The sequence below is a fragment of the Aquarana catesbeiana genome, linkage group LG02, assembly GCF_042186555.1.
Source record: "Aquarana catesbeiana isolate 2022-GZ linkage group LG02, ASM4218655v1, whole genome shotgun sequence".
NCBI classification, from domain to species: Eukaryota; Metazoa; Chordata; class Amphibia; order Anura; family Ranidae; genus Aquarana; species Aquarana catesbeiana.
In genome coordinates this window covers 788,210,842-788,282,930 of record NC_133325.1, presented here as the reverse complement: position 1 = coordinate 788,282,930, position 72,089 = coordinate 788,210,842, and the positions used below count along the sequence as shown (strand labels likewise).

Here is a 72,089-nt window from a genome sequence, read left to right as displayed (position 1 = left end):
GTTTGCAACTAGGGTTACACCGATACTAGCATCGGTATTAGTGCCGATACCGAGTATTTGCACAATTATCGGTACTCGTGCAAATGCACCAATACCTGAATACTTTCAGGCCGGTAATTGGAGCTGTCAAAAAAAAAAAAAAAAAAGCAGCCGGCAATGTTAATTAACAACATTGCTCAGCTGCTGAAACACTAAAATAAAAAGAAACATTGTTTCTTTTTGTATCTTTCTGTTTCTTCATCTGCAGATCAAAGGGATGAATAAATGTTCCTCTGTTTAACCCTTAATTTACTCTAATCAGCCTTAATTAACTCCCTGTTCTCCTCCATTTAATTATTATTTTTCTGCTTTTTTTTTTGTTCACTTCTATTTTAAAAACGATAAACAATTAAAACTTTTTTTTTAGTTTGCTTTGTTAGTGAATATTTTTACACATATATATTAACATATATTTACACATTTCACATTGAAAAAGCGCAAAATTAAAAAAAAAAAAATTTTATTTAATTTTAATAACTTTCAATGCTTTGTACCATTGCTGACAGCTGAGGTGAAAACAAAACAGTTGCAGTAAGTATCGGTAATCGAGTACTAAAAAAAAAGTATCGGTACTCATAAAAAAAAAAATGATATTGTGCATCCCTATTTGCAACACTACAGTCCCCCACACCATTTAGGAATCAAAATAGTATTGATTTGACCTTGAAAGGAAATTACAACAAAGCTTTCTTAAATTGTGTACAAACGATAGAAAAAAAAAAAAAAAGAATCGACCCAAAGGAGCGAAAAGTTGCCATTAAAGAGAAGTATGGGAAAACATTTTTTCCCCCCATATTCATACTTACCTAGGTGGATGCACCATAGGTCCGATGCTGAATCTGTCCCCTGGCATCTCTGCACTGAAAACCGAGCCACTGAACACCAATGATGGTTCGGTTCTCACTCCTCCCCGACAGGAGAGCTGCTGCCTGTCAGTCAGCAGCTCTCCTGCTCTGCTCCTCCACGCTCATTGGAGCGATGAGCTGTGGAGGAGCGGGGAGCAGCCGTCTCAGCCTCTCAGCGGCTTGCTAAGGGGCTGAGACAGCCATCAGTCCAGGCACCTGGTGGATCCAGACTCCAAGAGTTGGGATGACGTAGTGCCTGGACTGATCTTTGTGACGTCAGTGGACTTCAACCGCTCTCTGCTGAAAACGGGTCACAGGAGTGCAAAACGAACTGCACTCCTGTGACCCGTAGGAGAAGCCCAGCCAAACGAGCTCAGGCTGGACTTCTCCTTTAACCAAGATACACTATATTGCCAAAAGTATTGGGACAGCTGCCTTTACACACACATGAACTCTAATGGCATCCCAGTCTTAGTCCGTAGGGTTCAATATTGAGTTGGCCCACCCTTTGCAGCTACAACAGCTTCAACTCTTCTGGGAAGACTGTCCACAAGGTTTAGGAGTGTGTCTATGGGAATGTTTGACCATTCTTCCAGAAGTGCATTTGTAAGGTCAGGCACTGATGTTGGACAAGAAGGCCTGGCTCGCATTCTCCGCTCTAATTCATCCCAACTGTGTTCTATCAGTTTGAGGTCAGGACTCTGTGCAGGCCAGTCAAGTTCCTCCACCCCAAACTCGCTCATCCATGTCTTTATGGACCCTTCTTTGTACACTGGTGCGCAGTCATGTTGGAACAGGAAGGGGCCATCCCCAAACTGTTCCCACAAAGTTGGGGGCATGAAATTGTCCAAAATGTCTTGGTATGCTGACGCCTTAAGCATTCCCTTCACTGGAACTAAGAGGCCAAGCCCAACCCCTGAAAAACAACCCCACACCATAATCTCCCCTCAACCAGTGGCGGTGCATCCATTAAGGGAGCACGGGCACCGCTCCCTCTCCCAAGCCACCCCCTCTATTTGTAATTAATAGATTCATGCATTGCATGAATCTATCCATGGCCGCTGCCACCCCCTATTCAGGCACCTGGACCCTTTTCGGACGCCTGAATTCCAGCAGCGGGGGTGTATTTTTGAAGCACTTGATTAGGGCCATAGGCTCTAATAGGCTTCAAAAAAGGTGAACTGCGAGTGCAGAGCATTGCTCTTGCAGTTCACCCAGGTGTGTTAGAACAGCAAATGAATATTCGCTGTTCTAACACTGAACTGCCTCCCTGGAATCAGAAAGCGCGGGTGTGTTACCCATCACCTGATTGGCTGAAACGACAGGCACTGTGATTGGACACCTATCAGGAGGAGGGGAGGAGAACCATGGAGGACACAGCTCGCTGCCGGCACACGCTGCCCCACTGAGATAGGGTAAGTGCAGACAGTGAGCAGGTGGGGGGGTCACAGTGTTAACTGTCAAATGGGCACAGTGGCAGCATTTGATGGGCACAGTTGCTGCAATTGATGGGCACAGTGGCTGTATTTGATGGGCACAGTGGCAGCGTTTGATGGGCACAGTGGCAGCGTTTGATGGCACAGTGGCAGCATTTGATGGGCACAGTGGCTGCATTTGATGGCACAGTGGCTGCATTTGATGGCACAGTGGCAGCATTTGATGGGCACAGTGGCTGCATTTGATGGACACAGTGGCTGCATTTGATGGGCACAATGGCTGCATTTGATGGGCACAGTGGCTGCATTTGATGGGCACAGTGGCTGCATTTGATGGGCACAATGGCTGCATTTGATGGGCACAGTGGCTGCATTTGATGGGCACAGTGGCTGCGTTTGATGGCCCAGTGGCTGCAATTGATGTTTTTTTTCCTAAATGTTTCTGTTTGTTTGCATCCCCCTCAAAAAATTTAGAGCACCAGCCGCCACTGCCCTCCACCAAATGATTTGGAGCAATGCACAAAGCAAGGTCCATAAAGACATAGATGAGCGAGTTTAGACTAAATAGCTAAAAGGTATATTCTCAATACATTTTTTCTGATTGCATATATATAAATGGTTCTCGACATATGTTTTATCGAGTAATTATGCATCGCGATATAGCCACAGTAAATTACTTATGTAAACTATTGTTATTGCAATAAATTAGATGTTTGCCTACTTCCAGGAAGTGGAAAAAAAAGGAGAGAGAAAAGGAAAAGTTTTGGTAAATCAATTACTGTGTCATAAATCATTTACGCATTTTTAAAAAGTAATTTTTTACTGTAATGCCGCGTACACACAAGCGGATTTTCCGTCAGAAAAAACTTGGATGGTTTTTCCTACGGAATTCCGCTCAAGCTTGCCTTGCATACACACGATCACACAAAAGAACGCGGTGACGTACAACACTATGACGAGCCGAGAAAATGAAGTTCAATGCTTCCGAGCATGCGTCGAATTGTTTCCGAGCATGTGTGGAATTTTGCGAGTCGGAATTTGTACAGACGATCGCATTTTCGGATAGGAACTTTTCCCGACTGAAAAATAGAGAACCTGCTCTCAATCTTTTGCTGGCTGGAATTCCACCAGCAAAAGACTGATAGAGCATACACACGGTCGCATTTTCCGACAAAAAACTCTCATCTGAGTTTTGCTGGTGGAATTTCCAATCGTGTGTACGCGGCATTAGGCTGTTTGGCTTCTCTCTCTTTTTCTAATATATATATCAATACGTCAAACTATAGACTATTACCTCCACTCTTCAAGATTTAAACGTCTTGGATTCATACCTCAAACCTGCAACTAGACTTGCTCTCCAGAATTCGTTATCTCAACCCTACCTAAATCTGCTATAACTGCTGCCATTAAGAGAGAAGTGCCACATATCAAGATACTGCTGGGTGGTAAATTTTTTTTCGAGAGAGGGATGTCACCAGAAACTGTTAAAGAATGAGCCATATGAGGCCATTTACAAGGGAGTGTTAAAGCAGACCTACGCTATATTACCAATAGTATTAGGACAGCTGCCTTTACATGCACATGAACTTTAATGGCATCCCAGTCTTATGCCTTGTACACACGATAGGAATTTCCGATGGAAAATGTGTGGAAATTCCGACCATGTGGAGGCTCCATCACACATTTTCTATAGGAATTTCCGACACACAAAGTTTGAGAGCAGGCTATAAAATTTTCCAACAACAAAATCCGTTGTCGGAAATTCCGATCGTGTGTACACAAATCCGACGCACAAACTGCCACGCATGCTCAGAATAAATTAAGAGACGAAAGCTATTGGCTACTGCCCCATTTATAGTCCCGACGTACGTGTTTTACGTCACCGCGTTTAGAACGATCGGATTTTCCGACAACTTTGTGTGACCGTGTGTATGCAAGACAAGTTTGAGCCAACATCCGTCGGAAAAAATCCATGGATTTTGTTGTCAGAATGTCCGATCGTGTGTACAGGGCATAAGTCCGTAGGGTTCAATATTGAGTTGGCCCACCCTTTGCAGCTATAACAGCTTCAACTCTTCTGGGAAGGCCGTCCACAAGGTTTAGGAGTGTGTCAATGGGAATGTTTGATCATTCTTCCAGAAGTGCATTTGTGAGGTCAGACACTGATGTTAGTTGAGAAGACCTCATTGCTGGGGGAGCACATTGCAGGAGCTTCTATCCTTAAGGCTTCTATCTCTAAGTGATTCTTTCTACAAGTGATATGCACTTCAATCTCTGCTTCAAGTTCTGCCTCACCTGATCATTCCTTCTCTGTCTCTTTACAGGTATGTGTCAGCTCAACCACATCTTCCACCGTTTAATGAAATTGGGATCTGCTTGCTGTCTTTGTGTGTGTGTCTTGGTATGTGTCAGCTCAACCACATCTTCCACCGTTTAATGAAATTGGGATCTGCTTGCTGTCTTTGTGTGTGTGTCTTTGGTATGTGGCCTTCTCTATCTGTTGCCCTGTGTGCATAACCATGACGTTGTTTTTTGTTGCTGTGGACTAGGGATGAACTTTGAGTTCGAGTCAAACTCATGTTCGACTCGAACATTGGCTGTTCGCAAGTTCGCCGAACAGCGAACAATTTGGGGTGTTTGCGGCAAATTCGAATGCTGCGGAACAACCTTTAAAAATCTATGGGAGAAATCAAAAGTGCTAATTTTAAAGGCTAATATGCAAGTTATTGTCATAAAAAGTGTTTGGGGACCCGGGTCCTGCCCCAGGGGACATGGATCAATGCAAAAAAAGTTTTAAAAATGGCCGTTTTTTTCAGGAGCAGTGATTTTAATAATGCTTAAAGTCAAACAATAAAAGTGTAATATCCTTTTAAATTTCGTACCTGGGGGGTGTCTATAGTATGCCTGTAAAGGGGCACATGTTTCCCGTGTTTAGAACAGTCTGACAGCAAAATGACATTTTGAAGGAAAAAACTCATTTAAAACTACCCGCGGCTATTGCATTGCCGACAATACACATAGAAGTTCATTGATAAAAACGGCATGGGTATTCCCCAAAGGGGAACCCCGAACCAAAATTTAAAAAAAAAATGACGTAGGAGTCCCCCTAAATTCCATACCAGGCCCTTCAGGTCTGATATGGATATTAAGGGGAACCCCGGCCAAAATTAAAAAAAAAAAATGACGTGGGGTTCCCCCTAAATTCCATACCAGACCCTTCAGGTCTGGTATGGATTTTAAGGGGAACCCCGTGCCAAAAAAACCCCAAAAAAACGGTGTGGGGTCCCCCCAAGAATCCATACCAGACCCTTATCTGAGCACGCAACCTGGCAGGCCGCAGGAAAAGAGGGGGGGACGAGAGTGCGCCCCCCCTCCTGAACCGTACCAGGCCACATGCCCTCAACATTGGGAGGGTGCTTTGGGGTAGCCCCCCAAAACACCTTGTCCCCATGTTGATGAGGACAAGGGCCTCATCCCCACAACCCTGGCCGGTGGTTGTGGGGGTCTGCGGGCTTTAACAAGGGGACCCCCAGATCCCGCCCCCCCCCTGTGTGAAATGGTAAGGGGGTACTTACCCCTACCATTTCACTAAAAAACTGTCAAAAATGTTAAAAATGACAAGAGACAGTTTTTGACAATTCCTTTATTTAAATGCTTCTTCTTTCTTCTATCTTCTTTCATCTTCTGGTTCTTCTGGTTCTTCTGGCTCTTCTGGTTCTTCCTCCGGCGTTCTCGTCCAGCATCTCCTCCGCGGCGTCTTCTATCTTCTTCTCCTCGGGCCACTCCGCACCCATGGCATGGGGGGAGGCTCCCGCTCTTCTCTTCTTCTTTTCTTCTCTTCTTCTCTTCTTCTCTTCTTCATTTTCTTCTCCGGGCCGCTTCTCCGCTGAGGAAGTCCTTCGGACGATACGCGTGCGGGTGTTCCCCTGGATGTCACTGCAGCCACCTTACCTGCTTTGCTGTTACCAGTCACCATATGTCTATTTATCTTAGCACTTGGAGTAAGTGCTATTGCTGTGAGTACCTGTCTTTTTAATAAATGATACCTGTTTTAAGCTATACAGAGAGCACTAGATTTTTTTCTTTACATTTTATGTTGATACGGGAGAGAGACAAGTTTATCTGCGGAGTCTAAAGGGTGCCCGGCTTCCATCTACAAGTTTACCATAACCACCGAAGGTGGTGAATGCCCTTATGACCTTCCTGTTAGCTCAGGGGTCTATGATGCCAGGTGAGCAGTTTGGCTAACAAATGGTTTAAGCACGGACTAAGGAGCACGTCTGACTGTTGCATGAAGCACCCTTTATCACCGCTGACATCTTTGGTTTTCCATCTACATGTGTGTTCTTACATATGAAGCTTGTGGACTTTTCGTTTATTGATTACTTTAGTTGTTTATTATTTTAGCGCTGCACTACTTAGATTATTTAGTTCAAAAGGGTTTATATATTTGCCTTTAGTGTTCAGCTGCTGTCAGTAGGTATTGGGTTTTGCGCTGACTGTCTGTTTCTGATTGAGGACATATCCCCAAACCCTAGGCCACCATCATCTGTCTTTGCCCAACGCTCCCATCCCCCTACACCCTCTGGCAGGAGCCGCAACCCACAGAACTTGGTCTCTACTCCTCTTTCCAAAACCAGCCCCCCTTTTCCTGTGCCCTTTGGAACGCACTCTCTGTCTGTAACAAACTCACCGCCCTTCACGTCCTCTTTATCACAAATTCCTTTAACCTACTTGCCATTACTGAAACCTGGCTTCATGAATCAGATACTACTTCTCTGGCTTCCCTCTCCCATGGGGGCCTTCTCTGGACTCACTCCCCCAGACCAAGTGGATGGAAGGGAGGTGGAGTGGGAATCCTTCTAGCCCCATGCAGCACCTATCAGGTACTTCACCCACCTCCCTCTCTTACACTCTCCTCTTTTGAGGCACATTGCATTCATCTATTCTCTCATTTCTCTACGAATTGCTGTCATTTACCGGCCTCCTGGACCAGTATCAGCCTTCCTTGATGACTTCTCTGCCTGGCTACCCTACTTTCTCTCTTCTGAAATCCCCACAATTATTCTCGGTGACTTCAACATCCCTGTTAACACTAACGCTACTATTACTTCTAAACTTCTCAGTCTAACCTCATCGATTGACCTGAAGCAATGGATACAGGCTCCTATTCACTCCAACGGCAACACCCTTCTCTTATCTGTGCACTCTGTGCAACCTTTCCAACAATCCTCTCCCACTCTGATCACCACCTTATTAGTTTTGCTCTCTCCCTGTCTTCCACCTCCTCTCCCTCCAACCGCCTAACATTTACACGTAGAAACCTTCGCCACCTCAACCCTTCTCTTCTCTACTCTGCTACTGATCACCTCTATGACAATCTCACCTCTGTCCTGCCCCAACCTAGCCACTTTCATCTACAACAGCTCACTGTCTTCCTCCCTAGACAAGCTTACCCCCCTCACTACACTCAGAATTAGGCCCCAACTGCTACAACCCTGGCAAACAGATGTCCACAGATACAATAATTACTTCCCTCATTCAACCCTGCTACTATTACTGAGGTTGCTAAACTTTTATCTAACGCTCATCTAACCACCTGCCCCCTGGATCCTGCTCCCTCACAAATGGCATCTTCCCAAACTCTCTAAAACATGCGCTAGTCACCCCCATACTTAAAAAGCCCTCAGTGGATCCCACCAATCTCAACAACCTACGTCCCATCTCCTTACTCGCCTTCTCCTCCAAACTTCTTGAAAGACTGGTCTACAACCGACTAAGCGACCAACCGACCATGGATAAACTTCTTGATCCCCTTCAGTCCGGATTTCGCCCTCAACACTCCACGGAAACTGCTCTCCTTAAACTCTCAAATGACCTACTAACGGCTAAAACCAGTGGACACTATTCTGTACTACTTCTCCTGGATCTCTCTGCTGCCTTTGACACAGTGGACCACCCCCTCCTCCTCAATAAACTCCACTCCTTTGGTCTCCGTGACTGTACTCTTCGCTGGTTCTCATCCTACCTATCCCACCGCTCCTTCAGTGTCACTTACAACTCTACTTTCTCCTCTCCTCTTCCTTTCTCCATTGGGGTCCCCCAAGGTTCTGTTCTTGGACCTCTCCTTTTCTCAATCTACACCACCTCCCTGGGTCAGTTGATTGCCTCCCACGGCTTTAAATATCATCTCTACGCTGATGACACCCAAATCTATCTCTCCACCCCACAGCTCTCTCCATCTGTCTCCTCACGCATTACCAACTTACTAGCAGACATATCAGCCTGGATGTCACATCACTTCCTCAAACTCAACTTATCCAAAACTGAGCTCATGATATTTCCTCCCTCAGGTGCCAATTCCCCTAATTGCTCTGTCAATATCAACGGCTCAACTATCAACCCATCTCCCCACGCCAAGGTCCTAGGTGTAATCCTGGACTCTGAACTAACCTTTCGACCCCACATTCTATAACTATCCAAAATTTGCCGCCTCAATCTCCGCAACATCTCCAAGATACGCCCCTTCCTAACCAATGTCACCACAAAGCTTCTAATCCACTCCCTGGTCATCTCCCACCTCGACTACTGCAACTTCCTCCTCATTGGCTTATCTCTAAATAGGCTATCTCCACTTCAGTCCATCATGAACGTTGCTGCCAGGCTCATCCACCTCACAAACCGCTCAGCGTCTGCTATACCCCTCTGCCAATCCCTCCATTGGCTGCCACTCAGTCACCAAATTAAATTCAAGATACTAACTATAACTTACAAAGCCATCCACAACCTGACCCCAGCTACATCTCTAACCTAGTCTCAAAATACCAACCTAATCGTTCTCTTCGCTCCTCCCAAGACCTCCTGCTCTCAAACTCCCTTGTCACCTCATCCCATGCTCGCCTTCAGGACTTCTCCAGAGCCTCTCCCATCCTCTGGAATGCTCTACCCCAATCTGTCCGATTTTCCCCTACTTTATCCACTTTCAGACGATCCCTGAAAACTCATCTCTTCAGAGAAGCCTATTTGGCCCCCACCTAACAACTGTACATTTATCTTCTCAATCAGCACATCACCCACAGTTATTACTTCTTGTATCTCTTGATCTTCCCTCTTAGATTGTAAGCTCTAAGGAGCAGGGCCCTCTGATTCCTACTGTATTAAAGTGTATTGTATTTGTACTGTCTACCCTCAAGTTGTAAAGTGCTACGTAAACTGTTGGCGCTATATAAATCCTGTATAATAATAATAAGACCTGGCTCGCAGTCTACACTCTAATTCATCCCAAAGGTGTTCTGGAAGAATGGTCAAACATTCCCATAGACACACTCCTAAACCTTGTGGACAGCCCTCTCAGAAGAGTTGAAGCTGTTATAGCTGCAAAGGGTTGGCCAACTCAATTCTGAACCTAAGACTGGGATGCCATTAAAGTTCATGTGCGTGTAAAGGCAGGTGTCCCAATACTTTTGGTAATATAGTATATTTGAAATGATCAAACATTACACATTTTGTTAGGCAGAAGCCCTGGAGCACACGTGTCAAACACAAGGCCCAGAGGGCCGAATCTGACCCGCCAGGCCTTTTCATGTTGCCCTCGCAGGAGATGCAGGATGGAGATAGGTGAACCCTCCCTGTAAGATTGGGCGTTATGGATTAGGCCGCGCTGATAGTCAAGTACTCAGAGGGTTCAGCACTCTACCATAGACATCTGGCTCTTCCTCTAGTTTGATGCCCAGACTCCCTCTTCTCCTCCCAGGCCGCATAGACACCTGGGATCTGTAGTTTCCTCCCAGCAGTGGAGTGGTTCCACCTATACATAATGAAACTACACCTCTTATAATCCTTTTCTCAGCAGCACCTCCTCCTCTGTGTCTAATGTCGACCAATCAGGGAAGAACATAGAAAGTCAATAGGGATATAGCAAGCAGACATGCCTAGACTTGATGTCCCACTGTAACAGTGTTGTGAAGTTCATCTTGTCTTTCTCTTTCTGAAAAGGGCCTGTATGCCAGGATCAGGCTATAATTTCTATACAGAAGAGCTCCCACTACCCAGGACAGCGAGAAGGGGCAAATACTGCTTCCCTAAAAGCATGGTGATGTAGTACTGCAGTCACTACAAGAATGGCCATCTGGGCTATGACAGAACTGTCTGTTGGTCTTATTTGAGGCATAATATATTGGCCCTGAACATGTCTTCACGACCCCAATGTGAAAACTTTGAATACTAGAGTTGCACCTCTAGGGAAACTGAGGATTGCTGGACCCATGAAACTTGCCTGTAATGACTTCCCATGCATTGATCCAGATGAAGGAGGAAACAGTAATGTGTTGGTGGACACACTTGTACACTAGAGATGTACAAGCCTTTCCTACTTGTGATCACTAGGCCGACATACTCAAAAAGGTACCTGTTGTGAAATTCTTTATTTACTATGGCCTACCAGAAAGAATTCATTCAGATCAAGGATGTGACTTCTATAGCAAGCTTGTCCATGAACTTTCAAACTCTACTGGGAGTTCAAAAGATGCATGCTACTTGGTATCACCTTCAAGAGATCCTCAGCCTGAATGTTTAAACCAGACTTTGCTGGATATGCTAGGTACACTGTCAAGGGAGAAGAAGACCCACTGGAGTAGACATGTGGCTACTGTTGTACATGCTTACAACAGCATCAGAATCTATGCAAAAAATTGTCTTCCAGTTGATATGGCTTTTGGAGCTAATGCTGATATAATGATCATACCCCTGTCCAGTCTCATGCGAGGTATGTGGACACATTAAAGAGAATTCTCTAACAGGCTTATGAGATGGCTGAAGCCACTACTGGACAAAGACATTGACAGAATTAGAAATTGCTATGACCAGGTGAAGACACATGACTTACCACCTGGGTGTAACAGGTGCCTACCACATGGGAGCCGGAGGGTCCATGGCACCTGGAAGGATGTAACCTTCAACTGCAACCCTAAGGAATCACCAGTTATGGACATTACCAGTTTTAGAGACCGAACCCGCGGTATGTAGACCCCCATATACCCCATATACCTAGCCACATGGTACGGAAAAGAGAAGGAGTTAAAGGGGTAGTAAACCCTCATGTTTTTTCACCTTAATGCATCCTATGCAATAAGCTGAAAAAACACCTGGCAGTGACCGGCCCCCCAGCCCCCCGTTTTACTTACCTGAGCCCTGGAATTACACCCTGTGGAGACGCTCTCTTCCTCTGCCCGGGGTTCTCGGCTCTTGATTGGATAGATTGATAGCAGCGCATTGGCTCCCGCTGCTGTCAATCAAATCCAATGATGTGGGCGCCCGGGGGGGCAGGGCCAATTCCGGCATTCGTGTCTATGGACGCAAATGCTGGACTCAGGAGCACGCCTGCAAGGTAACCCCCCCGGGAGAGCTCCTCTCCTAGGGGGTTATCTGATGTGGGGAGGAGCCACGAGAACTGCTAAGGGACCCCAGAAGAGGATGTTCGGGGCCACTCTGTGCAAAACGAGCTGCACAATGAAGATAATAAAAAAAAAAACGAGCCTTTACAATCACTGTAATTTTGCACACGCATGAAATCTGTGCTAGTGCTTGGCGGGACCCCATTCAGTCACTGGAAGTGAGGTGACAGACATATGCTGGTCTGGAGGAGAGGGCATGGGAGGAGAGGGTTCATGTCCCTCCTAAATGCAAGGAAGGTGTGTAGTGACACGGGACGGAATGCTTCAAAGAGAAACTCTGTGCATTTAACTACTACACACAGTGTACGGCTCATCTCTAAGCCGGGATCCTGCCATAATGTTGACTTTCACATGAATGCAGCTCCACCTGGTCCCAGGCATTGAAGAGCGTGCACACACAACAAAGGTACCCCCATGTGCAGGGTGAATAGCCCTTGCGTACATGGGTACAAAGTCCTTCTCAGGAACCTAGGCTGCATGGAAAGAAGAAACAAACTGATCATTGGGGTTTTCAAACTTACATAATTTATTTACAGTTCCACAAAATTCCGGGTAACCAAGACCATCCTAAAGGGAAAGATGGACTCATTAAAACTTTAATCATATGATACCATTGACAGAGCCATGAAGAAATTAATAATCTGAAGGCAAAATGGTTCAGAGTAAGCCCAACTCTGGATGATCCAGAAGATTAAGCACAGACAAAATTTCCCATGAACCACCCAATCACCCCCAACATTCTTGGAAGATGAGGATGAAGATGGAGTTTTGGTGGAGTTTTATTTCCTTGGAATTATGGAGACCGAAGAGAATATAACCTCAATGGCAACCCACCGCTTCAAGATGCAACAATCTCCCTTCAATGTGAATGGACCTGAGTTGGCTCCCTGTCAAGTTGTACAGTCAACTCAGTCATGGAAAGACTTCCCTATTCCAGAAGTAGATCCTGCTATCCCTGGAGCGGTGTTTAGAATGGGAGAAGAGACTGTGCATCTGACATTTCAAATGCTGAATCTATAAGGCTCAAGAGACAGGGCAGTGTTGCTTCTAAGCAGATATTAGAAGAAAATTCCTTGCTTGTTCAAGAACCTGAAAGGGAGTGTTCAGAGACTGTAAATCTTCCGACTCAAGAAATTCAGTTGCTAACTTTAGGCCAAGGCCTCCCAAAACCATGAGGTCTCCACTAAATTATGATGCTCCAAGGCATAGCACTTAAGAAGCTATGACGACTGCATATAGACCAGTCTACACCCATCTTCCCTTAGCCATATGTTAAAAATGTGACACCCTGCTTAGTCATTTGTTTAATCGGTGACACCCAATTCAAGACTCAGTTGAATGTCAGTAGAAATTGGTGGAAAACACCCCTTCAGTACATAAAGGCTTTGGAATGTAATTATAATTGTCCTGTTGGCATTCTATACAGTGCCTTGACAAAGTATTCATACTCCTTGAAATTTTCCATATTGTGTCATGTTACAACCAAAAACGTAAATGTATTTTATTGGGATTTTATGTGATAGACCAACACAAAGTGGCACATAATTGTGAAGTGGAAGGAAAATGATAAATTTCATTTTTTACAAATAAATATGTGAAAAGCGTGGGGGGTACATTTGTATGGCCCCCCCCCCGGAGTCAATACTTTGTAGAACCCCCTTTCTCTGCAATTACAGCTGCAAGTCTTTTTGGGGATGTCTCTACCAGTTTTGCACATCTAGAGAGTGAAATTTTTGCCTATTCTTCTTTGCAAAACAGCTCAAGCTCTGTCAGATTGGATGGAGAGCGTCTGTGAACAGCAATCCCAATAAAATATATTTACGTTTTTGGTTGTAACATGACAAAATGTGGAAAATTTCAAGGGGTATGAATACTTTTTCAAGGCACTGTATGCTTCTTCTTGGGAGGATCCAAGAATTACAGATAAAACTGTTTATGTAAAATCTGTTTGGTAACAAATAGCTTAGGGTAATGATGTCTATGCCACCTCCTGGACTGATGGCCGTTCCATACAATTTACACATTTATTCATGCCAGGAAGTATAACAGAAGTCCAGCAAAAACATGGGCCCGGCGGGAAGGCAACGCGACCAGAAGCACTCCCAAGCAGTAACAGCAAAATGGTAATAGAGTGGTGGACCAAAGGTTCTGACAGTATTTGTCTTGACCTGGCCGGTCTGCACCCAAACAGGAATGCTTCCAGGAAGGATGGTGTGTCTCTGGACTTTCCCTACTTCTCCAGAACCTTTCCCTGCCGCTAACCAATTTCCTGGCAGACGATTGACCTGTCCCTATTCTAGCCAGTTGCAAAATGCATGCCAAACTGGGATCCAGGGTCTTAAATAGGCTCTGATTGAGCCAAGATGGCAGCTAGATTTACAAGGGATGCCATTATAGCTGATAGCTGACTAAGGAATCCATAGATGAACTAGGTTCCTTTTCACTTCCTCCTTCACCTGCATTTCCGTTGCAGAAGAGCGGAAAAAGTCAACTGCACCTGCCTACATGGCTATCTTCCATTCATAGCAAGCTATGGTACAGATTCAATGAATGAAGGAGGTAGGCAGAAAGGGTGGGCATAGTTGGCGCTTTTGATGAGTGCCTATCACAGGTCCTGCCAATCGTACTATGTCTGCGGGGTATGGGAGGGGGACAGAGGACTTTGGATTGCAACTATTACAGCCGTCATTGGGCGCAAGAAACCCTATGAATTAAATGTAAGTATTGTCACTTTTGCTGATTTGGATTTAGGTTGTTCTTTGGTGGTAGGTTATGGTAGTAACAAGAAATAGACAACTACATTTTCTTTACTATTTTGGGCCAGTTTGGGCCATTTAACACCAAGTGAAAGCCCAATTTGTCCTGAAAAAAACACGGTATAATCCACCTGGATGCACAAAGTACTTGTGATGATATGTAAGGTTTTACTAACACATGTCAAAGTTGCAAAATTGTGTTTAGGCATTTAGATTTGTTTTACCCTAAGGGCCCTTTCACACTGGGGCGGGGGCAGCGTTGGCGGTAAAGCGCCGCTATTGTAAGCGGTGCTTTACCGTCGGTATTTGCCCGCTAGCGGGGGCGGTTTTACCCCCCCGCTAGCAGCCAAGAAAGGGTTAAAAACCACCGCAAAGCTCCTCTGCAGAGGCGATTTGCCAGCGGTATAGCCGCGCTGTCCCATTGATCTCAATGGGCAGGAGCGGTGAAGGAGCGGTATACACTCCGCTCCTTCACCGCTCCGAAGATGCTGCTAGCAGGACTTTTTTTCCCGTCCTGCTAGCGCACCGCTCCAGTGTGAAAGCCCTTGGGGCTTTCACACTGGAATCAAAGCAGTGGCACTTTCGGGTCGGTTTGCAGGCACTATTATTAGCGCAATAGCACCTGCAAACCGCCCCAGTGTGAAAGGGGCCTTAGGTGTGAAGGGGTTGACTCACATTAAGGATATATCTGGTAAGGGCCGTCTTTACTATTGACTGGAGCCTGGGCAGGCACTTTCTTGGGCCCCCTCTTTCATGCAATTTCACTCTCCACATGCTCTGAGACATACAATAAATAGCAGCTAGACTCAAAATCAGTTACTGAATAAGATCAGGCAGTGATTGCGACTGGTTTCCAGAGGTTACAGAGTATGATTACTGCTCACTGACTGCTAGAGGTTACAGCACACATTATGGCTCACTGTTTATTTTCTAGAGGTTACAGCACATGACTTCTGCTCGTTGATTGGTTGCTTGAGATTACTGTACATCAATACTGCTCACTGATTGGTTGCTAGAGTTTACTGGACATCCTTACCACTCACTAATTGGTTGTTAGAGGTTACTGCACATTATTACTACTCACTGATTGGTTCCTAGAGGTTACTGCATATCCTTACCGTTCAATGATTGGTTGCAAGAGGTTAATGCACAGCATTACTGCTCACTGATTGGTTGCTAAAGGCTACAGCACATCATCTCCTCACTGCCTGCACACCATGGACTGGGGAGGTGAAGGGACCCATCAATACACAGAAAACTCCTAGGTATCATAGGATTCCTGGGATCAGTGGCAATGCTAGGGGGGTGGTTCTGATCAGTGGCAATGCAATGCTGGGGGATTGATTGGATCAGTGGCAGTGGTGGGGGGATGGGATTAGTTAGGAGACAGTACACTGTGGCAAATTCTGAATCATGTAGAGCAAAGCTTGAAATCTTTGGCAAGTATATAGTGGGGGATTTTACCAATGTAATGGGGAATTTACAATGACCACCAATGTGAGGGCGAATTTACACTGACCATCACTGTGAGGGGGAATATGCACTGACCACCATGTAATGAGGGATTTTACGCCACCTACCAATAGAAAAGAGGGATTTCTACACTGACACCAATGTAATAAGAGAATTTACACCAACCACCAGTGTAAGGGGGAATATGCAATGACCTCCATGTAAGGGGGAATTTACACTGACAACCATTGTCGAGGAGATTTGTACTGACCCCCAATGTAAGATGACACTTCTACACTGACCACCAATGTTAAGGGGGATTTACACTGACCACCAGTGTAAGGGCAGGTCTGCATATACCACCAATGTAAACGGAAATGTACACTGATCAGCAATGTTATGAAGATTTACACCGACAACCAATGTAATGGGAGATTTTACATCAACAACCAATAAAGGGGGATTTCTACACTGGCCACCAATGTAAGAGGGATTTACACTAACACCCAATTTAAAGGGGGCTTCTACATGGACCACCAATGTAAGGGAGGATTCGAAACTGAACACAAATGGATTTTTTTAAGGATTACCAATATAAAGAGAAGTTTCTACACTGGCCACCAATGTAATAGGGATTTACACTGACCACTAATGTAATAGGAGCATTCACGGTAACCACCAATGTAAAGAGGGATTTACACTGACCACCAATGTAAGGGGGACCTTCACACTGGCCACTAGTGTGAATGAAAGGATTGTAAACCAAGCCCCAATGTACTGAGAAGATTTACACTGACCACCAATGTAACTGAGACATTTAGCCTTTGTTCACATTTGTGTGTGTCAGGAATACATATCATTTCAGGTTATTCTCATGTAGACACAGGATCTTTATGTGAGTCATCTGTACACAACAATAGGGCAGAGCTGGGCAGCAGCAGCAGAACTTTACACTGAGATATCGGGACACAGCATGGGACTAAAACTTCAAGGGATAAGGGAATTTAGACTGGGATAGTTGGCAAGTATGAGGCAGCTGCTTTGGGCCCCACAACAATGATGGAAAAAAAATAATAAAGTAATAGTGTAAAAAAAAAATTAAATAATGAAAGTAAAAAACTACTGACACCTTCCACTGCCCTACTGACACATTCTTTGCACTACTGACACTGTCCATTGCTCTGCTGATCTATATGCATGTGTGTTTGTGCTCTGGGGTGCACGCCCTAATGCAAAAGGCTGTGCACATCAGCGCTCTTGACAATACCCCACAGATTCTCTATGGGGTTTAGGTCAGGCGAGTTTGCTGGTTTGCTGGTCAATCAAACACAGTGATACCATGATCAGAGGGTTGTGCTGACTTTGGACTTGATAAAACACAGTGGACCAACCCCAGCAGATGACATGGCTCCCCAAATCATCACGGACTGGAGAGGCACAGAATCCAAGTTGCATGAGGTCCAATGTGAAGTCTCTACAGTCAGTGATGATTTGGGGGGCCATGGCATCTGCTGGTGTTGGTCTACTGTGTTTTATACAGTCCAAAGTCAGCGCAGTCCTCTACCAGGAAATTCTAGAACACTTAATGCTTCCCTCTGCTGACCAGCTTCATGGAGATGCTGATTTCATTTTCCAGCAGGACTCGGCACCTGTCCACACTGCCAAAAGTACCAATAACTGGTTTAATGATCATGGTATCACTGTGCTTGATTGGCCAGCAGACTCTCCTGACCAACCCCATAGAGAATCTGTGGGGTATTGTCAAGAGGAAGATGAGAGACACCAGACCCAACAATGCAGATGATCTGAAGGCCACTATCAAAGCAACCTGGGCTTCCATAACACCTCAGCAGTGCCACAGGCTGATCACCTCCATGCCACGCCGCATTGATGCAGTAATTCACGCAAAAGGAGCCCCGACCAAGTATTGAGTGCATACTATACTGTACATGGACGTACTTTTCATTAAGCCAACATTTCTGTATTAAAAATCTTTTTTTTATTGGTCTTATGTAATATTCTAATTTTCTGAGATGCTAAATTTTGGGTTTTCACTCGCTGTAAGACATAATCATCAACATTAAAAGAAAGAAATTCTTTAAATATATCACTCTTTGTGTAACACATCTATATAAAGTATATGCGTTTCACTTTTTGAATTGAATTACTGAAATAAATTAACTTTTTTGACGATATTCTAATTTTTTGAGCTGCACCTGTATATTTCAAGATGGAAAGAGCGATGCACTAGTTTTTTTTTTTTTTTTTTCATGTACAGCGTATTGTTAGGCTATGCTCAGGTTGTGTGCAGATATGTCAATATATACAGACACGCCTATAGACGTGGAATGTCGGCCCTCGGCTACATAACATATACATCATACTAAAGATTTAAGAACTATTCCTGTATCTTGTCAGACCGTATGCAGCCTTTCAAGTGCCAAGACCTGCGTGCCACTCTCAAATGTTCTTCTAGAGACCTGCAGGCTGCTCATAGCATTCCCCTGATTGGGGGGGGTTACTAAATAAAAAAAACTCTTTTCAACAGCAAAGATTTTGTTACAATAGTCACAGGATTTGCACTGTGTCCTTTTCTGTCTAGTAACAGTTGGCTTGTTGCCCACAGGGTGTAGTCTTTATTAGACACCACCGCTGTGGAATGGTACAGCCTTCAGATATATAAGCCCAGGTACTCTATGATTGTACTCAGCCTGTCAATTGCTGTGCAAAAATGAGTCAGTTATTTGTGGGTGATCAATATTCAGTACCTGGGGGAGTGGGCCGACCCAGGTTAGCTACTAGGGAAGATCAAAGTGTCCTTGACAAGGTAAGCAATTGGGGAACCAATCCCTAAAGGGAACGATCATTTATTTTTATTGGCTTAGGAATTAGTCCCATGGCTCAAGTTTACAATGGAAGAAGCAATGGGATTACCAGTGGCTGCCAACTGGATAATACCCCCTAAAATGGAAACCGCAATGGAGGGAATTTATCAAAACGGGAGCAGCTGTGCACAGCGGCCAATCAGCTTGTTCAGTTAAGGTTTGAAAATTAAAGTTAGAAGCTGATTGGTTGCCAGGCACAGCAGCTCTGGATCCTGGCTGCTCCAGTTTTGACAAATTCCCTTTTATGTATTTTCCATGACCATGTTTTTTATGTTTTGCTCAATGTTTCGTTTTATATATAGCTTCTACATCTGTACATGTTCCGTATGTTTGATGTAATATATCTATCTATCTGTCTGTCTGTCTGTCTGTCTGTCTGTCTGTCTGTCTATCTATACAAAAGAACTTCATAGACTAGGGATGGGATACCTTACTGTCATCTGTTATAACCATATGAATCCAATGGCATAACAAAGTTGATACTTTGTTGACAGATTTGTATCTATTTTATATGTTTATATAGTTTATTACAGTTTTTCTCCATTGTTTTGGCTCATTTCTTGAAACAGAAATGACATTCTCAAAACTCTAAGTTCATTTGGCAAAACAGTCTTATGCCCCGTACACACGGTCGGATTTTCCGACGGAAAATGTGTGATAGGACCTTGTTGTCGGAAATTCCGACCGTGTGTGGGCTCCATCACACATTTTCCATCGGATTTTCCGACACACAAAGTTTGAGAGCAGGATATAAAATTTTCCGACAACAAAATCCGTTGTCGGAAATTCCGATCGTGTGTACACAAATCCGACGGACAAAGTGCCACGCATGCTCAGAATAAATAAAGAGATGAAAGCTATTGGCCACTGCCCCGTTTATAGTCCCGACATACGTGTTTTACGTCACCGCGTTTAGAACGATCGGATTTTCCGACAACTTTGTGTGACCATGTGTATGCAAAACAAGTTTGAGCCAACATCCGTAGGAAAAAATCCTAGGATTTTGTTGTCGGAATGTCCGAACAAAGTCCGACCGTGTGTACGGGGCATTACAGTTCAGCACAACACTTTAACTCACGTGCAAAAGCTCATATCTCTCCCAAAACTGTTCACTCATGCTTCAAAACCATATTCCTTTCCCATATAAAGAGTCAGTGCTACCAAAATGGCAAAGATTCTTCTCAATTGCTTTGGCTCATTTCTTGAAACAGACCAGACGTTCTCCACTCTCTTGGTGCTTTTGCCAAAATAACCTGGATGAGTCAGCACAACACCATGGTTCACCTTCAAAAGCTCATATCTTTCCCAAAACAGTTCACTCATGTGTCAAAAATAAATTTCTTTCTCATTCAAATAGTCAGTGCCCCCAAAATGCTTCGTCCCTTTGGCATTGTGTAAGCACTGCAAGTCAAAATGTTTAGATGTTTTGTCTCTAAGGCTGGGTTCACACTGCTGCGGTGGCAGACATCGTATGTGATTTGCAGTGCACTGCTGTTCACATCACATGCGATGTCTGTGCTGTGCGATATCAGCCATACAGATAGTATGGCTGATATCGCACCGCATTCAGTCCAAACTCGCACAGGACCCTTTTTTTTGTTCGGACCAGAATCGGATCGCATGGGTGTTCACACCTATGCGATCCGATACATGTCCGAATTGTCAGTTCGCAGTGCGATATGCGAGCTGAACTGGGGGTGTCGTTAACATTGTATGACACTCCCCAGCAGTTCGCATATGGCAGTGTAAACTGCCGTGCGAGTTGGTGCGATGCGGGAACCTGCAGTAAATTCGCTGCGTTCCCGCACCGCAGCAGTGTGAACCTAGCCTAAGGCAGAGGACCATTGAAATATCCCTCATCCCTCAATATTCCTCAATATTCCTCATGTCCACCTTTCAGTCTTAGCCCAGTCCTTCATTGACAATGATTACAGTTTTTGTCTAGCTAACTGAATACAATTGTGTATAAAACTGAAAAAAAAGAAAAGATTTTAGGCTAAGAGTAGCCTCCAAGGTTTGACATCACAGATTGCACTCATACTGCCAAGGAAAAATCACTTTACAGTATTGTAACCATTATCATTTACACACAAAGTAAGTCCATACATTAGAGTAAAAAGAAAATTTATTATACAGTACAGTTTTTCTCCATTGTTTTGGCTCATTTCTTGAAACAGAAATGACATTCTCAAAACTCTAAGTTTATTTGGCAAAACAGTCTTACAGTTCAGCACAACTCTATAACTCACGTGCAAAAGCTCATATCTCTCCCAAAACTGTTCACTCATGCTTCAAAACCATATTCCTTTCCCATATAAAGAGTCAGTGCTACCAAAATGGCAAAGATTCTTCTCAATTGCTTTGACTCATTTCTTGAAACAGACCAGACATTCTCAACTCTCTTGGTGCTTTTGCCAAAATAACCTGGATGGTTCAGCACAACACCATGGTTCACCTTCAAATGCTCATATCTTTCCCAAAACAGTTCACTCATGTGTCAAAAATAAATTTCTTTCTCATTCAAATAGTCAGTGCCCCCAAAATGCTTCATCCCTTTGGCATTGTGTAAGCACTGCAAGTCAAAATGTTTAGATGTTTTGTCTCTAAGGCAGAGGACCATTGAAATATCCCTCATGTCCACCTTTCAGTCTTAGCCCAGTCCTTCATTGACAATGGTTACTGTACAGTTTTTGTCTAGCTAACTGAATACAATTGTGTATAAAACTGAAAAAAAAGAAAAGATTTTAGGGTAAGAGTAGCCTCCAAGGTTTTACATCACACATTGTACTCATACTGCCAAGGAAAAATTACTTTTCAGTATTGTAACCATTATCATTCACACACAAAGTAACTTCCATACATCAGAGTAAAAAGAAAATGTATACAGCATAATATACGGAAATATAAACACACAAACAAAAAACAAGGAAAATTACATTTAGCCTACAATGCTGTAAATAAAGCTGGAGTTTCACAACTACTGTAACATCTCTTCACTGGCCACCGTCCTCACCCTCCTGCCCATCTGCTGTCTGTCTGGCCACAGATTCTCATCAACATTGCAACGTATATCCTCCCTTGCGATGCAACGAGGGAAGAAGCTGCGTGCATGTCGCAACCATCCTCTACAAAAAACAAAGGGAAAGGTAATTCATCAAGGAGGAACATGCAATGGTCAAAAGGTATATGAAATGCTTTTTATTGAAAGTACACTATAAACACCAATCCAATAATATACTGTAAAAACAGGTACCATCACCAATATAAAAATGACAACGTTGTCATTGACAGACACAGATGGCCACCACTCACATATACCACACACACCTCATGTGAATTCATTCAAGATAGATATACAAGAATGAATTCAGATTGGATACTAGATACATATCATCTGCTGGATAACTGAAAGTCCTGGTAAATCAAATGATAACAGCAGATGGTAAGTGAAAGGAGAGATATGTGGGGTTGTGGATGGTAATGCAGTAGCCCTAGATATCAGGTCCTCATAGATGTAGGAACAAGAAGAACCGGGGGGATAGGAGGGGAAGATGGGGGAACGGAAATGGGAAGACCCTGTACTGACTCAACAGTAGCATGGTCACTGGATACTGCAGTCCTGGTCAGTTACTGTAAGATCACCCTGGGCCATCAATATTTCGCAGCGCTGATGACAGGGAATGGGAGTTCCTGTTTTCAGGATATGGTGAGCCGTAGCGGATTGAATCAGGCTGAGCAGTGTAACTCATTTAGTGAATCATACATACTGGGTGGATGCACTGATTGAGACAACTGTCCCCTGTCCAGGACACAAACAGATTAGATCTCATGCAGTGTTGACTCTGTGGTGCATCAGGACACATCACCGGACCTAGTTCAGGCTCATGCCGTCTCCAGCTGGCTAGTTGAGTTGTCTCCCGTCCTCCGCCGGGTCCTCAGCTGTGCATATCCTTTGATGGCGTACTGAGGGTAAGTAGAAGGTGTACGCCCAGGGAGATGCGGTGAATAAAGCAGGGTTTTCTAAAGCGTTCAGTCCTCCGCTCGTTCCGTTTCCTGGGAAGTTTCAAACGGCCATGTTACTGTAATTACAGGCCAGTGATGCCTGGGCTGGTGGGTGGATCTGGAGGTCTGTGGGAACGCTATGGGTAGCGTGATGGCATCATGCTGACGCGTTTCATCCGCCAATCGGATTTCACCAGAGCATCCCCTACACTGATCTCCTGTAATATCCTCACAGGCAGCATCCATTGCATGGAGCAGGGACCTCTGATCTTGAGCTCGATGCTCATACACTCTCCACCTCCAAGTGGAGAAAAACTCCTCAATAGGGTTGAGGAAAGGAGAGTAAGGTGGTAGGAACACCATATCCATCCTTGGATGAGCAGTGAACCAGGCCCTCATAAGCAGGCCACGGTGGAAATTCACATTGTCCCATACAATTATATATTGTGGTAGGTGAGGCCCTTTAAGATCCTCTCTTATTTTCAGGGATCAAATCCAAATAAAGGCGGTCCAAGAAGATAAGGAGCTTCTGTGTATTCTCTGGGCCAAGACTGGGGATGTGAGTGGCCACACCATTCTCAGAAATGGCAGCACACATAGTTATATTGCCCCCTCGCTGGCCTGGGACATCCACCGTGGCCCGGTGGCCAATAAAATTACGTCCACGTCTTCGGCCCTTGGCCAGGTTGAAGCCAGCCTCATCCACATACACGAGTATGTGAGAGGTCTCATTTCCTTCCAATGCCATTATTCTCTACAATAGAGTAAAAAAAGAAAACATCAAATCAGTCATACAGAAGAGTCATACACTACAGTTACAGACAGTTACATAGGAATGTTCTAAACAAGTTCAATATATTACTGGCCAGTATTCCAGTGGTTCCAAACCTGGGGTACATGTACCCTATGCAGAGGTACTACAGGGGGTATTTGACAGAAAGGGGAGGGGAAAAATTATCAATGAGTAGACTTACTGAAATGTTACAGTAAAACCCACAGTATTAGATAGATTTACATGGGAGGCACTACTGTAATTGCAGCTCTCTGACCCTTTTTCTTACTGTATTGTATGTTATATTCTTCAAAATAAGGATTATAATGATAATTGCATCATACAGTAAGCTGCAGTTTTTAGACAAAATGTTTATAAATCAGATACGTAAATCAAATACTTTCATACCTGGATTACCTAGATTCAGAAATCAGGTGGGTACTGAAACCAATACATTTTGGGAACCACTGCTTATGGTAGATGTAAAAAGGTTATCTTGATGGACAACCAGTGACTGACTTCCATGTACATACTGGTACCGCAGCTCTTTCACTCTGTCAGATTTCCTCTCAAATGATACCCTGTAAATTTGCTTCATTGTCATCTGATGCTTCTTCAATATGCGGGCTATTGTGGAGATGCTTATAGAGTGACATTTTGGAATATGGCTTTGTGTTGTAGGATTGCAGTGCAGATCTGTCTCAATGTGATGGCATTATTTGCAAGCACCATGTTACAGATCTCTTGTTCTTGTTGTTCATTGAGAAGTTTTCCTCAGCCACCCGTGCCAGGTTGTCGTCCAATCCTAGACATAGAATTCAAAGGACAACACTCCATTCGTAATTTATACCTTATATATTCCGTACAGAATGAGTTACCGATGTAATCGTATTGTTGTTTTACTTACAGTAACTTTACCACAATTCCAATGCATCACTGCACAGTGACTGGAATACTACTGTAAACTGTATCATCAATATTGTAGAAAATAAACTATTCCATATTACTCCATAGTTTATTTTCTACAATATTTTTCTTGTCATTGTTAGTATCATACGTAACATCCCACTGAGGTAAGATACTGTAATACTGTAGGCCTATCACACACACATACACACTAAATGAATACGTAAATGAGTAAATAAACATATTTGTTGCTCTATGCACAGTGTCCTGTCCTATACATTATATAATTCCATCATTGACTGACTACATACCTGTTTTCCCTGCGAAAGGTTTGGATGATAGAGAAGACTGTAGAGCGAGGCACATTAGGTTGCACTCGGCTACCTTCCTCCGCTATTGTGAGGCCATGGTTGATGACATGATCTATAATTGTGGCCCGAATTTCATCAGGTACAGCACAGTGTCTTCGTGCTCCTCTGCCTCTTCCCCCTATTTCACCACCACGCACCCTTACTCCTCCTCCTCTTCTTCTTCCTCTTCCTCGAGCAGGCAGTTTCCCTTGTTCATTTACTTGGCCAGGTGCCTCCATGTTCAGAAATTGTACTGGTCCTGCATGGTCAAGCTCTATATATACATGTTTGGCAGCATTTACAATCATGGACAGCACCTGTCAGGTAACTAAACATACTGTTTGATTGGTCATCTGAGACCAACTCGGACTCCTCCTTTGTTAGGCTCCTTTCACACTGGGGCGGGGGCGTTGTCGGCGGTAAAGCGGCGATATTGTAAGTGGCGATTTACCGTCGGTATGCGGCCGCTAGCGGGGCGGTTTTACCCCCTGCTAGCGGCCGAGAAAGGGTTAAAACCACCGCAAAGCGCCTCTGCAGAGGCGCTTTGCCGGCGGTATAGCCGCGCCGTCCCATTGATTTCAATGGGCAGGAGCGGTAAAGGAGCGGTATACACACCGCTCCTTCACCACTCCGAAGATGCTGCTGGCAGGACTTTTTTTACCGTCCTGCCAGCGCATCGCTCCAGTGTGAAAGCCCTCGGGGCTTTCACACTGGAATGAAAGCAGCGGCACTTTCGGGTCGGTTTGCAGGCGCTATTATTAGCGCAATAGCGCCTGCAAACCGCCCCAGTGTGAAAGGACCCTTAGTCAAGTTCTAGTTGCACCTGACTGTCAATTTCTGTAATCATTTTATCAAATGTTCCAAGAGATTCATATATGGTATTCATGGTATTATGTTCCTGAATAATTTTGACAACTGAACAGACTATTGTGCATGTGATGACTTAAACAATGAAATGACGCTGACACGTTTTGGAGAGAACAACCATTAGACTGAGAATTGACAATCAGTTTAGATCAGCAAGATCTATTCACTTGGAAATTGTGCTAAATGTAGGCTACTTGTACTTAATCATTTGAAAGATGTACTGAGACACTGAGACATGTACTGAGACATTTGTAATTTTGATGAAATGAATGAGAAATTCAAGTCAGTTGTGAACAATTGCCAAGTGGTTTGGAGATTTGTCCATGTTGTTTTGAGAATGTCATTTCTGTTTCAAGAAATGAGCCAAAACAATGGAGAAAAACTGTAATATACAAAAATATAAACACACAAACAAAAAACAAGGAAAATTACATTTAGCCTACAATGCTGTAAATAAAGCTGGAGTTTCACAACTACTGTAACATCTCTTCACTGGCCACCGTCCTCACCCTCCTGCCCATCCACACGCTGCTGTCTGTCTGGCCACACATTCTCGTCAACATCGCAGCGTATATCCTCCCTTGCGATGCAACGAGGGAAGAAACGGCGTGCATGTCGCAACCATCCCCTACACTGATCTCCTGTAATATCCTCACAGGCAGCATCCATTGCATGGAGCAGGGACCTCTGATTTTGAGCCCGATGCTCATACACTCTCCACCTCCAAGCAGAGAAAAACTCCTCAATAGGATTGAGGAAAGGAGAGTAAGGTGGTAGGAACACCATATCCATCCTTGGATGAGCAGTGAACCAGGCCCTGATAAGCGGGCCACGGTGGAAATTCACATTGTCCCATACAATTATATATTGTGGTAGGTGAGGCCCTATGAGACCTCTCTCATTTTCAGGGATCAAATCCAAATGAAGGCGGTCCAAGAAGATGAGGAGCTTCTGTGTATTGTATGGGCCAAGACTGGGGATGTGAGTGGCCACACCATTCTCAGAAATGGCAGCACACATAGTTATATTGCCCCCTCGCTGGCCTGGGACATCCACCGTGGCCCGGTGGCCAATAAAATTACGGCCACGTCTTCGGCCCTTGGCCAGGTTGAAGCCAGCCTCATCCACATATACGAGTATGTGAGAGGTCTCGTTTCCTTCCAATGCCATTATTCTCTACAATAGAGTAAAAAAAGAAAACATCAAATCAGTCATACAGAAGAGTCGTATACTACAGTTACAGACAGTTACATAGGAATTAGGGTTGTCCCGATACCGATACTAGTACAAGTACTTGTACTCGGGCAAATGCTCCCGATGCTTCCGCCGATACCTGGAAGTCAGCTGTGATCGGCGCCTGGGGGAGTTACAAGATTCTCCCCCAGCGGCTTTCAGCGGCTTTAGTGACATACAGCGGTGATCGGTCACCTCTGACTGTCACTGCATCCTCCTCCATGTCCCCTCCGTTCCTCTGTCCCCCTCCGCTGTCCCCAGGGGCATTGCTAGGTGGCAAAAAGACCAGGGGCTTCAGCCCGAAGTCCAAAAACCGGGGGGGGGGGGGGTGGCGCAGCTTTTTTTTGGGCTGCGTGGTGGGGTTGTGTGACTTACCAGTGCCTATCAATGCTGACCAGTAAACACACCTGCCTGACACTGACCTACATACACTGACCTACATACACTGACCTACATACACTGACCTACATACACTGACCTACATACACTGACCTATATACACTGACCTGCCTGACCTATATACACAGACCTATATACACTGACCTACATACACTGACCTGTATACACTGACCTGTATACACTGACCTATATACTCTGACCTACATACACTGACCTGCCTGACCTGTATACACTGACCTATATACACTGACCTGCCTGACCTATATACACCGACCACTATACACACATTGCGTGTCTGACCTACCTCAGCTGTGGTGTGCGGTCACAGCAGGCAGTCAGTCACTTGTCACCGTCAGAGAGGAGCCAAGGAGGAGAGGAAAGCCTCCCGCCCGAGCGGGAATGTAGCGTTCCCGCCTTCTGGAGCCTGCAGGCTAAGATGGACGTCACGTCACACGTCCCGCTCCAGAAGCGGGAGCTGCGGCACTCTGCCACTTTCGGCCGCACTCGGCCGCTATGGCACTCGGGGACTTACTCGGCTACTTTCGGCCGCTATGGCACTCGGGGACTCGGCTACTTTCGGCCGCTATGGCACTCGGGGACACGCTACTTTCGGCCACTTTCGGCCCGCACTCACAATCAGATCGGTCCCGGCGCCGGCGCTCGGGGCTGACAATGGAATGCAGCATTCCATAGACTCTGACTTTTTCGGGTCTTGTTCGGGGCTTCAGCCCCCCCTAGCCACCCCCTCCATACGCCCCTGGCTGTCCCCCTCCGTTCCGCCGTTCCCCTCTCCTTCTCTGTCCCCCTCCGCCGTCCCCTCCGTTCTGCTATCCCCCTCTCCTTCTCTGTCCCCTCCGTTCTGCTGTGCCTCTCTGCTGTCCCCCTCCATTCCGCCATTCCCCTCTCCTTCTCTGTCCCCCCCCGCTGTCCCCTCCGTTCTGCTGTGCCTCTCCGCTGTCCCCTCCCCTTCTCTGTCCCCCTCCGTTGTCCCCCTCCGTTCCGACGTCCCCCTCCTCCTTCCTTTGTGAATGGACAGAGTCAGCTGATACATTGTAATCTCCTGTGATTAGGATGTGTCAGTTTATGAATGGAGAGGAGCCGCTGTCTTCTCTCCATTCATTGTCAGTGCAGCTGAGGCTGCAGAGAAAGGGACTGGGGAATCTCTATCCTCTGTCTCTTTCTCTGTCTCAAGGGGGAGATATCAGAGGTCTGTTACGTAAGACCCATGATATCTCACCAAAGCCCCCCAACAGGGCTGATAAAAAAAAAAAAATAAAAAAAACACATATTGCAATAAAGAATAAAAAAAAAAGTATCGGTATCGGGGAGTACTTGAAAAAAGTATCGGTACTTGTACTCGGTCCTAAAAGAGTGGTATCAGGACAACCCTAATAGGAATGTTCTATGTTCTACACAAGTTCAATATACTACTGGCCAGTATTCCAGTGGTTCCAAACCTGGGGTACATGTACCCTAAGAAGAGGTACTACAGGGGGTATTTACTGTAACAGAAAGGGGAGGGTAAAAATTATCAACGAGTAGACTTACTGAAATGTTACAGTAAAACCCACAGTATTAGATAGATTTGCATGGGAGGCACTACTGTAATTGCAGCTCTTTGACCCCTTTTCTTACTGTATTATATGTTATATTCTTCAAAATAAGGATTATAATGATAATTGCATCATACAGTAAGCTGCAGTTTTTAGGCAAAATGTTTATAAATCAGATACGTAAATCAAATACTTTCATACCTGGATTACCTGGATTCAGAAATCAGGTAAAGTGGGTACTGAAACCAATACATTTCGGGAACCACTGCTTACGGTAATTGTAAAAAGGTTATCTTGATGGACAACCAGTGACTGACTTACATGTACATACTGGTACCGCAGCTCTTTCACTCTGTCAGAGTTCCTCTCAAACGGTACCCTGTAAATTTGCTTCATTGTCATCTGATGCTTCTTCAATATGCGGGCTATTGTGGAGATGCTTATAGAGTTGACATTTTGGAATATGGCATTGTCTTGTAGGATTTCAGTGTGGATCTGTCTCAATGTGATGGCATTATTTGCAAGCACCATGTTTCAGATCTCTTGTTCTTGTTGTTCATTGAGAAGTTTTCCTCGGCCACCCGTGCCAGGTTGTCGTCCAATCCTAGACATAGAATTCAAAGGACAACACTTCATTCGTAATTTATACCTTATGTATTCCATACAGAATGAGTTACCAATGTAATCGTATTGTTGTTTTACTTACAGTAACTTTACCACAATTCTAATGCATCACTGCACAGTGACTGGAATACTAGTGTAAACTGTATCATCAATATTGTAGAAAATAAACTATTCCATACTATTCCATAGTTTATTTTCTACAATATTTTTCTTGTCATTGTTAGTATCATACGTAACATCCCGCTAGGTAATATACTGTAATACTGTAGGCCTATCACACACACACACACACACACACACACTAAATGAATACGTAAATGAGTAAATAAACATATTTGTTGCTCTATGCACAGTGTCCTGTCCTATACATTATATAATTCCATCATTGACTGACTACATACCTGTTTTCCCTGCGAAAGGTTTGGATGATAGAGAAGACTGTAGAGCGAGGCACATTAGGCTGCACTCGGCGACCTTCCTCCGCCATTGTGAGGCCATGGTTGAAGACATGGTCTATAATTGTGGCCCGAATTTCATCAGGGACAGCATGGTGTCTTCGTGCTCCTCGGCCTCTTCCCCCTATTCCACCACCACGCAGCCTTACTCCTCCTCCTCTTCTTCTTCCTCTTCCTCGAGCAGGCAGTTGCCCTTGTTCATCTACTTGGCCAGGTGCCTCCATGTTCAGAAATTGTACTGGTCCTGCATGGTCAAGCTCTATATATACATGTTTGGCAGCATTTACAATCATGGACAGCACCTGTCAGGTAACTAAACATACTGTTTGATTGGTCACCTGAGACCAACTCCAACTCATCCTTCGTTAGTCAAGTTCTAGTTGCACCCGACTGTCAATTGCTGTAATAATTTTATCAAATGTTCCAAGAGATTCATATATGGTATTCATGGTATTATGTTCCTGAATAATTTTGACAATTGAACAGACTATTGTGCATGTGATGACTTAAACAATGAAATGATGCTGACACGTTTTGGAGAGAACAACCATTAGACTGAGAATTGACAATCAGTTTAGATCAACAAGATCTATTCACTTGGAAATTGTGCTAAATGTAGGCTACTTGTACTTAATCATTTGAAAGATGTACTGAGACATTGAGACATGCACTGAGACATTTGCAATTTTGATGAAATGAATGAGAAATTCAATTCAGTTGTGAATAATTGCCAAGTGGTTTGGAGATTTGTCCATGTTGTTTTGAGAATGTCATTTCTGTTTCAAGAAATTAGCCAAAACAATGGAGAAAAACTGTAATTAAGTTTATTTACTTTAATGATAGAGTACACATTGAACATACTTAGGTTCTTCTTCTAGAAATGATGGCATGATGCAAGCCGGTCTTGGGTCTTGTCAGGGACTCTATAACATTTAGATTGAAGCAATAAACAACTGTTTGATCATCTATATGAAGCTTGATACATGTATAACAGTGGTCTCCAAACTGTGGCCTGGGGCCCAGATGCAGCCCTTTGCTTGCTTTTATCTGCCCCTTGAGGAATTATTCACCCCACTGTAAGCAACACCAACAATAGGGCACTATTCCTCTCACTGACACCAATGATAGGGAACCATTCCTCTCACTGACACCAATGATGGGGCTCTATTATTTCCACTGATACCAATGATGGGGCACTATTCCTCCCACTGATACCAATGATGGAGCACCATTCTTCTCACTGACACCAATGAAATATGACACTGTTCCTCCCACTGACACTAATAATGGGGCACTATTCCTCCCCGAGGTTTACCAATAATGGGGCGCTACTCCTCCTCCTGACACCAATAATGGGGTGCCGTTCCTCCCACTGACACCAAGGATGGGGCACTATTACTGATACCAATGATGGGGCACTATTACTGATACCAATGATGGGGCACTATTCTTCCCACTGATATCAATGATGTGGCACTATATCTCCCAGAGGTTTACTAATAATAGGGCGCTACTCCTCCTACTGACACCAGTAATGGGGTACTATTCCTCCCAGTGACACCAATGATGAGGCATTATTCTGCCCACTGACACCAATGATGGGGCACTATTCTTCCCACTGACACCAATGATGGTGCACTATTCCTCCCACTGATACCAATGATGGGGCACTATTTCTCCCACTGATACCAAGGATGGGGCACTATTACTGATACCAATGATGGGGCACTATTCTTTCCACTGATATCAATAAAGTGGCACTAAATCTCCCAGAGGTTTACCAATAATGGGGCACTCCTCCTCCTACTGACACCCATAATGGGGCACTATTCTTCCCACTGATACCAATGATGGGGCACTATTCCTCCCACTGACCCCAATGATGGGGCACTATTCTTCCCACTGACCCCAATGATTGGGTAATATTCCTCCCACTCATACCAATGATGGGGCACTATTCCTCAACCTAATACCGTTAATGGGGCACTTTTCCTCCCACAGACATCAATGATGGGGCACTATTCCTCCACCTAATACCAATGATGGGACATGTTTACTCCCTCGGACACCAGGGCACTGTCTTCTTCCACTGGGCACAGTTCAGCCTTCCTCTATTTTGAAGGACAGTAAAGTGGCCCTTTGTTTAGAAAGTTTGGAGACCCCGATGTATAAATACCTTGAATAGACGCCCCTTTCTCACGGTGATCTGTTTAGGTCTCTCTGTCAGTTTTTCAGACAGACCTGATGGGACCCTCCAGTTTCTTATATAGAGCGGCGGAACCGCTGACACCTGCCGCCATCCGATATGATCCTGTCTGCCAGAAACAGACAGATGGGGGACCTATTCCTCATCCCTCTGGTGGATCAGATCGGAGGGCATCGGATGGAAAACGGACAGGTGGTCCATTTCCATCTGATTGCCCCATAGACGAGAGGGGACTGTGTCAGTGTCTGCTCTGCATAGGACCTGTCACCCAGCTACTCAGCAGGGATCAGCGGAGAGATCCCCCCCGCTGAGCAAGGAGATCCCGCTTCAGGAAGGCGCCCGTGTGAAAGGGGCCAAATCGATGCCTTATGGAATGTTTGTTTTACTTTGTGGAAAAATGTTCATTAGGACAGACTGGCCCCTAAAACTGCCCACACAGCTTACAATCTCATCGTATAGCTTTGAGAGTTACCAGAACTATGTGATGTGAGGGGGCCCTGTCCATCAGGCTGGTGAAAGAGGGACAGATTATTTCAGATTTTGATCCTTGCAATATTTGGACGATTCCCTCTGTGCTAGGTGGAGGTAACAGGTGCTTTTGGCAGTCAGAGATCTCATTAACATATGGGATGAAAGGGTTAAAGGCAGTGCTGGAAAATAATGGTGGCCACAAAAAATATTGACACTTTGGGCCCAATTTGGACATTTTCACTTAGGGGCGTACTTACTTTTGTTTCCAGCGTTTTAGACATTAATGGCTGTGTGAAGTTATTTTGAGGGGACAGCAAATTTACACTGTTATACAAGCTGTACACTCACTACTTTACATTGTAGACAAGTGTCATTTCTTCAGTGTTGTCACATGAAAAGATAGAAGAAAATATTTACAAAAATGTTAGGGGTGTACTCACTTTTGTGAGATACTGTACATACAGTATAATTGACATATAAAATGTGTTATATGACATTATGCCGTGTAATGAAGCCATATCGAATGCAATAACCTCCGTCTCAAATAAAGCAGGCTAAAGCTTTCATTTCCATAAATTCCTCCTGCATATACAAGTGTAGCGCTGTGGGTTAAAAAGCTTATAAAATAATGGAAATAAAGAAAAAACGTCTGTGTCAAACAACTATAGTTGCAAATTATGTTAACTTCACAGATAAATAAAATAGACAAAATAAAGTCTCTGATGTTTCTTCAGATGTTTTTTTAAAAAATTGAAGAGAACTGATGTTAGTCCAAAGGTATGTATAGTTCCTTATTCACCACGTGGATAATACATGCAAAAGAGTGATGAACCCTCCACATAAGGACAAAATGAAGGCTTACCAGAAGGATTGAACTCATAAGAACATACGTTCAATGAGTCAATCAAGCTTGTAACCCCAACGGGTAATCAAAAGGAGGAACCTTGCGACTGGATGGTGGTAAAGCTTCAGTATATGTCCACACTTCTGACGGAACTCAAGATAAATGGCAAACCTTCCCACGGGTCATCTCAGATGGATAATCCATATAAGAATAAAGAAGGGGAGCCACATAGCATAATACCGTTTGGGAAAACAGATTTATTAAAATAAGTAAACAACTTACATTTCAGTAGTAAGAAAAGCGCTTCAAATTAAAATTATGGCAGGCAGTGGAGTCTACCGACGCGTTTCGTCTTAAAAGACTTCTTCTGGGGTGCTCACTCACTGCTGCCATACCCCCTAATATAGATATCTAAGCCCCCTTAATGAGGATATAGCTCGTGTCTAAATTACAAAGGTACTTCCGGGTTTGGCCAAAATGGCGGACCCGCGTGCGTTCCACGCCTCAATTGGGTGTATGTATATGCGTTCCAGCATTGTACTGAGAAGTTGCTATAAGATATAATCAAAATATGAGTGTAGGGACAAAGTAGGAATGTAACTGGAATAGGAAACACTTCCTAGTGAGGATATTTACAGTATAAAGCTGTTATTACCACTCTCTATATCATAGTGGAGAAAGGGAACGAGATACCGGACGTGCGTCACCCGTTCAGACGGGATGAACACGCGTCACTTCCCCTCACATGGACCGCTATGGATAAACAGCGGTTCAAGCCTCGTTTTGATGCCTATCGACCTATCAATGGAGATAGGGAGACCGAGATGTCGGATGTGCGTCACCCGTTCAGGAGGGATGAACACACGTCACTTCCCTTCACATGGACCGCTATAGATAAACAGCGGTTCAAGCCTCATTCTGATGCCTAAGTGGGGCGTACATCGCCACGTCAAACGGGGCGAGAGCATGTGACTCCCTATCACGTGGGCGGCCGAAAATAAACCTTAAGTCAGGCCTCGTTTTGATAACGGACAACATAGTGACGTCAGTAAAGAACTCTATATGAACAACAGTGAAAAAGCACAATGTGCAATAGCATAAAAAATCTACACCACAGAGAGTATGATCTTTTAATGAATAAATGGAAAATTTAGACATAATGACTCTTAGTGTGTTCCGTGAGTAGTGATATTGTGATAGATTAATAATGATAAATAATAAAAATAAAAATAAAAATAGAATTAAAATAAAAATAAAATTAAAATTAAAATTAAAATTAAAAAGATAAAATAAATAAAAAATAAAAAATAAAAAATATAAAAAATAAATAAAAATTAAAATTAAAATAAAATTAAAATAAAAATAAATATAAAAATAAAAATAAATAATAAATAAAAATAAAAATAAAAATAAAAATAAAAATAAAAAATGAAAATAAAAATAAATAAAAATAAAAATAAAAATAAAAAATAAATAATAAATAAATAAAAAATGAAAAATGGAAAATGAATAAAGTGAATATAAATAAATGTGCATATAAAGGGTGGTAAGGAAATTTTCATCTACATATACCATCTCAGAATGTTATAATGTGAATCAAAAAAAGTTAAATCTAAAGTGTGAAAGATCATTGGTAGTGACATTATCCATATCAGTGAAATCTTTGTATATATGTGTACATTAATTTGGCTTCCATAGACTCGAGATATATTCTCAAAAGAGTTCTTCACAGTTAAACACCAGTATACAAAAACTTATGATTACTCTAAAGTAAAACTAGGAGTCATTGATAAATGCATTAATGTCAATTTCCATATTCATACCCCTTGGGGAGAGGGACTGTAGCTCATGTATCCAGAAAGTCTCTAGGCGGGAGACGCCCCTGGTCTTAGCACCCCCTCTCCAAGGTGGAGTATATTGGTCGATAACTAGAAATTGTGAGCCTAGTGGGTTACCGTTATGGAATTCTTTGAAATGTCTAGGTACACTGTGTTTAGACTTCCTCCCTTTAATTAGGGCAATATGTTCACCCACTCTTCTAGTAAAAGTTCTCGTTGTGCGGCCAACGTATTGTTGGCCACATGGACATGTAATCAAATATACCACATATCTGGAATTACATGTGCAGAAAGGTTTAATGGTATACCTTTTCCCTGTGACTGTCGACATAAAATGTGTGGTCTTGCGTCCCGTTAATGTATTATGTTGGCATACAACACATTTCTTACATGGAAAAAATCCAGTCAGATTGTGGAAAAAAGAGGGACGAACTGGAGGGTTCGTAACATTGGGTGCTACCAGGCCACGTAGGGATGGTGCTCCTTTAAAGATTAGTTTGGCTTGTTCCGGTAGTATCTTAGCTAAAATATTATCTTGCTTCAACACCGCCCAGTGCTTTTTCATAATATTTTTAATTTGTTTGTGTTGCACTGAATATGAAGTTAGCATTGCCCACTTGTATGTGGAATCTGGTTCCCTGTCAGGTTTGACTTCAAACAGGGAATTTCTGTCAATATCTGTAACTCTCTGGAGGTCCAATTCTAAAGTAGTGTTGTCATACCCCTTGTCTAGAAACCGTTGTTTTAAAATATTTGCTTGTTCTATAAATACTTCCACGTTTGTACAGTTCCTACGAAGACGTAGAAACTGACTGCGAGGAACTGCGTTAAGCCAAGATCTGTGGTGGCAGCTATCTGTGGGAATGAAACTGTTTCGATCTGTTGGCTTAAAATATGTATTAAATTCAAATTGATCATTAACAATCCTGATTTCTAGATCTAGGAAGTGGATCACATCTTCACTCGCTTCATAAGATAAGGAGATACCTCTATCATTATTATTAAGGTGTTCAAAGAATTGTTTCAATGATTCTGGAGTACCACTCCATAGGAGGAGGATGTCGTCTATGTATCTAGCCCACAGGACTAGTGAGGTAGTCCCATAGGCATAGACGACATCCTCCTCCCATTTGGCCATGAAGAGGTTCGCAAGACTCGGAGCGAATTTCGCTCCCATGGCCACTCCACGTTGTTGCAAATAGAACCTTTGATCGAACCAAAAATAATTATGTTTGGTCGCGAATTCAAGCAACTCTATCAAATAATCGCACTGGAAAGAAGCCAGAGATTCCTCCCGGTATAGGAAGTGTCTGACAGCCTCTATGCCTCTTTCGTGTGGTATACACGTGTATAACGAGGCCACATCCGCTGTAGCCATGATGAAACCTTTCTGTAACTGAATCCCTTCCAAACGTTTAATCGTAGAGCTGGTATCCTTCAAAAAAGAAGGTATCTTTGAAACAATAGGTTGCAAATAGAAATCAATGTATTTGCCTATTCTAGACGTGATAGAATTAATACCACTCACGATGGGTCTCCCTGGAGGGCACGTCGGGTTTTTGTGGATTTTTGGCAAATAGTAGATGGTGGGGATTCTTGGTGCAGAGGGTACCAGGAAGGCTTTCTCCTTTTTATTTAGAATCCTAGAATCATAACCCTTGGTTATAATGGTCTGTAGTTGTTTCTTGTATATATTAGTGGGATTATTGGAGAGTTCTACGTAAGTATCTGGTTCTCTCAATATCCGATACATCTCCTTCTCATATTGGCTTTTATCCAACACCACTATACCTCCTCCTTTATCCGCGGGGCGGACAACTAAATTTTTTCGTGCACACAAGGATTGTAATCCTTTTTTTGGCAAGGATGAATGTCGAATATGTTTTTCTGGCAGTCTGGCAAGATCATCGAGAACGAGATCTCTAAAGATTTTCACTGCAGGAGTGATAGGGACCGGAGGAACGAATAAAGATGGGTTGGATAATCCCGAGTGTACAGTACCTGAGGTGGCTGCTGGGTAATCAGTTCGAGTGGGATTGGAAATCAGATACCTTTGAATGTTAATTTTACGTATGAATTTGTGAACATCAATGAATGTATGAAATTTATTCAGTTTCTTGGGGGGGGCATATTTGAGACCCTTATCGAGCACTGATATTTCAGCCTGAGTAAGTGCCTGGGTACTCAAATTAAATACCCCTTGTCCTACTACACTCTTTTTCTCTTTTCTTTTCTGTACTCTCCTCCCCCCTCGGCACCCTCTCTTGGGTCTGGACCCCTTTTTTGTAGTGTGTCGGTCCTCGTGAAAAACCTGATTATGGTAGGTCGTAGGATTTTGAATGTATGGAGGATCGACATAGCTGTCTCTCCTGGTGTGGGTATCTCTAAGAGGTGAATATCTATTATAGGTGCGGACTGGGGAGGAGGGGTACCGATAGTAAGGACTTTCGTCATAATAAGAAGAATTAGGAGAATTAGATAATAATAATAAGAAGAAGAATTAGAATAATAATAATAAGAAGAATTAGGTTCCACTCATTTAGATGTGACATTCGTTATTTCGGATAATTTGTAACTTCGGATAAATTTGTATTCGTTACGTTCACTAGCAGCCAAATTTGAAAGGAAATGCCAATACCTATAATTTAATAGTTATTATTATTAGCTAGTTAGTTTGTTATTATTTCGGATTTTAGAATTGTCGGATTTTTTAATTTTTCAATTTTCGTTCTTATTTTCGGATTTTCGTTCTTTCGAATTTTTGGATCTTCTTTCTTCTTTTCGGATTTTCGCATTTCCGAATTCCTGAATTTTAGAATTTACGCATTTTAGACTTTCTGAGCTTTCGAATTCGGATTTTTGGATTTCCGAATATTCAAACTTTAGAATTTCGAATTTACGAATTTACAAATTTTTTCAAAATAAGAATTTTGATCATAACGAATGACCCGAAAAACGAAAAAGAAAAAAAAATGAAACAAACAAAATCAAACAAATTTTTTGGCAGTGCACATGTTGAGGTGATACGGCTAACTAACACAGCTGAGGCCAGAATTTGGTAGATACTTGCTATCCTCACCTTATCACACAATGAGTGTATCTGGGGGATTTTTTATCCTTTTTTATTATATATGCTTACAAGCTGACTGTTAGCTTTCTGCTGAAAGTGATATGGGTGGCTGTAAGGGTGCCTGATCACTTCCACACCCATTGGGATGTGTTGCACCCCCCCTCCCCTCACCACCATATATCCTGGGCTCTGCTGCCCCCTTCTGTCGGCTCAAGACATCTATAGCAAGTGTTTTTGGGGTAGAACAGAGAGTGCGAGATAGTGAACCCAGAAGTGACAAGCATGTCCACAGTTCCAGATTGTTCTTCTCCAGTAGCACTGGCCAAGGAAGAAGCTAATCAAACACAATCTGTGCTTAATCAGCTTCAATTGAGTGTAAGGGAGACATTAGGGGTCTAATAGACCCTTGATGTTTCATCAAATTGAACCTGTCATTTTAATTGTCATATCGTATTAGCTCCCTACATGATATTAATAAAGTTACAGTGCCTTGAAAAAAGTATTCACACCCCTTGAAATTTTCAGAGTAAAGGGGGCTGAATACAAATGTACCCCACACTTCACATATTTATTTTTAAAAAAATTTGAAAACTATTTATCATTTTCCTTCCACTTCACAATTATGAGCCACTTTGTGTTGGTCTATCACATAAAATCCCAAAAAATACATTTACGTTTTTGGTTGTAACATGACAAAATGTGAAACATTTTAAGGGGGTTCGAATACTTTTTCAAGGCAGTGTAAGTAGAAAAAGAAAGTTTAAAAAAAATGAGCTACACTAAATCAATTTAACAGCCCCCTTCCCTCCCTATGTACTTGCAAATATGATCAAAAACACGTGCATTAGGTGCATCTCTGTATGGAAAACAATTGCTCTGTACAGATTCTGTATTTTCACACGTGCCAGAGTGAGAGCAATAATTCTAGGCTCATTATTCATGGTTAACGCTAAATTGATGACCTTTAGAGGCTTCTAACCACTTCCCGCCTGACGTGGCGCATATACACAGCCTCTTAGCGGGTGGGCTTTAACACATAGAGACCACATACATACGGCCTTGTCTGTGCTGAGCGCGTGCTTGCAATTGGGAGCTTTCCGATCACATGACCGCTGTGGCAGCCAATCACAGCAGTCACATGACTCGAATGCCCGCCTCCTGGCATTTAGAACCTCTTAAAGGGCTGGAAGGTGGTGGCGGGAAGGTTTTAAGGCTCCATTCACACCAATGCATTTTTTCATGCTTTTTGCAAAAACGCAGAACATTATTTTTTAACACGGATTCCTATAGAACATGTTCACCCCAGTGCATTTTTGTGCCTCTGCATTTTTGGAAAGAGTCAGGGACTTTCTTAAAGCAAAACGCTGCTTTTTTTTTTTTTTGCTTTTTGGTTCAGTAGACGTCAATGGAGAAGCTGCAGAAAAGGATGTAGTGCGTTTTTTCCACAATTTTGCAGCAATTTTGCATTTTTTGGATCTGCACAACAACAAATGTGCCTAAAAAGACACAAAATAAATAAATAAATGAGAAAAATGCAAAATACAATTCACAGCAAAATCGTGGCAAAATTGCAGTAAAAAAAGGCAAAAAGCACTGCAGAAATACTCAAAAGAAACATACATAGTGAATGGAGCCTTAAGCATCGTCTATTGACCGTTAGAAACCACAGAGCCCCCATACAGACAACCTGACATGGGGCCCCATACAGAAAACCTGACACGGGGTCCCACACAGACAACCTGACACTGGGCCCCGTACAGACAACCTGACACTGGGCCCCGTACAGACAACCTGACACGGGGCCCCGTACAGACAACCTGACACGGGGCCCCGTACAGACAACCTGACAGGGGACCCCGTACAGACAACCTGACACGGGGCCCCGTACAGACAACCTGACACGGGGCCCCGTACAGACAATGCTTCAGTTATGTATGAACTCAGTGAGTTATCTGTACTGATCACTCATTGTGTTCATTCAGTAAAGGAAAGGGCTGGTAAATATGACATATATACCGGACCCTTCCCCCACTCTTAATCTTGAATGATCCTATTGTGTGCTTGCAGCTGCTGATAGTAAGGAGAGAATGGAAGCAGTTAGCACTGCGGGGGGTGGAGCACACAGGTGGGTGTGGACAGCAGAGGGTAACGTATGATACACAGGGTGGGTGTGGCATGGGGGAGGCAATTACTAGAACCAATCCCTGGCATGTATGGTTCTCTCTGCAGCAGCTGAAAGCCAACAGAAGGGAGAGGAGAAGAAGCCAGCTTTCAGCAGCTGCAGAGAGAGCCATACAGGGGATTCGTTCCAGTAATTGCCCCCCCAGTGAACTGATCACCCTCCCTGCCCACATCCAATTCACCCTGCTGCTGGCCCCCCTTGCTGGCCCGGGCCCTGCACAGGAGGACTGGTGGTACCCCCTTATCTACAGCCCTTGTTTTTTACCAAAATCTGTCACCATTTCATGGATGTGAGCAATTTTAGGTTTGACATGTTGGGTATCTACAGTATTTCCTTCACTCAACCTAATTTTTTTTTTTTTTTATATTCTATCAAACGAATGTGTGATATAATGGGGTTGATTTACAAACACCTGAAAGTGCAAAATCTGGTGCAACTCTGCAAAGAAACCAATCCACTCCCAAGTTTTTTTTTTTTTTTGTCAGAACTTAATTGAACAATCTGAAGTTAGTAGGATACCATGCAGAGCTACACCAGATTCAGAGTGCTCCAGTTTTTAGTAAATCAATCCCATTGTGTACATGAGTATGATAAGCAGTTGTGCTTATATCGTGTTACATAAAAAAAATGTAACTACCATTTTATTCCCCAGGGTCTCTGCTTTCAGACAATTTGTGTTTTTTTTTCAGTTTTAAGTATACTTCAGGCTTAAAATGTGCATTATAACATGTGTGCAAAAATAAAAATAAAAATAACAGCACTGGCATTGGAAGGGTTAAACCTTCAAGAGTGAAACCTCTTCAGAGAATTAACCAACAGAGTACATAATGTACATAGTACAAGTACATAATGGGATGAGCACTAATATCCCTTTACATTTCACAACAGAAGAACTGAGTCATTGGACATTATAAAAGTCTTTGTCATAGTTTTATTTGTTGAATGTTACTGATTTTATTGAGAACATATTTATGCTCAGAAAGTATGCAGGTTAATGCGACAACGCCTTTCATATAATCTGAATGACACATTATGAATATATATGTAGCCCGGCGCTGGCTATTGAGCCTGTAATTCAGGGACAGTATGCAGTGTTATTAAGGTGGGGCTGTCTCCCTCTAGCGTTAGCTTGGACTCCATATGCAATTTCTTAAAAACAGAACTTAGAGCGGAGCAAAGCATTGTGGGATGTGTAGTTCAGAATGCTGGGGTTTCAATTTCAGCAGGACTGGCCTGAACTACCACTACCAGATTGCTGAGAAGAGCAAAAATATACAAAAAGAACAGGAGGGTGCACCGACCTTGTGCATTACCAAAGATAACATTTATTCATAAAATATAATAAGAAATATACTCACAAACGACCTTTAAAACAAGGCTTATCAATACTCTGGAAACTGCAAGCAGTATCTCTAGACGCCTACAACCTGGACCAAGTATTTGGAGGAACCAGATGGCATCGCAAGACCTGCGACATTCCATTGATTTTGCTAAGGGGGTTGGCTGCGCCACTTACTCAGTTGACCGGGCGCCCGAGCGCAGGAGGTTGCTTTGTGTTGCTGAGAAGAGCAGAACAGACTGCTGGGAGAGGATATAAAAAGGCTGGTTCTGGCTTAGGTCGCTCTCTTGGGACTTCAGTCTGGATCTGCCAGGAGTAGCTCTCTGCCAGTGTGAGCTGCGGCCAAGTCGCGGTCTGCATAAGAGAGAGCTATCTACAGCGGCATACAGAGGGACATCTACGGACAGCAGCGCTTCCTATCTACCACGGTCCGGAGGCTGTTCCTGATCCTTCAGCGTTACCTGCACTTCAGATCCGGGAAGGCCCCGGCGTGGTGTGACGGAGGTCAGACGCCATCCCCTGAGCCAGGACCCAGAGGGAGTTCCTGAAAGAGCCATCTTCTGCACCGCTACCAGCAACCTCTGTTGTGCTGTGGGTGAGCGGGCACCTGCCCATTTAGTACCATAAGACACTGTATATAGACATCATTGTCTCTGCTCGCATTCCTGATACTTGTAGTGCTACTGAATACCAGTTCAGTCAATCCTATAGACACTGTATGCAGACATCTGTGCTTCGCTCACATCCCTGTCATCAGTAGTTCCACTGGATACAATATTAGTGAAACAGCTTACATGGTGATCACTTGTGTGTAGGTCACGCAGGGAAATTCTGCATTCTTAAAGGGGCCAATCACATACCAGTTAAAGTTGCTTTGCTATAATATCAAGGATTATTCCCTTCATCATACTTTAAAGGGGTTGTAAACGCTCGCGTTTTTTCACCTCAATGCATTGAGATGAAAAAACTCTTGTAATCCCACAGAGCCCCCCTTTTACTTACCTGAGCCTGATCGTTCCTGCGCCGAGGACAAGTAGACACGCTCCAGCCGGTGTCTCGGGAGTGCGCCCGCATGGGTGCCCCGAAGGAGAGCGCTTCTCCGACAGGTCACTCGAGAAGAGGAGGATCCAGGAGCACCGCTGGGGGACCACAGAAGAGGAGGATCTGTGCAAAACAAACTGCACAGAGGAGGTAAGTAGGACATGTTTGTTTTTTTGTTTTTTTTTTAAACGGAACCTTTAGTTATCCTTTAAGTGCTAGCTGAAGATTCTGTGGGGTTGACATTACCCCTTTTATCCTCTCCTTAGTGTCACAAGTCACTAAGTGTTGTTTAACACAAGGGAGTCTGCTCTCATTCTCTGGAACACTGCTTAAAGGAGCCAGCCAATTTTACCACTTGCCGACCGGCTCGCACCGATATATGTCGGCAAAGTTCCTGCAAAACAACGTATGGGTACGTCTTCCCCTTTAGGAGCCGCCGGCCACCCACAATCGCGGACACGAGAGCCAGGACGGGGATTTGTGCGTGTAAACACACTAATCCCTGTTCTGTCAGGGGAGATGAGACAGATTGCTTGTTCCTAGTAAGTAGGGACAGCGATATGTCTCCTCCCCCAGTCAGTCCCATCCCCCCCACAGTAAGAAACACTCATGAGGGAACACATTTAAAGCCTTGATCGCCCCCTAGTGTTGAACCATCCCCTGCCATTGACATTTACACAATAATCAGTGCATTTTTATAGCACTGATTGCTGTATAAATGTCATTGGTCCCAAAAATGTGTCAAAAGTGTCCGATGTGTCCGCCGCAATGTCGTAGTACCGCTAAAAATCGCAGATCACCACCATTACTAGTAAAAAAAAAAATAATAATAATAAAAATGCCATAAATCTTTCCCATAGTTTGTAGACGCTATAACTTTTGCGCAAACCATTCATTATACGCTTATTGCGATTTTTTTTTACCAAAAATGTGTAGAATATATATCGACCTAAACTGATGAAGAAATTTCTTTTTTAAAAACATTTTTGGGTAAATTTATTATAGCAAAAAATAAATATATATATAATTTTAAATTGTCAATCTTTTTTTGTTTAAAGCGCAAAAAATAAAAACCGCAGAGGTAGGGTTGCCACCTCATCCCTTTAAAACCGAACACGTAATGATTACACAAGTTCTGTGGCTGATTAAGGTGGTAATTATACACACTCCGTGCCTTATCTGAATTAAATTAGCCTCAGAACCTGTGTAATTCATATGTGTTTGGGTTTAAAGGGATGAGGTGGCAACCCAACGCAGAGGTGATCAAATACCACCAAAAGAAAGCTCTATTTGTGGGGGGAAAAAAGGACGTAAATTTTGTTTGGGTACAACGTCGCACGACCGCGCAATTGTCAGTTAAAGTGACGCAGTGCCATATCGCAAAAAAAATGGTCCGGTCATTAAGCAAGAAAATCTTCCGGTCTGTAAGTGGTTAACCACAACAGTTTGCTGATGTCTGTTAATTGTTTGATGTTTAGTGCCTGTGGGCTGAGGAGATAGAGAGGAGTGACTTGACATAGTTCTATTAAATGTCAGTCCCTTGCCTCTTTGCTGCCCGTTCACATTTCACACAGGTTTTTGTGATTGAACTTAGTCGCACCGTTTTCTTTGAATTTTGCCTTGCTAGCATAAATTCCTAAACTGCAAAACAGAATTTCATACTAGTACTGTATTGTCATACCTCCCAACTTTTTGAGATGGGAATGAGGGACACCTATCAGCAAAAAGTATGCAGGCATAGGACACACCCCATTGCCACGCCCTCTTAAAGGAGAATTGTACATAAAAAAAAAACAAGATTTTTTAAACCCACAAGTGCTTTTTTACCACTACTATTTCTTTAGTTTGGCTTTTGGAATTTACGAATGCAGCAATTTAAAAATCAGATGAAAGGTTTAGTGCTGGAAAACACTTTTTTGATAGATAAAAAGTGCATTTTATATACATCTATATAAATCAGACCAAAATAAGGGACAAATGAGGAGGAATGAGGGACAGAGGGACATTGCTCGAAAATCAGGGACAGTTCCTCGAAATCAGGGACAGTTGGGAGCTATGTATTGTACAGATAAAATATCTTCATTACCTATAGTGTCATGTTGTGCACTTTTATGTGTCAATTTTATCACAGTAAACATTCCTGAACTGCTTCACTAATACTGGGTAGGTTCCTTGTTATTGGTGTCAGCGGTAAAAATGACTGAACCCTGGTGTCAGATGTTGGAGGACTTGCAGAGTCGGGGCAACCAGTGGGGTACAGTTTCTATCAGTGGCCCTCATGAAAGTAGAGCTACATATATAATAATATAACATATAATATATGCATACATCACATACATAATATTATATGCATAAAACAATTATAGTTAAAGCGTTTGTTAACCCCCAAAAAATATAAATAAATGGTTCCTGCTCCTTTAATGCATGTTATATGACACAGTGCTTGTCCTGTGTCATTTGGCCCCCTGTAACACCTAAAAAACCTGGCTGATCCTGCCAGTTTCTCCCCACCCCTCTGTAAACTGACCACAGTGTATCATGGCTGCTGAGACCAGACACCGTGGTCAGTTTAGGTGCCTCTGTCATCCGCAGCCTGCTATCTGCTCTCCTCTCTGCTCCTGTGTCCTCCTCCCCTCTCTGTCTGTGTGTGAGCCGCCCCTCCCCCCCTCCTGATGCTCCCAAAAACACTAACCTGTATACACCATCAGCACCGCCTCCTATTCCAGTGTCCCCCTCTGTGAATGATTTATTAATATAAATGCTGTAAATACCTCATTTAGGAGCAGAGATTGCGATCACATGACCAGCCAGCTGTCTCCTCCTCCCCCCTGACTGACATCAGTAGAAGAATCTCAGCCCCGCCCACTGCATCTCTCAGAGGAGGAAAGGAGAAAGCTGGCTGGTCATGTGATTGCAATCTCGGCAGTGAAATGAGGTATTTGCAGCATTTATTTTTATAAATCACACACAGAGGGGGATACTACAATAGGAGGCAGTCCTGATGGTGTATACAGGTTAGAGTGGCTTAACAACCACTTTAAGAATGGCAATTTAACCACTTGACCTTTGGAAGATTTACCCCCTTTCCCTTCATGACCAGGCCATTGTTTGCAATACGGCACTACCTTACTTTAACTAACAATTGCGCGGTCATGCGATGCTGTACCCAAATAAAATGTATGTCCTTTTTTTCCCCCACAAATAGAGCTCTCTTTTGGTGGTATTTGATTACCTCTGCGTTTTTTATTCTCTGCACTATAAACAAAAAAAGACCGTCAATTGTGAAAAAGAAAAACAAAAAAACTATATGTTTTACTTTCTGTCATAAAACATATCCAATAAAAAAATGTCATCAGTTTAGGCCAATATGTATTCTGCTACATATTTTTGGTAATATGTAAGCGTATATTGATTGGTTTGCGCAAAAGTTATTGCGTCTACAAATTATGGGAGATTTTTAATTATTTTTGTTTATTTATTTTTTTTACTAGTAATGGCAATGAACAGCGACTTATAGTGGGACTGCGATATTGCGGCGGACATTTTGACACTTTTTTGGGGACCGGTGACACTAATACAGTAATCAGTGCTATAAATATGCGCTGTCACTGTACTAATGACACTGGCTGGGAAGGGGTTAACATCAGGGGCGATCGAAGGGTTAACTGTGTGCCTAGCCAGTGTTTTTATTCAGTGGGGAAGGTGCTTTTACTAGGGGGAAGATATGGGTCCTAGTCCCTGCTGTGCAGAGTCACAGGATCAATGCCTTCCATCCTGTCAGAACGGCGATCTGCCTTGTTTACATAGAAAGACCGATTATTCTGCCTCTCTGCTGGATGATCGGCAGGTGCTGGTGGACATCGAGTCCGCAGTACCCGGCCCTTGGCTCCCACTGTGTGTGATCATGGTGGGAGCGAGCTGCCCATGCACACGATCCGACGCACAGCTGCCGCCCTGTAGCAGTAAAACTGCTATGGGGCAGACAGCAAGTGGTTAAAAAGTGATGTTATTGTACTATTGCCACTCATACTGTTATGTACCACCATTTGTACCCCAATGTACCACATTGTACCCCTATTTTTTTCAATGTTGGGATGGAATACGTGAAGCTTTTTACCTTTTTAGGATCTTTCTACTTTTTATATTTTGGAAAGCATAGTATACAAATAATGTGACTCATTTAATGATTCTGGCCTAGACTTTTAATGGAATCAATGCCTTCTATTTCAAACCCCCATTTTATATCCTGTACCTTTTGCTTCCTGTGGTATCTAATTGAGTAAAAAACCTGTTTGAATTTAAATAATTTTGTCAACATGTGGAATTTCATATATTTGTTCAACAGCTTATAGATACCTGACCATTACACCTATATGAGCTTGTTGGACATCCCATTCCAAAACCATAGCCATTCGTAATTAGACACGTGCAAGTAGTTTAGTTTCAAATTAGTTTTCTTAAGGAATTCAGACAAATTCATTAATTCGGAAATATCCGAATATTCGGAAATTCAAAATTCAGAAATTCAGAAATTCAAAAGAACGAAAATCCTCAAATAAGTACGACAATTTAAAAACCTAAACATTCGAAAATCTGAAATAATAACTAACTAATAATAACTTAACTATTACTAACTATTAGATTATAGGTATTGGAATTTCCTTTCATATTTCACTGTTAGTGAACGTAATGAATACGAATTTATTCAAAGTTAGGAATTATCCGTAATAACAAATGGAACATAACAAATTAATAACAATAATAATAAAAACGTATTATTATTTATTATTATTTTGTTCCGTTCCATTTGTTAAAATGCGGCATTCTTTATTTCGGATAGTTCGGAACTTCAGATACATTTTTATCCATTACGTTCACTAACAGCCACATTTGAAAGGAATTTCCAATACCTATAATTTAATAGTCAATTACTATTAGTTATTTTTTTTTCATTTTTGGATTTTTGGATTTCGTTCTTTCTAATTTTCAGTTTTTCTAATTTCTGAATTTCCCAATTTTCAAATTTTCGATTTTCCAAATTTTTTAATTTTCGAATTTCCGAATTCCGAATTTTCTAATTTACAAATTTACGAATAACGAATTTTTGAATTTACAAATATTCGAATTTACGAACTCTGAATTTTTGAATTTGCGAATTTTAGATGTTCCAAATTCTGAATTTTCAAATTTACGAATTTACACATTTTTTGAATTTACGCAAAAACAAAAAACGATTGAAACGAAAATGAAAACAAAATTTTTTTTTTTTAGCAGTGTACCTGTCTAATTCATATGGAGTTGATCTCCTTTTGTGTTTATAACATCCTCCACTATTCTGGGAAGGTTTTCCAAAAGATATTGCACGGTGTATGTGGTGATTGGTCCCCATTTGTGAGATCAGGTACTGATGTTGGGTGAGAAGACCTGGCTTACCATCAGCATTCCAATTCATCCCAAAGGTGATCGGTAGGGTTGAGGCCAAGTCAGGCCACTCACGTTTCTCACCAAACCATGTCTTTATGGATGGTGATCAGCAGGGTGGAGGTCAAGGCTCTCTATGGGCTATTCCTCCACACCAAACTGGTCAAACCTTTTCTTAATGGCTGGGGATCAGTAGGGCTGAGGTCAAGACAGGCCACTCAAGTTCCTCATCAAACCATGTCTTTATGGATGGTGATCAGCAGGGTGGAGGTCAGGGCTCTGTACGGGCTATTCCTCCACACCAGACTGGTCAAACAATGTCTCTATGGAGCTAGCATTATACATAGGGGCACAGTCATGCTACAACAGATAAGAGTCTTCAACTGTTACCACAAGGTTGGAAGAGCACAATTGTCTACAATGTCTTCATATGATGTAGTAATACCAGTACCATTTATTAGAAACACTAAGATTCAATCGTATGGAGGAGGGTCCACATACTATTTTGCCATACAAGTAGGTTTAATGGTCTTGTGGCCACAAACTTTGGCTTTAGAGTGTATGAAGGCATCTACTGTATGTATTAAATCAGATCTCAAAACTTTCTAAACAAGGGGCCGATTTACTGTCCTTCAGACTTTAGGGGGACCGGACTATGGCCACTGGAAGTAGGAAAAGTTCCAACGTCAGTAGAAAAAAGCAATGCCCCATCTTTGGTGTCAGTGGAAGGAATTGTACCCTATTATTGGTGTCATTGGGAGGAGTTGTGCCCAATCATTGGTGTCATTTGGAGGAATTGTGTCCCGTACTTGGTGTCGTTGGAAGGAATTGTGCCCGATCACAGATGTCATTGCGCCCACTGGAAGTAGCAAGAGTTCCAACGTCAGTAGAAACAATGCCCCATCTTTGGTGTCAGTGGGAAGAATTTTACCCTATTATTAGTGCTATTGAGAGGAATTGTGCTCCATCACTGGTGTCATTTGGAGGAATTGTGCCCCATCCTTGCTGTCGTTGAAAGGAATTGTGTCCCATCACTGGTGTCATTACGCTCACTGGGAGTAGTAAAAAATCCAACGTCAGTAATGCTGATGCTAGTAATGGGGAATTATGCCCCATTGCTGGCATCAGTGGATGAAATAGGGGGTGAATAAAAGCAAGCAAAGTGCCATATCTGGCCTCTGGGCAGCAGTTTGGAGACCGCTGTATTAAATTATTATTATATATGCAGGTTCTGGATATATATAATTCTTATGCAGTCATACTGTATATAATTTTTGAATGACTGCAGTCCATAGACTGTAGGATTCTGTTCTCTGACCCTTCAGATTTTCCTTCATACATGGCTTCTCTCCTGAAGTAGCTGTCAGCTGCACTGTGCAAGACTACCTGGATAGTCTGATGCAATCAGCAATGATTATATTTGTGCCTTTCCAAACCTGATGCAGTTTGTATGTTTCTAGGTGAAGAAAGAGTTTGTGAAACTGTCCGGGACAAACCCCAGCAGATTTAAGGCAATCCTCGTCAGTACTCAAGTTGTTGCCGGCAAGAATTATTTTTTCAAGGTAACATTGTTGGCTAATATGTAACATTATTGACATCGTTTTGGGTGTTTCTACAATGAGCAGAAGCATGTTATGTGTGGCAGCTACACGGTGGAGGTACCTTAGGCAAGATAACCATGGAGCTAATCAGTTGTAGGACAGCAGGAAAGCAAGAAAACAGTCTTTTATCTCTATAATACACATTATCTCACAAAAGTAAGTACACCCCTCACATTTTTGTAAATATTTTCTTCTATCTTTTCATGTGACAACACTGAAGAAATGACACTTTGCTACAATGTAAAGTAGTGAGTGTACAGCTTGTATAACAGTGTAAATTTGTGTCCCCTCAAAATAACTCAACACACAGCTATTAATGTCTAAACCGCTGGCAACAAAATTGAGTACACCCCTAAGTGAAAATGTCCAAATTGGGCCCAATTAGGCATTTTCTCTCCCCGGTGTCATGTGACTCGTTAGTGTTACAAGGTCTCAGGTGTGAATGGGGAGCAGGTGTGTTAAATTTGGTGTTATCGCTCTCACTCTCTTATACTGGTCACTGGAAGTTCAACATGGCACCTCATGACAAAGAACTCTCTGAGGATCTGAAAAAAAGAATTGTTGCTCTACATAAAGATGGCCTAGGCTATAAGAAGATTGCCAAGACCCTGAAACTGAGCTGCAGCACGGTGGCCAAGACCATACAGCGATTTAGCAGGAAAGGTTCCACTCAGAACAGGCCTCACCATGGTCGACCAAAGAAGTTGAGTGCACGTGTTCAGTGTCATATCCAGGGGCGGACTGACAACTCATGGGGCCCCCGTGCAATAGGAGATCCTGGGGCCCCCTGTCCCCGCCCATGTGTTCCCACCCACACTCAAGCCACACCCACACAAATCCCCACCTACATATTGCACTGCCCACACTACATGCGTTCATCACAGAATTTCTCTGCACTATGTTCAAAATAAATGTTTATTATAGAAAATAGAGAAAAATAAGCTTACATTAAAAGTGCAAAAACGATACATTTCCAAAATTAAAGTGATTGTAAAGGCTTGTTTTTTTTGTTTTTTTGTTTTTAAATTACAAACATGTTATACTTACCTCCACTGTGCAGCTCGTTTTGAACAGAGTGGCCCCGATCCTCGTCTTCTGGGGTCCCCCGGTGGCTCTCGCGGCTCCTCCCTGCAACAGATAACCCAATAGGAGAAGCGCTCTCCTGTGGGAGGTTGCTTTTCGGACGCGCTCCCGTGTCAAGCATTTGCGTCTATAGACACATGTTTACATACATGTGCTCGTCCTACATAAAGCTTTTCATATAGAGCGTTTGCGAGAGTCATGGGTGTGCTTTACATTTTTTTTTAAATAATTTCTATTTACTTTATATAATTTTCACTGATCACCAATGTAAGGAACATTCTTCTCACTGATCACCAATGTAAGGAACATTCTTCTCACTGATCACCAATGTAAGGAACATTCTTCTCACTGATCACCAATGTAAGGAGCATTCTTCTCACTGATCACCAATGTAAGGAGCATTCTTCCCACTGATCACCAATGTAAGGAACATTCTTCTCACTGATCACCAATGTAAGGAACATTCTTATCACTGATCACCAATGTAAGGAACATTCTTCTCACTGATCACCAATGTAAGGAACATTCTTCCCACTGATCACCAATGTAAGGAACATTCTTCCTACTGAACACCAATGTAAGGAACATTCTTCTCACTGATCACCAATGTAAGGAACATTCTTCTCACAGATCACCAATGTAAGGAACATTCTTCCCACTGATCACCAATGTAAGGAACATTCTTCCTACTGAACACCAATGTAAGGAACATTCTTCTCACTGATCACCAATGTAAGGAACATTCTTCCCACTGATCACCAATGTAAGGAACATTCTTCCTACTGAACACCAATGTAAGGAACATTCTTCTCACTGATCACCAATGTAAGGAACATTCTTCTCACTGATCACCAATGTAAGGAACATTCTTATCACTGATCATCCTGGCTCCTCTCCCAGTTCTCTCCACCCATCTGCTCTCCACTCCCATTCTTTCTGACTCCTCTCCTTCTCTCAAGCACCCCCCAGCAGTCCCCAGCCTTCACCCCTCCTCTGCTCTCCACCTACCCTATTGCTCTCTGCCCCCACCCCCAGCTCCTTCCTGCCCCCCCAGTGCTTTCTGCCCCCCAGTGCTCTCTGCCCCTACCCCCCAGTGCTCTCAAGCTCCTCCCTGCTCTTTGCCCCCCTAGTGCTCTCTGCCTCCACCCCCTAGTGCTCTCCAGCTCCTCCCTGCTCTTTCCTCCCCCAGTGCTCTCTACCCCACCCCCAGTGCTCTCCAGCTCCTCCCTGTTCTTTGCCCCCCCCACCCCCCAGGGCTCTCCACTCCCCCAGTGCCCTCACAGACTGGGACATGGGGCACAGGAGGGGCTGCAGACAGGGACAGGACTAGGGATCTCTCTTACCTCCTCCTATCTCTCTCTCCCACTCCTCCCTCTCACCCCTCTCTCTCTTTATCTCACCCTCTTTTCTCTCACCCCTCTTCTCTTTCTCTCTCTCACCACCCCTCTCTCCCACAACCCTTCTCTCTCTCCCTCACCCCCTCTCTCACCTCCCTCCTCTTTGTCACCCCTGGTCTTTCTCTCAACTCACTCCTCTCTCTCCCTCCCTCTCTCCCCCCTCTCTCCCTCTCTCTCTCCCTCTTTCTCCCCCCCTCTCACTATCTTCCTCCCTCTCTCTATCTCCCTCCCCCTCTATCTCTCTCCCCTCCCCCCTCTCTCCCTCTCTTTCCCTCCCTCCCTGTCTCTCTCTCTTTCCCTTCCTCCCTCCCTGTCTCTCTCTCTTTCCCTTCCTCCCTCCCTGTCTCTCTCTCTTTCCCTTCCTCCCTCCCTGTCTCTCTCTCTTTCTCTCTCTCTCCCCCCTCTCTCTCTCTCCCCCCCTCTCTCTCTCTCCCCCCTCTCTCTCTCTCCTTCTCTCTCTCTCTCCTTCTCTCTCTCCTTCTCTCTCTCTCTCTCCCTCTCTCTCTCCCTCTCTCCCCCTCTCTCTTTCCCCCCTCTCCTCTCTCCCCCCCCCCCTCCCCGTCCCCTCTCTCTCTCTCTCTCTCTCCCCTCTTTTACTGCGCTGTGCTGGGTTCCCCCACTCTCCTTCCTCCAAAGGTATGGGAAATTCTTAGAGGGGTGGGTTGCCACCTTGCTGGGTCCCAGATGTTGTATTGGCTGCATATGTCTGATGGGTGAGGAGGGTGCCCTGGAAGTGGTGCTGATGAACTGTGTGCTAGATCTGTGCATCTTTCTGCAGCCATTTTTAATGCTTGTATTTTTTTCCTATTACGGGCATGGGTGGGGCCGACTCTGATTCCTGATATAAAGCCTAACAATATAACTAAAATACCAGTGAAGATACAAAGGTTAAAAGTGTAATTATTTTCTTATGAACTTTTGATCTTTTCAGGTTGAGACCGGTGATAACTCTTATATCCACATTAAAGCGTTCGTACCGATGCATCAAAGAAGTAAGGAACCATCTTTACTGGCTTTCCAGCTGAACAGAGAAAGGGAGGAGGACCTGGAATATTTTTAAAATGGAGATGAGAACGACAACCATTAATTATTTCCTGGGTGATCCTTTTGTAGCCAACTCTGTCCTGTAATCAGTACAAGAAATATTGATGGGACTTTAGGGGGTGCCTGTATAGATTGGTAACACCAACACAATTTTTGATAAAATTTTAGTCATTTTTATTTTTACTGTTTTTTTAAACATTTTTTTTTAATTCGTGAAATGCACTATTGAAAAGCCTTCACAAGACTAAATGATCAAATTATTTAAAAGACAGATGTTAGCACATATACGAGGACTGTACCAAAAGTAATTAAAAGTGGACATAACTTTTTTATTAATTTATATAGGTCCTTCAAATGTCACATGTTTTTAGAGTGACTTTTCCTCCATAGTAACTCTTCTTCTTCCTTTTCATTGCAGGTACAGTGCCTTGAAAAAGTATTCATACCCCTTAAATTCCCCACATTTTGTCATGTTACAACCAAAAACATAAATGTATTTTATTGGGATTTTATGTGATAGATCAACACAAAGTGGCACATAATTGTGAAGTGGAAGGAAAATGATAAATGGTTTTCAAATTTTTTTACAAATAAATATCTGAAAAGGGTGGCGTGCATTTTTATTCAGTCCCCTTTAGTCTGATACCATGTGATAGACATGTGCACTGCCGAAAAATTCATTCGTTTTCATTTCATTTGTTTTTTTGGGGGTTTTTTTTCAGGTCACTCATTATGATCGCAATTCGTAAATTCAAAAATCTGTAAATTAGAGAATTTGAAAATCCATAAATTTGAAAATACAAAAATAGTAAATAAAATCAGAAAATTTGAAAGAATAACTAACTAACAAACTAATAATAATTAACTATTAAATTGTAGGTATTGGAGTTTCCTTTCAAATTTGGCTGTTAGTGAACATAACAAATACGAAATTATCCGAAGTTACAAATTATCCAAAATAATGAATGCTGCATCTAAACTAATGGAACAGAACAAATTATTAATAATAAATAATAATACAAAGTTTTTATTATTATTATTGTTATTTATTATTATTAATTCATTACATTCCATTTGTTTATATTTTTCAGATAAGTCATAACTTTGGATAAATTCGTATTTGTTACGTTCACTAACAGTCAAATTTGAAAGGAAATTCCAATACCTATAATTTAATAGTTAGTAATAGTTAAGTTATTATTAGTTAGTTATTATTTCAAATTTTCCGGTTTTCAAATTTACGAATATTTGGAAAAATTTGTTAAATGGGTCTTCGTTAATTCCGAATTAACAAGTTTGTCATAACTTGTTAAACAAATTTGTAACTAAACGAATCGCACATGTCTACCATGTGATACTGATGTGGGGGACACAGCCAACATGAAGAAGAAGGTGCTCTGGTCAGATGAGACCAAAATTGAACTTTTTGACCTAAAAGTAAAACGCTATGTGTGGAGGAAAACTAACACTGCACATCACCCTGAACACACCATCCCCACCGTGAAACATGGTGGTGGCAGCATCATGTGGTGGGGATGCTTTTCTTCAGCAGGGACAGGGAAGCTGATCAGAGTTGATGGGAAGATGGATGGAGCCAAATACAGGGCAATCTTAGAAGGAAACCTGTTTGCAAAAGACTTGAGACTGGGGCGGAGGTTCACCTTCCTGCAGGACAACTAAACATACAGCCAGAGCTACAATGGAATGGTTTAGATCAAAGCATATTCATGTGTTAGAATGACCCAGTCACAGTCCAGACCTAAATCCAATTGAGAATCTGTGGCAAGACTTGAAAATGAATAAAAAAAAAAAAACAATAATCTATCAGCGCAACTCACTATCGAATATAATAATAAATACAAGTGATACAACTTCCTAATAATGAATAACAATAATGTGCAAATCAGAGTACAATAAATTGCCTCCACCTGGTTGCTGCTGACACTGAAAAGGTGTTCATTTCACATTAAACATATATAAAGTATAAATCAAAAAATACATTTCATCTTCAGATACAAGACATGTGCATATATCAAAAAAATAGTGCCAAAATGAATTCATCCATATGTATAGTCCCAATAAAAAATTATTTGCAAATTCCAAAATTAGGAAAGGAGTAATTATGATCAGGGGTAAATCTTCACCCAAATGGTGCACAATAAATGTTCAAAAAGTGCTGGTGCTCTCCTCCACCAATATACTCTGGCCGCCCACCTTACAGTCTGACCCCTGTTTCACCAGTGGGTCAGACGCAGCAGGTCCCCTTTAGGGGTAATCAATGGATCGACCCGGCGCAATGCTAGCATGTAATCCCTCCGTATCACCCTCTTCCTCCTTACTGGTCTCGAATTTCCCTCAAGGACATTGGGTATATAATGGAAACAAAAACACCGGGTCTAGTGCTCTCTGTTTCTAATGGTTTCCTCCAATAAAATAACATACAGGATACTCACAAGTGCAGCACTTAAGCAGTGTGGGCTATTTAGACATGTAAAAAAACGAGATGACCGCGGGATGACATCACCAACTGAAACTCCTCCCCCTATACGCGTTACATCAAGTGGGCATGACTTCTTCAGTAGGGGCAGGGACAGGACGTCTCACAGTTGAATTTACACACTCCCATCCCCTGATTGCAAAGCAACCCTACTCCTCCTCTGTAATGCTAATCAATGCAGAGCCGGCAAAGCCGTGCGCGAAAGCGTGTCCATTCCGGAACGGGAAACAGCGATTGCCTGCTATTAGCTATGGGGGCACCAGAACAAGATACTGCATCCTTCCGGATCAACACTTGATTAAATAATTATATTAATTGGTTGGTGACTATATCGTGCGGTTCTATTTTGCAACAATCATTTTTTTATTGGGACTATACACATGGATTAATTCATTTTGTCACTATTTTTTTGATGTATGCACATGTCTTGTATCTGATGATGACATTTATTTTTTGATTTATACTGGTAGCGCAGCACTGTAATGGTATTATATAAGACTTGAAAATTGCTGTTCACAGACGCTCTCCATCCAATCTGACAGAACTTGGGCTATTTTGCAAAGAAGAATGGGCAGAAATGTCCCCCTCTAGATGTGCAAAGCTGGTAGAGACATCCCCAAAAAGACTTGCAGCTGTAATTGCAGAGAAAGGCGTTTCTAAAAAGTATTGACTCCGGGGGGGCTGAATACAAATGCCCCCCACACTTTTCACATATTTATTTGTAAAAAATGTTGAAAAACATTTATTATTTTCCTACCACTTCACAATTATGTGCCACTTTGTGTTGGTCTATCACATAAAATCCCAATAAAATACATTTACAATTTTGGTTGTGACATGACAAAATGTGGAAAATGTAAAGGGGTATGAATACTTCTTCAAGACACTGTAAATAATGGATTTCAAGCAGAAGCAACATGGCATCATTGAGTTCCTGATGAAGAAGGGTGTGCAAGATGTCCAACATTGATGATCCCCACACTGCGTGGTGTGGCTTCAATGCTGGTTTCTCCTTTTTTAACCACTTGACCTCCAGAAAGTTTTACCCCCTTCATGACCAGGGCATTTGTTTTGCTATTTAGCACTGCGCTCCTTTAACTGGTAATTGCTCAGACATGCGATGCTATACACAAATGAAATTTATATATATTTTTTCACAGAAATAGAGCTTTCTTTTGGTGGTATTTTATCACCACTGGGGTTTTTTTTTTTATTATATGAACGAAAAAGACAAAAAGTGGAAAAAGAACAATATTTTTTACTTTCTGTTATAAAACATATCCAATAAAAAAAAAAAAATATATACATAAAAAAATAAATCAAATGTCTTTATACATTGAGGCCAAAATGTATTCTGCTATATGTCTTTGGTAAAAAAAAATCCCAATAAGTGTATATTGATTGGTTTGTGTGAAAGTTATAGTGTCTGCAAATTATGGTATATACTGTATACTGGAATTTACGCAGCTAGGACACTATACTGTAATGGCAAGGATCAGCGACTTATAGTGGGACTGTGATAGGGTGGTGGGCAATCTGGCACTAACAGACACTATCTGGGAGGGTCACTAACTGACACTGACAGTGCTAGTGACACTGTACTAATGACAATGGCTGGGAAGGCATTAACAACTTGGCCAATCAAGGAGTTAACTGTGTGCCTAACAATATGTAATGTGCGTTGCTTTTACCTAAAGATCTGGCAGTTCTTTCTACCTGCTTTGCAGGGAGAAGAAACAGCCAGATCTCTGCTCCTTGAACAGAGTATTGTGTGTTTGTAAACACACAGGACTCTGTGCTGTGATTAGACAAATCTGAATAGTAGGTCTCAGCCATAAATCTTTGGCTGACACTTGCTGACGATATGTGCAACCACAGCGCTGGTCAGCAAGGGACGTGTGCACGCACGCCCCAAACCCGAAAGCAAGCTGGCAACGTTTTCTTTTATGCTGCTGTTGCCTGCAGCTGCCACTCGGCCACAGTAAATCTACTGTGACATAGCGCCAAGTAGTTAAGCTTCTTCAACCATCTGTGCACATTGCTCCTATCAATGGTGTCATCTCTGTTAACATTCCGTAGCCTTCAGTGGATGTCAGACAGCCTGCACCCCTCCTTCATCAAGAACTCAATGACAACACATTGCTTCTGCTTGGAATCCATTATTTACCTGCAATGACAAAGAAGAGATGCTATTGAGGAAGAGTTAATCATACCAACATGTAAGCAACGCGTTTCGTAGGCATCTTCAGGCTTTTTGTCCTTTTTTTATTATTTTTTTTCTTTGGCTCATTAATTTGCTGTATATTATTTCAACACCGCTAGGATCTCTGCGGGTTTAGGTGGGTCTCCCTCTTCTTCCCCTTGGCAAGGATGGGAACACATAGAGTAGCTAGTTTTTAATTTATACTGGAAGGCTATTTTCCCACATCCTGTGTGTACCATCTATATATATTTTTGTAAGAGGTATTGTAAATATAACTACAATGTGACACCAACACATACAGTTTCTTTTGTTCTGTAAATATTCTTTACCACATTTTTTCATTCTCAATATGAAGGCCCATCAGGTTGGTCCTGAGGAAGAGCAAGTCTTGAAATGGGTAGGGCACTTGGGCAATATATTTGTGATTTATGAAATGAATATATCGCTATATGTGATGCCACACATAGATTCTGTTGTTGCAAGTAACATATGATAATTGTTAATGTATGGCCTGTGAACGCTTTTTCCACTGTATACAAAAATAACTGGAATTAATAAAGGTTTGTTAATTTTATACATTGGCTGTTTGATATATGGTGCCTGGAAAGTCCCCTCAACCCGATGTTTCAGATGACTGCATTTTCCTTGCTATAATTACATCATACAAGTGTAGCACACACCCCAAGCCGGTCTCGCTGTTTTGTCCCAGGTTTTATTCCCTTCTTGGTACCCAGGCAGCCAGGCACACAGCAGCTTCCTATTCTCTCAAAACAATAACCAGGCAGCAAGGGTCTTTTTGAAGTTTAATGCTGGTTAAACTTGGTTGAGGTGTAGGGTGAGCCTTGGGATACTCCAACTTTAGCGCAAACCGTAACAGAGGACACTCTCTAGTGGTAACTAAACTCTTCAGGGTGGACATCTTAAAAAAACGAACTGCAAAGCCACTACGGACACCAGGAAAAAGCGGCTGTAAAAACGAGCTTTTGGTAGCTTTTTACATTGGTGTTAATGCGGGTTTAGCCGCGTTAGCTTTTAGCAGCATTTCTCTGCCTCTATTCAAAATCAATGGTTCCCTATGAGAGTCGTCTTAACTGATCTGACTTTCCACCCATTGATTTGAATAGAAGTTGCATCATGTGACTTGTGCTCTGAGGATCTTGAAAGGGAACCCCAGGCTAAAAATTTTAGAAAAGAACGACGTGGGGTCCCCCTCAAGACCATACCAGGTCTGGTATGGGTTTTGAGGGAAAACCCTATGCCAAAAAAGACCCATAATGGTGACATCACTATAAGACCTCGCCTCTTGTGATGGCATTTGCCGTCACAAGGGGCGGGGTCTCAGGGTGACATTACTGCAGGGATATGCAATTAGCGGACCTCCAGCTGTTGCAGAACTAAAAATCCCATGAGGCCTAGCAAGACTCTGACAGCCACAAGCCTGACACCCAGAGGCAGAGACATGATGGGACTTGTAGTTTTGCAACAGCTGGAGGTCCGCTAATTGCAGATCCCTGCATTACTGGATGGCCGGGTCGGCAGCGGAGAAGACAGCAGCTGACTGGAGGAAGACCAGAGGAAGAACACATCACCAGAGGGAGAAGACTGGAGGGAGAAAAACGGAGGAAGAAGACTAGAGGAAAGACACTGGAGGGAGAAGACCGGAGGAAGATTTTTAATAAAGGACTTATCAAGACCAACTCTTGTTTTTATTTACACTACACTGCCTTTTGTTGGGGGTAAATGGGTAGTGGTACCCCATACTCATTCACATGGGGGACGGGATCTAGGGGCCCCCTTGTTAAAGGGGGCCTCCAGATTCTGATAAGCCCCCTGCCCACAGACCCCCACAACCACCACCCAGGGTTGTCGGGAAGGGGTCCTTGTCCCCATCAACATGAGGACAAGATGCTTTAGGGTGGGGGGGTGCAGAGCCCCCCCTGCCCCAAGGCACCCATTCCCCCATGTTGAGGGCATGTGGCCTGGTATGTCCAGGAGGGGGGGGGGCGCTCGCCCCTCTTTTTCCTGACCTGCCGGTCTGAATGAGCAGATAAGGGTCTGGTATGGATTTTGCGGTACTTTTTTTCAGCATGGGGATTTCCTTTCAAGATCTATACCAGACTCAAAGGGCCTGGTATGGATCTTGGGAGGACCCCACGCCATTCTTTTTTAATCTTGGCGTGGGGTTCCCCTTCAAGATCCTCAGAGCACAAGTCACGTTTTTAAGCTGCAAAAAAAGTCTGACGCTAGTAAAAGTAGCCGTAAAAATGCCCTGTGTGCATGAGGCCTTATGATAAGAGGTGGTGGACATACAGCTCAGGAGACTCCCACTATGGAAGCAGCCATAAGCCAGCAACTGTGGAGCAGTCTCTCCCAGGGTCAACGGTCACAAGGATCTCTCACTTTGTCCCTGTGTACAAGGATGCCTTCTTACAGTACCAGCCAGGCCAGATCCTCAGCAGACTTTCTCCAAACCGTTCTCTGGAGCTTTAGAGACAGGCCCCTTAGCTCTCCCTCAGCTGGGCCCTTGATGAAACACCTGTGGTTTTCAGCTAATCTGCCCAGAAGGGCAGCAGCCCTTCAGGCTGGGTCTTCTCCTCCTGGACCAGGCCTCAGACTATTTATACACAACTCAGCTCCCTGCTGGTCATCCCCTTAAAGTGGTTGCAAAGGCTCAAGTTTTTTTACCTTCATGCATTCTATGCATGAAGGTAAAAAAACTTTCTGTGTGCAGCAGCCTCCCCCCCCCAGCCCCCCTAATACTTACCTATGCCCCCATTCAGTGATGTTCAGGAGAACCTTGGACAAATTTCCGAATTTGTCGAAATTCATTAAAAAACTAATTCTTCAAGTCTTCAAGCCATTAAAGCAGCTGAAATCACATCCTTTATGTTGGATTATTCACACATTGGGTCTGATTTATTAAAGCGGTATTAAACCAAAAAAGCAAACATTTATTATATTGCAGCTTACCAATTTTTAGATGTGATGGCTGCATTAGTTTTCTTTTTTCTTTTTTTTTACCTTTCTTTGTTCTGTTTTCATCCATTGATCCGGCCAGCAAATCTGTTGATTTTCAAAAGCACATGTTCTCCAGCAGAATGTATTCGTTTACATAGATGAGACAAACCACTTAACACTGGCAGGGGTGATTAAACTGATCAGCTTTTATTTATTTATTCAAAACCTTTATCCCAAAAGGAAATACAAAATAAAAAAACAGTTTGCTGTAACTGATATTAAAGTGTGAGCTGGAGTTTGGCTTCAATTTGTTAGCGTATCTAAATCTGTTGATACATTTAACACTATCTTCCCCCTAGACCGACAATGGGGCCGTCTGCTGCGCCTCCGGTGCTCATTCCTCCAGAGCGGTGTCTGTATAATACAGGAAGTGTGTCACTTGCCAGATCACCTGATGAAACCAGAGGGGATTAAGAGCCGAAAGAAAGAAAACAAATGCAGCCACCACATCTAAGGGCTGGTAAACTGCAATATATTACATTTTTGGGTTTGGGTTTAACGACCTGCCGACCAGCCGCCGTCATTATACGGCGGCAGGTCGGCTCGTTTCCGCAAATCACCGTAGGCGTATGTCGGCACCTTTAAGGGCGATAGCAGGCACGCACGTCCACCTGTGTAAACAGACAGATCTCCATTCTGACAGGGGAGGAGACAGAGATCTGCTGTTCCTAGTGATCAGGCACAGCGATCGGTCTCCTCCTCCAGTCAGTCCCCTCCCCCCAACAGTTAGAAACACCTCCCTAGGACACACTTAACCCCTTGATCGCCCCCTAGTGTTAACCCCTTCCCTGCCAGTGTCATTTACACATTCATTGGTGCATTTCTATAGCACTGATCGCCGTATAAATGTCACCGGTCCCAAAAGTGTCAAAAGTGTCTGATCTGTCCGCCGCAATGTCACAGTCCAGCTAAAAATTGCAGATCACCGCCATTACCAGTAAAAAAAAAAAAAATTAGTAATATAAATGTCATAAATCTATCCCCTATTTTGTAGACGCTATAACTTTTGCGCAAACTAATCAATATATGCTAATTGCGATTATTTTACCAAAAATATGTAGAATACGTATCGGCCTAAACTGATGAAGAAATTCATTTTTTTAAATTTTTTTGGATATTTATTATAGCAGCAGGTAAAAAATATTGTTTTTGTTTTTCTTTTCAAAATTGTCAGTCTTTTTAGCGCAAAAAATAAAAACCGCAGAGGTGACCAAATACCACCAAAAAAAAGCTCTATTTGTGGGAAAAAAAGGACGTCAATTTTGTTTGGGTGCAACGTCGCACGCCTGCGCAATTGTCAGTTAAAGTGACGCAGTGCCGTAACGCAAAAAATGGCCTGGTCATTAAGGGGGCAAATCCTTCGGGTCCTTAAGGCCCCTTTCACACTGAGGCGCTTTACAATGGGGCAGCGCCACCAAACCGCCGGCAAAGCGCAGCTTTGTGGGTGGTTTTAACCCTTTTTTGGCCGCTAGCAGGGGGTTAAAACCGCCCCGCTAGCGGCAGAATAGCACCGCTAAAACGATGGTAAAGCAACGCTAAAAATAGCTCCGCATTACCGCCGGCGCCTGCCCGCCCCAGTGTGAAAGTAGCTTTAGGCTACTTTCACACTGAGGCGCTTTACAGGCGCTACAGTGCTAAAAAAAGCACCTGTATAGAGCCTCTCCTGTGTCTCCAGTGTGAAAGCCCCAAGGGCTTTCACACTGGAGCGGTGCACCTGCAGGACAGTCAAAAGAGTCCTGCAAGCTGCATCTTTGCAGTGCTATAGGAGCGATGTATTCACCGCTCTTAAAGCGCCTCTTCCCATTGAAAACAACGGGGTAGCCCTGCCAAACCTCTGGCAAAGCAACGCTTTGCCGGCAGTTTTAATCCTTTTTTTAAAACCGCCCCGCTAGCGGCCGAATAGCGCCGCTAAAACGGCGATAAAGCGGCACTAAATATAGCACCGCTTTACCGCCGACGCCCACAACGTCCCAGTCTGAAAGTAGCCCGAGGCTCTCCTAAACTGTCAGTAAAACACTGAGCGCTTTTGAAGAGCTTTTCAGGCGCTTTTGAAGAGCTTTCCATTCATTTCAATAGAGAGGGGCATTTTTTCAACTCCCTGCCAGCGCGCTGCCCCCGCGTGAAAGCATTTATTGATTTTAATTAAAAAAGTTTTTTGTGTGCTTTTCAGACGCTTTTTTTAGCGTGAAATCGCCTGAAAAGCGCCTCAGTGTGAAAGGGGTCTAAGACTCCTTTCACACTGGGGTGCTTTGCAGGCGCTACAGCGCTAAAAATAGAGCACCCTGAAAGAGCTGCTCAATTCACTCCAATGTGAAAGCCCCGAGGGCTTTCATACTGGAGTGGTGCGCTGGCAGGACGATACAAAAAGTCCTGCAAGCCGTATCTTTGGAGCACTGTAGGAGCGGTGTATTCCCCGCTCCTAAAGCGCCCCTTCCTATTGAAAGCAATGGGGCAGCGCTGCTAAACCGCCGGCATAGTGCCGTTGCAGTGGCGCTATGCGGGCGGTTTTTACCCTTTTTCGGCCACTAGCGGGGGGCTAAAACCGCCCCGCTAGTGGCCAAATAGTGCCGCTAAAAGGACGGTAAAGCGGCGCTAGATATAGTCCACAACACCCCAATCTGAAAGTCGCCTAAAAAAAGTCCTGCTAGTAGCATCTTTGGAGCAGTGAAGGAGCGGTGTGTATACCGCTCCTCCACCACTCCTGCCCATTGAAATCAATGGGCAGCGCGGCTATACCGCCAGCAAAGCGCTGCTGCAGCAGCACTTTGCGGGTGGTTTTAACCCTTTTTCAGCTGGTTGTAGGGGGTAAAAGCGCCCCGCTAGCGGCCAAATAGCGCCACAAAATTGACGGTAAAGCGCTGCTAAAAATAGCGGCGCTTTACCGCCAACGCACCCACCGCCCCACTGTGAAGGGGGCCTTAAGGCCTGATTTACACCTAGGCAGTTTTAGTGCTTTTTGCATTTTGCAGATTTGCACTACAGTCCATTTAACATGGTTTCCTATGGAACACGTTCTGTAGTGCAAATCTGCAAAATGCAAAAAGCACTAAAACTGCCATAGGTGTGAGTCCAGCCTTAGTGTTTAAAGGCTCAGGAAACCTTTACAGAGGTTTTGAGTTAATTAGCTCATTAGTGTGACACCACGAGTCTCTCTACAATATTGATCTATTTCACAATGTTCTAATTCTCTGAGATCCTGAATTTGGGGTTTTCACTAGCTGTAAGCCTTAATCTTCAAAATTAAAATTGAGAAATGCTTGAAATATATCACTGTGTGTAATGAATAAAATATGCGAGTTTCTCAGTCTGCTCCTGAGAATGGCCCATCGCCTGCAGGGTGTGGTCATTATTGGACACCCCCGCCCTCTCTGTGGAATGGTACGGCCCTCAGATATATAAGGCCAGGTACTCTCTGACCTGCATCAGTCTGTTAAGTACTTTAGGAGAAAATGAGTCAAGTGGCAACCCAGCTATGTGGGGGAACAAGTGAGCCCAGGGAACCAACTGAAGAGGATCAAGCCATCCTTGACAAGGTAAGTGGTTGGGGATCCAATCCTAAGGACTTGTCATCACCAGGTGTGATGATCTGCATTGGGACCCTGAGATAACAATTCATCTCTGTGTGTCCTGCTCATCCAACGGGCTGTGTTGTATTAAAAGCAAAGTTCACTTTTTTTTTTTTTTTTTTCCATTTTAGCAAAATTTCATACATTAACAAATGTGGATTTATAATTTTAACAAGAGCCTGCAAAGTATTACACCTGTGATCAGCAGATATGGGTGTGATCTGTAACATGCTCCAGAAGGTGAACAAGTCTTTTTTTTTTTTTTTTTTTATTAAAATCTTTACAATGGATGTTAGCATAGAGCTGCATTTCTAATTACAAACTCTACAATGCATTGTAACACACATTGCATGCACCATAATGTGCTCTTGCTGGTGTGAATGGGTCCTCCCACCCAAAATTGACTATGGTGTTGTCCAAAGGTCTCTGTTGCTCCTCCATCCAGAGTAGAGGCATCCTAAGACTTTTTTGGCAAGATCACCAGGTGGAAGAGAAAGCTGAAAAACAAATGCAGCCACTGTGTATAGGGCTTGAACATTTTGGGGGTTTAGTATTGCCCTTGTGCTTGAATGAAGTTATGAAGCCTTTTAATGGGCAATAAACTGTATTCTATAAAGGGGGCAGCTTCTCTTCCCAATCCTGTCCATGGAAATGGTAGAGGAGCAACTTGTCTGCAGCCAACATAATTCATCCAAGCTTCCTTCTATCTGGCCACACACCATTCCACATGCATTGCCCTTTTCCCATGGGCTGTCCATACATTATACAACTTTCTACGATTTTTGCTTTAGGTTTACCCAAACCATATAATATGGGGGTCAAACCTAAACACTTGCAATTTGTATGCAATAGTATGGTAGGCCCTTGCACTACATAACTGAAGGTAAATCTAAAGGCAATTGAACAAGAAAATTGTATAATGTATGGCCAACTTGAGTATGTAGGGATGTGATCCCTGAGGCCTGGTGAAATCAATGGGGTGTGTTCAGGGGCCACTGGTCATCCATGTGCTTTTCAATACAGCAGGAGTTCACCTTTTTGAGAACACGTTGCATGTTCAGCTCCTGTCCCCTCTTTCTTACCCCCCCCTAGGTGCAGGGAGAAGAGCCCCTGCAGTTATTGCCTTTTAAAAATGGTGAGGCTGTTTGGAGCTCCACCCACACAACCATGTCATACAGATTCCTGTAAATTAACTACAAGTACCATCTTCCACCACAGAGGACAGACTTGAATTTTTAATCAACTGTGGGTGCTGATCAGCACGCTTGTAGTTCGTTCATGCTGCCTTCATCTCTGAAAATGAGAGCTCACACAGAGCTATGGACAACGGGGCTGTAGGCAATGTGCAGGATCCTGATGACCGTGATCTGGCTGTGGGTGCTATATTTTGTAGGCTCCTAGTTTTTAACTGCTTCAGCCCTGGAAGATTTTACCCCCTTCTTGACCAGAGCACTTTTTACAATTTGGCACTGTGTCACTTTACTGACAATTGTGCAGTCGTTTGACGCTGTACCCAAACAAAATACACACACACACACACACACACACACACACACACACACACACACACACACACACACACACACACACACACACACACACACACACACCTTTTTGCTATAATATCCCCAAGTTTTAAAAAAAGCACATTTCTTCTAGTTTAGGCCAATATGTATTCTTCTTTTTGGTAAAAAAAATCACTAAGCGTATATTTGGTTTGCACAAGTTGTAGCATCTGTGAACTATGGGAAAGATTTATGACCTTTTTATTATTTTATACTAGTATTGGCAGTGCTCTACGATTTTTAGCTGTATTGCGACAGACAGATCGGAGACTTGACTTTTTTTTTTTTTTTTTTTTTTTTAACCATTGGTATTTATACAGTGATCGGTGCTATAAAAATGCACTGATTACTGTGTAAATGTCACTGGCAGGCAAGGGGTGATCAAGGGGTTAAATGTGTTCTAACTGTGTGGGGATGTGAGTGACTAGGAGAGGAGCCATATCGTTGTTCCTACTTCGTAGGAAGAAACAATATGGCTTCTCTCCTCTGACAGCACAGGGATTTGTGTTTATACACAAATCCCCGTGCTGGTGCTCGTGTGTGGCCGGTGGCATTTGTGCCCGCCAGCCATGCACATTGGGTCCCCTGCCGTGCAGTGGGTGCATGCCCTCTGGTGGCCAAAAATGGGTATGACGTACCAGTACAGGTTTTCACACAGGGCCATTGTGCCTCAGTATATCTGCGTGACATGGTTGGCAAGTGGTTACAGAAATGTAAATGAAGGGCCCCTTGAAACTGCCTTTAGGGAAAGAACTTTGACTGCTGGAAGCATGGCATCACTGTGGGTGTGAACCTAAAAGAGGTTAGGTTTGGCTACAAGACCTGAGGTGACTGGGGGGAGCCTGAACTCCTAGGAAGAGGCTATGCTGAGGCACATCCAACTGATCTGAGGAAATTCAGCTGTCACCAGTTGTTAGGTGAGTCTCCCTCCTCTGTTCCCAGTGCCCTCACTACATCTCACAGGTGCTCTGATCCACCATACTGATTGATCCCCAGCCCCTGCAGGGTCCTCAGTACGTCAGTCAGATATTGGATTAGCCACTGGCAATGAATTTGCTGGCTCCACTTCTACAATCCCCACTCTGCCCTCAGCTCTACAGGATCATTTACATGATCCTGACCTCTCCTATCATTCATGGAACCCTGTTGCTGCCGACACCAGATTGTCCCAGCCATCACATCCCCTGAACTGCTGCTGACCAGAAGGTATCTCTCCTCTACACCCAGCAGCCTCCCTCCCCCTAATGATCATTCCTGCATGGGATGGGGCCCTTCAACACGGGTACTGGCGCTGATGGCACTGGCTCCTCTCTTGCTTTCACCACTCGCGCCTCACAACCTCAAGACTTTTTTTTTTTTTAATACAGCATCTGCCTCTATCAATGGACACCACCTTCCCCATCCTAGGGTTCCCAGAGCACTGCTGTCACATGTAAATGGACCTTGGGCCTTGGATGCTTGCAGCATCTCACTCCCTGGATTCTGTCAGACTGAGTTCCCTGTCCCCTACAGGGCAGGAACTGATGTATCCTGTCAGCACTCAGCTCCTCTCACTGAGATCAGGTTTCATACTGCAGGAGGCACTGATCAATAACTCTTTGCATCCCTTCCTTGGCCTGCATGCTAGCCAGCTCTCCTCTTCAGTGACATGATGTGATTTCAGTGTTGCAGCCTTCCCAAGTCACATGCCTCAGATTCTGACAGAGCTTCTGTGTCACTTGAGGCAGGAGGCTCCTTATTAACCCTGTATGTCCTGGCACAACCTCTGACACAGGGTCAACTCCTGGACTCCAGACTCTCCTTTCAGCTCTTTCTGCAAGCTATCAGTCCTCCTACTCCACCTCCTTTGGGTAAGTAGAATTATGGGGTGGTCTGAGATAAGTCAAGTGTAGCTGTTTTATGGCCACTGACAGTGCCACCAGCAGGTGAAACCTTTCCTGACATGTTCCCTGCAGGCTTGTCAGTTAATTGTGGTATTGATCAGGAAAATTCTTGGGACCAATAATCCACTTTTGATACAGCACTTTTTTTGCTAAGTTCTCTGGTGCTTCTACCCTTCTGGTGAAAGTGGACATCAAATCTGTCTTTTTGCTTCCTGTACACTGCGACTGTTCCATCCCAACAACATGGAAGGTCCTGCCCATCTTCTGTCCTTTTGGGCATTGAGATTGCCATTGTGGGGATGGTCTGCCAACTTCCTGGGGTTAGCTTCTTGGTTAATTTCCAGAGTGACTTTAGGAAGCTATGGCTGTAGCAGCTTTAAACTTTTTGGGCTATCTTATTTTCATATTCCACATAGTTCTGGTGGGCAGTGCCTTCTGTGGGCATCTATATGTATATCAGATACAAAACATTACGTGCCAATTATCAGATCCTATGCATGGTGACTTGGAAGCACTGTTGTCCTTCTTGCACTTCTCTAATGGTCCTTTGATGAATGGAGCAATTGTTGAACACAATTGGAGTTCTTTACAGGTCTGCATTCAGCTCCTATAGCTTTGGCATTTTATTCCAGGACGACTGGTCTGCTGAACCTTGGCTGGCCTCATTGGCACAACTATTTGTGCAACATTATGCTGTTAGAGCCCTTAACTAATATGGTCAAGTGGTTAACTGCCTCTCTGCATGCTTGCCACCTTTGTTCTCTCTGTTGTGTTTTTCTGGGGCTTGGATGTCTTCAGTTGACTGTGTGGCTTCAGATGTAGCTAATTGCTGTGGGTCTTCCGTGTGTGGGTGTGTTGTTTTTTTTTGTTTAGTTTCTGACTCCTGTTGGCCCCTCTCCCCCCCTCCGTGCCTCACCTCCAAGGTAACCTGTCAACAACTTTGGGATGAATGGGTGCCTCCACCTGTCAATGATATCTCCCTTTTACCCTTGAGGGCCAGGCACCTGGATCTTTTCTCCTTCCTGCAGGATATAGTTGTGGCTGGATCAACAGTGGGTAGTGCTCCCTCTGCTGTATTGTTTGGTTCAGACTATTCAGCTGGGAGGACATCTCAAAAGTTCTTCAGAATTTTTAAAGGAAATGGTTGGAAATGTCTGACTTGCTTCTCTTATTTTTGGCACCTGTCTTCTGTGCACAACTTAACTGACATCCCCTCCATTTTGCCCTCTGTCTGTTTTTGCATTTAAGGCTCCTGTTTCGAGTTTCCTTTTCTTGGGCATTCTTTGGCACCTTTTAGGGTTTGTGAACTTGCTGCTGAGGACAAACACCCAGTTTATGGTAACTTGGAGACTGTGCTGGTCACAGGATCCTTTTTTTTTTTTTTTTTTTTTTTTTTTTTTTTATATCTCGCTTATTCTTCCAATCTCAACAAATTTGAATTTTTTTTTTTGGGTCTTGCGCATTTTCCTTTTCCCTGCTGGTCTTGCTGCCTCATGATTTTTCCCATTGGTGCAGCCATTGCCTGGGGTGGATTTATTTATTTTTTTTTTTTTCGGATGACATGGCTTTTAGTTGGGAATCGTTAGACTTTTTTCTTCTGATTTTCATGTCTCTCCCCAGAATTACTTTGGATCATTGTTGTCTCCTTTGTTTGGCCTCTTGCCATGCCGAATTTTGATACTGTGGGGGACTTTTCCTTTGCAGAATTAGTTGTTGCCATTTTTCATGGCCTACACTGGCTTCTATTACCTGAGACTATTTGTTTTAGACCCCATCCTTCTTATCGTATGGGGTAACAATGTAAGGCATTACCAGCCTGTAGGTTCAACCTCTTCTATTAGGCATGCTATTGCTCCATGTTGTGCCACAGACCTGTCTGACTCGCATCTTCTTATCACAAGTCACTGTCAAGAGTCCCACACAGTAGCTTCCTGCCATGATTCTCTACATGTGCAGAAGAGATATCCAGCCAAAGCAGTCTACCGGGAGGGGGAAAGGGCAGCAGTGTGACAGACTGGCAGTACTCTTATCAGCTGACCACAAATCTGCTGATATCAAAAGTGCATGGTTTCATACCTCCCAACCTTTTTGAGATGGGAATGAGGGACCACTATTAGCAAAAGTATGCAGGCATAGGACACACCCCTTAAAGGAGGATTGTACAAAAAACAAGACTGGTTAAACACACAAGTGTGGGGTGTTTTTTTTTTTTTATATTTTGGCATTTACAGATGCAGCAATTTAGAAATCAGATGAAAGGTTTAGCACTGAAACACTTTTTGATCAAGTGAATTTTATATACAACTATATAGATCAGACCAAAATGAGGAGGCGGCGGTCTCAGCAGAGAGCATTGATAGTTTCAAGAAACTATTAGATAAGCAACTGAACGCAACATACAGGGATATACTGGCATATAATCACACAGGTTGGACTTGGGTTTTTTTTTTTTTTTTCCTCTCAACCTCACCAACTATAACAATGAGGGACGTTGTTCCAAATCCGGGACAGTTGGGAGCTATGTAGTTGGCCGACTGTCCTTTTATTGGAGCTTGTTCCTGTTCATCCATGCCAATCCAACGCATAGTGAGTGATGGCCGGGAAACCGGAAGTGACACCGCAAAAAGCTCTGGTCCCTGCCAATTAAACAGACAAGGAGCCAAAGGGTCAAATGAGTGCATTGTTTGCACCCTGAACACAGGCAAATCAGCTTCCCAGCTTGCAATCAGTTTATTGCAAGCAGGGAAGCTTCCCATAGACAGCTGTGTCCAGTCAATCTTCAAGTGACAACTTTTTTTTTTTTTTTTTTTTTTTTTTTTTTGTGGGCATGCCCCACTATGGATGGGTGCTACTGGTATCTGGTTCATCTGATCCTCTGCGGCAATGACTGTATTACAGCTGCTACTGTGGCTCTAGATTTGGGTCATTGCAAACTTTTGTTTCCTCCTTTTTTCAGGTGAAGGAACAGTATGAGAAGCAGTCCGGGACGAACCCCAAAGAATTTAAGGCAATCCTCGTCAGTACTCAGGTTGTTGCCGGAACAAATTACTTTTTCAAGGTAAGGCTTTGTGTTTTATGCAGCATTGTCAGTTTAGGGCACAATGGGGTTTCTACAAGAAGTGCATTGTGTGGCAGCTACATGGTGGAGATGAGCAATTATAACCACGGGGAGCATCAGCTGTTGGCAGCGGGAATTGGGATTATTGTACACCTGTATAGCTCTGACTTATACCACAGTGCTGTACAGAGAACACTGAGCCAGTCACATACTATTAATGAAAATGTTGCTTCTGTTTTATCATTGGTGCAGGGGTGTAACTACAGGGGTCACCATCGTGACCTAGTGCCATGCTCCAGGGGGCCCATCCAATTCCCCTCTACCCCTGGACAGGAGGGGGCAGCAGCATGTAGAGCAGTGGTGGCTGGTGCTCAATTTTTTGGGGGGCACAAACACACTGAAATACTGAACCCGCATCATATGCAGCCACTTGTGCCCATCAAATGCAGCCAGGCTCAGCTGGCACTTCACCTTGGCAGGAAGATGCGGCTCCTGTGTCCGTGTCTCTCCTCTTCTGCCAAAGTGTTAGGCATACAATAGGATTGCCTAATGCTTTTGGCCAATCGGGTGACAGGTCTCACTGACCTGCCTGCTAATTGGCAGGGAGGAACGTTGGTGTGAAAGGCAAATTCACTGTCGCACAACAAGGTGGGATCGGACACAGTGCTCTGCACCCCAAGCACACCCTATTTTGAAGCCTCTGGCTCTAATCACATGCTTCAAATGCACACCCTGC

General features: G+C 43.4%; 2 protein-coding genes across 2 annotated transcripts in view; both read left to right on the top strand.

Moving 5' to 3' along the window:
• Positions 1 to 18,711: 18,711 nt before the first annotated feature.
• On the top strand, positions 18,712 to 53,908 carry LOC141130133 (cystatin-A-like). The gene is made up of 3 exons (XM_073618086.1): positions 18,712 to 18,807; positions 49,899 to 50,000; positions 53,451 to 53,908. The coding sequence occupies exons 1-3, from the start codon at positions 18,712 to 18,714 to the stop codon at positions 53,577 to 53,579; spliced, it is 327 nt and encodes a 108-aa protein (XP_073474187.1). The 3' UTR covers positions 53,580 to 53,908.
• A 10,822-nt stretch (positions 53,909 to 64,730) lies between these two features.
• Positions 64,731 to 72,089, top strand: part of LOC141130132 (cystatin-B-like) — a 9,948-nt gene continuing 2,589 nt past the window's right edge. The window contains exons 1-2 of the mRNA XM_073618085.1: positions 64,731 to 64,814; positions 71,252 to 71,353. Coding sequence (XP_073474186.1) covers positions 64,731 to 64,814; positions 71,252 to 71,353 — 186 coding nt within the window. The remainder of the gene's footprint in view (positions 64,815 to 71,251; positions 71,354 to 72,089) is intronic.

What these genes read in the sequence shown, in the direction of transcription:
- LOC141130133 (XM_073618086.1), top strand. Translation starts at nt 18,712, where the DNA reads ATGAGTCAGTTATTTGTGGGTGATCAATATTCAGTACCTGGGGGAGTG. An exon ending in ATCAAAGTGTCCTTGACAAG is followed by an intron (nt 18,808 to 49,898) that starts GTAAGCAATTGG and finishes GTATGTTTCTAG; the next exon opens with GTGAAGAAAGAGTTTGTGAA. An exon ending in GCAAGAATTATTTTTTCAAG is followed by an intron (nt 50,001 to 53,450) that starts GTAACATTGTTG and finishes TGATCTTTTCAG; the next exon opens with GTTGAGACCGGTGATAACTC.